The sequence below is a fragment of the Bubalus kerabau genome, chromosome 17 (genome assembly GCF_029407905.1).
Source record: "Bubalus kerabau isolate K-KA32 ecotype Philippines breed swamp buffalo chromosome 17, PCC_UOA_SB_1v2, whole genome shotgun sequence".
Lineage (NCBI taxonomy): Eukaryota > Metazoa > Chordata > Mammalia > Artiodactyla > Bovidae > Bubalus > Bubalus kerabau.
This window is the reverse complement of record NC_073640.1, coordinates 53,970,303-54,042,002: the sequence shown is the minus strand read 5'-3', so window position 1 is coordinate 54,042,002 and position 71,700 is coordinate 53,970,303. Positions and strand designations below refer to the sequence as shown.

Sequence of the window (71,700 nt, the reverse complement as noted above, 5' to 3'; positions counted from 1 at the left end):
AAGTTAAAGTGTTAGTTGCTCATTTGTGTCCGACTCTCTGCAACTTCACGGACTGTAGCCCTCCAGGCTCCTTTGTCCATGGAATTCTCCAGGGAAGAACACTGGAGTGGGTGGCCATTCCCTTCTCCAGGGATCTTCCTGACCCAGGGATGGAACCCCATCTACTGCATTGTAGGCAGAATCTTTACCGTCTGAGCCACCAGGGAAGTGCATCTACATATAAAATAGAAGAATATAATGTTTCACTTTAACTGATGCCTGACCTAAATTTCCAGTCATACTAGCCATTGTTTTAAAATATCCCTTATGGGCAGAGACACAGTCAGTCAGTCAGTCAGTCAGTTTAGTTCCTCAGTCGTGTCCGACTCTTTGCGACCCCATGAATTGCAGCACACCAGGCCTCCCTGTTCATCACCAACTCCCAGAGTTCACTCAGACTCATGTCCATCGAGTCAGTGATGCCATCCAGCCATCTCATCCTCTGTCGTCCCCTTCTCCTCCTGCCCCCAATCCCTCCCAGCATCAGAGTCTTTTCCAGTGAGTCAACTCTTCCCATGAGGTGGCCAAAGTACTGGAGTTTCAGCTTTAACATCATTCCTTCCAAAGAAATCCTCGGGCTGATCTCCTTCAGAATGGACTGGTTGGATCTCCTTGCAGTCCAAGGGACACTCCAGAGTCTTCTCCAACACCACAGGTCAAAAGCATCAATACTTTGGCGCTCAGCTTTCTCTATAGTCCAACTTTCACATCCATATGTGACTACTGGAAAAACCATAGCCTTGACTAGACAGACCTTTGTTGGCAAAGTAATGTCTCTGCTTTTGAATATGCTATCTAGGTTGGTCATAACTTTCCTTCTAAGGAGTAAGCGTCTTTTAATTTCATGGCTGCAGTCACCATCTGTAGTGATTTTGGAGCCCAGAAAAATAAAGTCTGACACTGTTTCCCCATCTATTTCCCATGAAGTGGTTGGACCGGATGCCATGATCTTCGTTTTCTGAATGTTGAGCTTTAAGCAAACTTTTTCACTCTCCACTTTCACTTTCATCAAGAGGCTTTTGAGGTCCTCTTCACTTTCTGCCATAAGGGTGGTGGCATCTGCATATGTGAGGTAATTAATATTTCTCCCGGCAATCTTGATTCCAGCTTGTGCTTCTTCCAGTCCAGCGTTTCTCATGATGTACTCTGCATAGAAGTTAAATAAACAGGGTGACAGTATACAGCCTTGACGAACTCCTTTTCCTATTTGGAACCAGTTTGTTGTTCCATGTCCAGTTCTAAATGTTGCTTCCTGACCTGCATACAGATTTCTCAAGAGGCAGGTCAGGTGGTCTGGTATTCCCATCTCTTTCAGAATTTTCCACAGTTGATTGTGATCCACACAGTCAAAGGCTTTGGCATAGTCAATAAAGCAGAAACAGATGTTTTTCTGGAACTCTCTTGCTTTTTCCATGATCCAGCGGATGTTGGCAATTTGATCTCTGGTTCCTCTGCCTTTTCTAAAACCAGCTTGAACATCAGGAAGTTCACGGTTTACATATTGCTGAAGCCTGGCTTGGAGAATTTTGAGCATTACTTTACTAGCGTGTGAGATGAGTGCAATTGTGCAGTAGTTTGAGCAGTCTTTGGCATTGTCTTTCTTTGGGATTGGAATGAAAACTGACATCTTCCACTCCTGTGGCCATTGCTGAGTTTTCAAATTTTGCTGCATATTGAAATTTGCAGCACTTTCAGAGCATCATCTTTCAGGATTTGGAATAGCTCAAGTGGAATTCCATCACCTCCACTCGCTTTGTTCGTAGTGATGCTTTATAAGGCCCACTTGACTTCACATTCCAGGATGTCTGGCTCTAGGTCAGTGATCACACCATCATGATTATCTGGGTCGTGAAGATCTTTTTTATACAGTTCTTCTGTGTATTCTTGCCATCTCTTCTTAATATCTTCTGCTTCTGTTAGGTCCATACTATTTCTGTCCCTTATCGAGCCCATCTTTGCATGAAATGTTCCTTTGGTATCTCTGATTTTCTTGAAGAGATCCCTAGTCTTTCCCATTCTGTTGTTTTCCTCTATTTCTTTGCATTGATTGCTGAAGAAGGCTTTATTTTCTCTTCTTGCTATTCTTTGGAACTCTGCATTAAGATGTTTATATCTTCCCTTTTCTCCATTCCTTTTTGCTTCTCTTCTTTTCACAGCTATTTGTAAGGCCTCCCCAGACAGCCATTTTGCTTTTTTGCATTTCTTTTCCATGGGAATGGTCTTGATCCCTGTCTCCTGTACAATGTCACGAACCTCAGTCCATAGTTCATCAGGCACTCTATCTATCAGATCTAGGCCCTTAAATCTATTTCTCACTTCCACTGTATAATCATAAGGGATTTGATTTAGGTCATACCTGAATGGCCTAGTGGTTTTCCCTTCTTTCTTCAATTTAAGTCTGAATTTGGCAATAGGGAGTCATGGTCTGAGCCACAGTCAGCTCCTGGTCTTGTTTTTGCTGGCTGTATAGAGCTTCTCCATCTTTGGCTGCAAAGAATATAATCACTCTGATTTTGGTGTTGACCATCTGGTGATGTCCATGTATAGAGCCTTTTCTTGTGTTGTTGGAAGAGGGTGTTTGTTATGACCAGTGCATTTTCTTGGCAAACCTGTATCAGTCTTTGCCCTGCTTCATTCCATATTATAAGGCCAAATTTGCCTGTTACTCCAGGTGTTTCTTGACTTCCTACTTTTGCATTCCAGTCCCCTATAATGAAAAGGACGTCTTTTTGGGGTGTTAGTTCTAAAAGGTCTTGTAGGTCTTCATAGAACCGTTCAACTTCAGCTTCTTCTGCGTTACTGGTTGGGGCATAGACTTGGATTACTGTGATATTGAATGGTTTGCCTTGGAAACGAACAGAGATCATTCTGTCGTTTTTGAGATTGCATCCAAGTACTGCATTTCGGACTCTTTTGTTGACCATGATGGCCACTCCATTTCTTCTGAGGGATTCCTGTCTGCAGTAGTAGATATAATTGTCATCTGAGTTAAATTCACGCATTCCAGTCCATTTCAGTTCACTGATTCCTAGAATGTTGACATTCACTCTTGCCATCTCTTGTTTGACCACTTCCAATTTGCCTTGATTCATGGACCTGACATTCCAGGTTCCTATGCAATATTGCTCTTTACAGCATTGGACCTTCCTTCTATCACCAGTCACATCCACAGCTGGGTATTGTTTTTGCTTTGGCTCCATCCCTTCATTCTTTCTGGAGTTATTTCTCCACTGATCTCCAGTAGCATATTGGGCACCTACTGACCTGGGGAGTTTCTCTTTCAGTATCCTATCATTTTGCCTTTTCATACTGTTCATGGGGTTCTCAAGGCAAGAATACTGAAGTGGTTTGCCATTCCCTTCTCCAGTGGACCACAGTCTGTCAAATCTCTGCACGATGACCTGCACGTCTTGGGTTGCCCCACGGGCATGGCTTAGTTTCATTGAGTTAGATAAGGCTGTGGTCCTTGTGTGATTCGATTGACTAGTTTTCTGTGAGTATGGGTTTAGTGTGTTTGCCCTCTGATGCCCTCTTGCAACACCTACCGTCTTACTTGGGTTTCTCTTACCTTGGGCGTGGGGTATCTCTTCTCGGCTGCTCCAGCAAAGCGCAGCCATTGCCCCTTACCTTGGACGAGGGGTGTCTCCTCACAGCCGCCCTTCCTGACCTTCAACGTGGGATAGCTCCTCTAGGCCCTCCCCCCTCTATTGCAGGTCATAGAATGGACAGAGAAAAGACCGATCTTATCAACCGATGACTCCACCCATATGCCCCCTCCCTAGAACCTGAAAGGGCTCTCACACCCTGGGGAGGAGGGAAAACTAATTAACATCTCTTTAGGCTCTGAAGTCCTTCCCTTGTGCACGGGCCCAGCAGAATTGTGCATAAACATTAGCCGACAAACTTGGGCTTTCGCCCTGCCTCCCAAAAAGGATTTTCGGGCGTTGCTTGGATTCTTTACTGCCCTTTCTTTGTCTGTGAACCACGTTTATACTACTGAGACTTTAGGGAAAGTGTTAGGGAAAAGAACAAAGAACATTATGCACAGGGTTTACTTATAAGAACTTTACATATACTCCTGTTCGTTTGGACTAATGTCAAGCCAAATCAGTAAAATTAATGTTTGTGGCTAATCACATAATTCTTGATTGGGGACCCCATGGTATGTGGTTCTCTAACTGCTCAGAAGAGGTTAATAGCACGGTGTGTGATTATGTTACACAAGTGACATGGAAGGTCACTGACACTACGATGGAACATTACCATGGCAAAGGACTTCTTGGGTGGCTTGATGGTGGACTAGCCCCCTTCGTCCAAGGATAGTCCTTGATAAACAGAGTGGGCCTGAACAATGACACATTTGGAAACTTGCTGTGAGCACAGAAGAACTTGGAACTTGGACCGGACATTTCACAGGGACCAGTCGTGGTCATAGTAACTATTTCTTTCGCTATAATCAGTCATATTTATACAGGCCTGTGTCCCACTTCCTTTTGTTATAGCCATAGGAAATTTACAATTTAATAAGACTTTATGTTCTGTAACTTGTATTAATTGCAAACTATATACTTGTCTTAACTCCTCTATCTCTTTAAGAATGATTTCCTTTTGATTCTTCCATCTCAACGTAGTTTGTGGTTACCAGTAAATCTCCAACGACCCTGGGAAGAAGGTCCCATGGCTGGACTTGTTTCCAGATGACTTCAATTTTGTGTTACTCCCGTTCATTTTAATCATAGTGCCTACAACTGGGAACAAATCAAATTTCCTTTTACAAACATAATAAAATAGGGAGAATTGTCAGGAAGCATTTAACAGGAGGCTTCCTGTGTGCTGTTTTGGGTCTGTCATGAATTCTCTGTCCCTTATTAATTCCTGAATATTCAGGAATTAAATGGAGTAGCAAACTACTCCCGGAGGCTTAGGAATGCGTGCATTTCCGTCGTTAGTTTTTCCACAGGGTGATAAGTAACTATTACGACCCTCTTCCCTTTTATGAACCATACAGTAAAAGTGATTATGTACAACCCTCTCTCTTTCATATGGATGACCTCATGTTTCCTTGAGAACTTGTAAGTTTTGATTTTTATCTCTGCTGAAAATAGCTATCTTGTAAGACAGTATAAATACCCACACGATGTTGAATAAAACACCTTTGCTCTACCAAAGCTTTGGTCCCCATGTCTTTCTTTCTCTCTCTCTCGGGCTAATTCTCTGGAGCGCAGAGACCCGTTGTGCTCACTCTCCTGCCCGGGGTTCTAAGACCCTCTCGAGAAGGCGCCCTGTCCCTTCACCCCGTTCGAGAGGGTGCCAGGTGCCTTCGTGAGTGACGCAAGCTCTGTGTCAAAGGACTTTATTGGTTTTCTGCATAAACCAAGGAATGTCAGCCTCTTTCTCTTTCTCTCTTTTACTTTCTTATCGTCGACTCCAGACCACCAGGTTCCGGTCCATTAAAGGACCTTAACATATTACTCATTTGATAATACTGCCCATGTAATTTAACCTACCCAATGAACCTAATTAGCTTAATAGCTCTCTTTGTCCTGTTTCAGGAGCCCTTTGAAGCATCCCAGAGTTAGCTAGGGGTCAAGAAGACTTCATTAGAATTTGATTTAGGAAGTTTTGTTGAAAATATCAAAAGGGGTTCAAACACTAAAGCAGATAGAATCATACGTCAGTGTGAAACAATGGTTATTCACTTTGCCAACTGTGGTGGATGGTCACTTAGCTTGCTGATATGTTACAGTGAGCATATACTGAGGCTCAGGGCCTAGTGGAAGTCGACTCTGCCATCTTGGCCTTAGTTGGTTCTATCAGGCGAGTGTATGCTCCTCGGTTCTGTCTCGTCACAACAAAGATTTGGAGTGACAGACATTAAAGCCCCCTCGGCGTGTTACAGCTCTCGGGTCTTGGAGAGATCGTGTTATAGCTCTCAGGTCTCAAACGGACCGTGTTATAGCTCTTACACAAATCAGTGTTACAGCTCAGTATTACAGCTCTATTTTATTTAGAAGATAGCAGGAAAATCCATCTTTGAGGCGCGAGGGCACGTTGATCCAAAGACACGAAGAGATGAGCACCCCAGCATGTGGGAGAGAGTGAGCGAGCTAGCTTTGGCTCCTCTTTTTATATGTTTTTTTCCTGGGCCTGTCCTATGTCAATTGGGCCAGTCAGGAGTGGTGTTTGTTTTACCTCAGGTCCTCACTCCGGTCCTCAGACCTTCTTTTGTTGTATTTTCGCGGGCTTTTCTGTTCCTCATCTTTTAGACACTGCCATTCTGGACTCCTTTTCCCTATTCTAACTACCTAACATTACCCCCTCAAGAGATGGAAGGCCCAATTCTTTGGGAATAGGGGCGTCGAGGTCTTTCTGGCTACTTCCTGCTGAACTGGGACGGCGAGGGGTATTGGGCCTCCCCCTCTTGCTAGTCTCAAGCCTCAGAGTCCTTATAGCGGTGTCCATCTCAGGGTGAGTGATATTTTCCATGGTCGGCTGTAGTTTTATATCTTTGTTGAACTGGCACTGCATGTTGTAGCTGGTTGACTCGGGAAGAGAAAAAACAGGTTAGACAATTGACAGTACGTGGAACAATCATAAGCATCATCAATATGGCAGAACATGGACTAGTAGGGGCATCAGTCAATTTTAAATTCACATGGCCAGGATGGCTCAAGTCCCTCCTTGTTTAGGGATCAGAAGATCTATCTCCTGTCTGTTTTGGAGTACAGTCTCTACCAAGCTGTTTTGGCTCTTTAGAGCTATCCTGAGAAATCTTATCCCCAGAAACCAGATTTTGGGGGTGTTCATTAGAATGGCACTCATTGGTGGTCCTGAATAGGTATCTGAGATCTCCCAGGGGCTCACAGGTGTATTGAGTGTCCTCTTCTGTTTTTTTTCCACGGCCTGACTCAGGTTCTTGATGTCTCGTCACAGAATGAATCCAGTGAGAGACAAAGTGATAGGTAAGAAGTAGATTTATTCGTAGAGAAACACTCCCCACAGACAGAGTGTGAGCCATTACAGAGGGCGAGCACAACAGCCTGGAAATGTGGTGTGGTTAGTTTCTATGGGCTGGGTCATTTCATAGACTACTAACTGGGAGGATTATTCCAACAGTTTTGAGAAAGGGGAGGGGATTTCCAGGAGTTGGACCACGGCCCACTTTTTGGTCTTTGATGTTTGACCTCGGAACTGTCACGTCATCTTTGAGTGTGCCATTTAGCTTGCTGAGGTGTTACAATGAGTTATACCAAGGATCAAGGTCTAGTCAAGTTGACTTGTCGGCCATCTTGGACCCGTTTGATTTTAATTCGTTTATCTTGTGCCCTCGGGATATGTCAAAGGTTGTGCCCTGCCCTTTCCCCTCCTGTTTCAAAGGAGCCTCAGAATATTCACCTGGGGACTTACCCAGATGCTGGCCAAGGTGTCTCCATGTCCCCGATTCTTTCTCCTTCCTCCAAATAATTCTTTGGAGCAGAAACATTCAGGCTGACATAGGCTGGAGAAACTCCTTTAAGGTGAAGGTGGCCTCCCCAGCTTCTAGGGTGGTCCTCCTTCACCCTCCACTTCTGACTCAGAGCCCCCACTGCCTGGATGCAGTACCTGGTAGGACTGGAGCTCAGCCTTCTTGACAAGGGTCCCAGGCCACCTGGCCTCTGAAGGAATCTTCCAACCCTCTGCCTTCTCAACAGAGCCTGGCATGGAGGAATGACCTCGGAGAGTCTGATCAAGCCAGGGGACCCCCGTGGGGCTGCCCCTAAGTCAACCCCATACCGACTGCCCAATTTGTTGCCCAAATCCGGCCTCTGTACAGTGGTGCAGGATGAAACCTTTAAGGAAGAGTTGGGTGAAGTAGAAAGAAAGTAGCTTTACTGTTTGGCCAGGCAAAGAGGGCCACAGCAGGCAATGCCTTAAGACTGTGCGTCCCAGCCTGGTGGTGGTAGTGAGGAGTCTCACAGTGTTTACGGAGCTGTGGTCGGTGGGGAGGTAATGAAGAAGCAGCGTCATCAACCTTCTGTTTCCAAGTGGTCTGGGGTTGACTTGCTTGTGGGCGACATACAGTTAACTTCCTCCACCTGGTAGGGGTTTGAGTATCTGCTAAACAGTTCCCATATAAGGCACAGAACAATATCTGTAGACCTTGAGGAAGAACTAAATAAAGGTCCTTGACTTTGTCTAATGGCTGAAGTATTATTATTTTGGCTTGTTTGACTGTTTTCCTTTTCTTTCTGCATTTTCTCAGTTCTCTGATTAAATTTATTCTTTAAAAAAATTTTTACTTTTATTTTCTGGCCGCGTCGCAAGCAAGTAGGATTCTCGTTCCCCAACCAAGATCAAACCTGCGTTCCCTGCAGTGGAAGTTCAGAGTCTTCACCCACTGGACCCCCAAGGAAGTCCCCAAGTTTATTCTTTGACGAAAGATTTTCTACAGACAAAAGGCAGGCGGAAGACTCGGCTGGGGCTTTATTCTGGGAAAGCCTCCTAGGGTCCTGCCTGGTCACCATCTGGCCCTTCCCCTGCTCTGCACCTGGTTGGAGTCTCGGTCAGCACAGAACCAGGCAGAAGACGAGATGACAGTTTGGTAATCCTTTATCTCCAGGGTCAAGTCTATTCATTGCCAGGAAGGCACAGTTGGTGTCTTGCTTGGAGCAGCAAAAGTTCGATTTCTTAATGTTTGCCAGTGTTGGAGGAAATCACAGTTTAGCGGCTACCACAGGAAGCCAAGCTGGTAATCTGTGTCTCCTGAAACCTGTTATCATGTTAGGGATGTCTCCCTAGTTTTAAATCAGTCCTCTCTCTTAGACAGAGGAGTCAGTATTTATAATTAATAAGGATATCCAAATCTCTACTGTTAACTTCCTTCAATAATACGGCTTCTTTAACAATAATATACGACGTCGTCTTCTAAGATTTTGCAAAGATAGCATAGATTCCGAACAAATATATAAAAAGAAATTAAACCATAATGGCTTCTGCTATTTGGCGACCAAACATCTTTTTAAAGATATATATGATATTGTTTTATGACCGATTCATGTTTAACGACTTGCTATCTTGTGTAGTACAAATATCAGCATCCCTCGGACTGGGCAACCCAACAATTCAAGGGTTTCAGGGATTGTTTTGTTCCATATATCATTAATTTATCTAAGCGAAACCCACGGAAAATATATATTATGCATACAAACATAATATATATCTACTATATATTGTATTATGCATTATATATGATATAATATGATATATATCATGTATGTTATATACGTGTGTGTGCGCATGCTCAGTCACGTCCGACTGTGACCCCCATAGACTATATAGCCGGTTAGGTTCCTCTGTCCATGGAATTTTCTAGGCAAGAATAATGGAGTGGGTTGTCATTTCCTACGTCAGGGGATCTTTGTGACCCAGAGATTGAACCTGCATCTCTTGCATCTCCTGTGTTGGCAGGCGGATTCTTTACTACTGTGTCACCTGGGAAGCCCCATATATATATCATGTATATATATTTTTAGTATACATATTATTATAATATATACCAGACACTGGTATGTATCTGGTACATGTATATTGCTTTGACTTTCATTTTCTTTTCCATTAAGAGTTTTGTTCTTTTCCTTCCTTAAAAATCTTTTTTTTCTAGGGGTATAGTTGATTTACAGTGTTGTGTTAGTTTCAGTTATACAGCAAAGTGAGTCATACATATATCCACTCTTCTAGATTCTTTTTCCATGTAAGTCATTACAGAGTACTGAGTAGAGTTCCCTGTGCTATACAGAAGGTCGTTATTCCTCATCTACTTTATATATAGTCGTGTATACATGTCAACCTCAGTCTTCCAGTTTATCCCTCCCCTCCTTACCCCAGGTAACCATCAGATTGCTTTCTACATCTATAATTTTATTTGTTTTGTAGATAAGTTCATTTGTATCCTTTTTTCATTTCTCAGTTGGTGTGCTTTAGATGCTTTTGGTTAGATAAAAGAGTAAACATGATCTATTAAGTGGGAGAAAACAGTGGCAAATACTATATGATATCACTTACATGAGGAATTTAACAAAATACCACAAACTAGTATATGTAACAAAAAAGGGAATGTCCATCTCTGGGCTTCAAATGTGCTTCCGCTGAGCTTGTGTGAGGCTGAGATGTGTGAGCAAGTGAAGACCGCTGTGAGACCACAGCGGAGGCTGAAGAGGAGCCAGAGCCAAGGGAGGTTAGGGGAGCGCGGCAGAAGAATCTAGAACACGAGGGCATGAGGAAGACTGTGGTAGGCAGAGCCCAGAAGGAGCTAGAAAAGCCGGGAAGCGGCACGAGTTTAGGGGGCAGGGAAAGAAGAGCGGGTTACTGCCTTCGGGGAAGGGAAGGGAAAGCGGATGTGAGGGCGGGGCTGCTTGTGCAGTTTCAGTTCTTGAGGCAAAAAGAAGCCTCAGTCACATCTCCCGCTGTTGGAACTGCCAGCCTCCAGGCCCGCCTTCGGAAGCACAGAGCTTGTTGGGGTCCACACTTCCCTTCCCAGAACGGTCCTTACACTTGGAGGGCTCCTCGGTGGCGTGGAGCTTCTCCTTCCCTCTGTTCTCACCCAATTCTCTCCCTTGCCCGGGCCCCCGCGCAGCCCTGACTCCTCTCAAGGCCCCATGGCTCCTCGCCCTCCCAACAGGTCGGGATCAGCCCGCCCCAAACTCCCAAGTTGGCACCCACAGGGCAGATGCCCATTAAAGGTTCAGTTGGCAGACCCCCTCTGTTGACCAGATCCCCATATAGAGTGGGCAACTTCCTGGCCAGCCAGATGCCCTTCCCCAGCGGACTGGATGACCCTGCTGGGTAAGAAGCATCCAGTCCAGGACATCACGGAAAAACCATTCCTCCAGGGAGAGGCCTTCGGGCTACATGGGGCCATCCGCATTCAGCCTTGAGGGGGAGGACAGAGGAAACACACTACTCCTCTGGGAGTATCTATCTACTCCAGCCTGGGAGGAAGCCCAGAAGCCCTTTTGTAACCTCTGCCCAGCAGTAACCTAATAAATAAAGCCTGTGTTTCTCAAAGAGGCGGAAGAAATGAAAAGCCCCCCTCCCCCCACAAAAAACCCCAAACATAGTTCACAAAGATAGTAGAGATCCCAAATGCATATAGAAATGGAAATAGAAATCAAGCCACAATCACTTCTGTTGGTTGATCACCCATCTTTTCAAATATATATACGCTCTTTTTTTTAAAAAATTTCATGACCATCCAGTTGTATGCCACCGAGGCTATCTTGTGTAGAACACATATCAGTATCCCTCTGATTGGGTATGGCATCAACCAGTAAACGGGTTTCAGGGCTTGCTCCATTCCACATGTTGTTAAAATAATTTTTATATATTTTGTTACCTTCTGTGTGAGAAATTCAGCCCCCACATGCTCTGGGACTTCCACGACCTTGTCCATGATCATCGAAACAAGTGAACCCTTTCTGGCTTCTTCCTGCTGGACAAGAAGAGTCAGTATTTATAATTAATAAGGATATCCAAATCTCTACTGTTAACTTCCCTCAATGATGCGGCTTCTTTAACAATAATATACGATGTCGTCTTCTAAGATTTCGCAAAGATAGCATAGATTCCGAATAGATATATAAAAAGAAATTAAACTGTAACGGCTTGTGTTGGTTGGCGACCAAACATCTTTTTAAAGATGTACATGATATTGTTTTATGAACAATTCACGTTTAACTGGTTGCTATCTTGTCTAGTATAAATATCAGCATCCCTCGGACTGGGCAACCCAACAATTCAAGGGTTTCAGGGCTTGTTTTGTTCCATATATCATTAATTTATCTATGAGAAACCCACGGAAAATATATATTATGCATGCAAACATAATACGTATATCTACTATATATTGTATTATGTATTATATATTATATGATATATATCTACTATATATTGTATTATGTATTATATATAATATATTATGATATATATCATGTATGTTATATACGTGTGTGTGTGTGTGTGTGTGTGTGTGTGTGTGTGTGCTCAGTTGTGTCCGGCTGTGACCCCATAGACTATATAGCCTGTTAGGTTCCTCTGTCCATGGAATTTTCAAGGCAAGAATACTGGAGTGGGTTGTCATTTCCTACTCCAGGGGATCTTCGTGGCCCAGAGATTGAACCTACATCTCTTGCATCTCCTGTGTTGGTAGGCAGATTCTTTACTAATGTGTCAACCGGGAAGCCCCGTATTATATATATTATATATATATATATTTTTTTTTTTTTTAGTATACATATTATTATAATATATACCAGACACTGGTATGTATCTGGTACATGTATATTGCTTTGACTTTCATTTTCTTTTCCATTAAGAGTTTTGTTCTTTTCCTTCCTTAAAAATCTTTTTTTCTATTTTTACAGTGTTGTGTTAGTTTCAGTTATACAGCAAAGTGAGTCATACATATCTCCACTCTTCTAGATTCTTTTTCCATGTAAGTCATTACAGAGTACTGAGTAGAGTTCCCTGTGCTATACAGAAGGTCGTTATTCCTCATCTATTTTATATATAGTCGTGTATACATGTCAACCTCAGTCTTCCAGTTTATCCCTCCCCTCCTTACCCCAGGTAACCATCAGATTGCTTTCTACATCTATAATTTTATTTGTTTTGTAGATAAGTTCATTTGTATCCTTTTTTCATTTCTCAGTTGGTGTGCTTTAGATGCTTTTGGTTAGATAAAAGAGTAAACATGATCTATTAAGTGGGAGAAAACAGTGGCAAATACTATATGATATCACTTACATGAGGAATTTAACAAAATACCACAAACTAGTATATGTAACAAAAAAGGGAATGTCCATCTCTGGGCTTCAAATGTGCTTCCGCTGAGCTTGTGTGAGGCTGAGATGTGTGAGCAAGTGAAGACCGCTGTGAGACCACAGCTGAGGCTGAAGAGGAGCCAGAGCCAAGGGAGGGGAGGGGAGCGCGGCAGAAGAATCTAGAACACGAGGGCACAGGATGAGTAAGAATGAGGAAGACTGTGGTAGGCAGAGCCCAGAAGGAGCTAGAAAAGCCGGGAAGCGGGCACGAGTTTAGGGGGCAGGGAAAGAAGAGCGGGTTACTGCCCTGGGGGAAGGGAAGGGAAAGCGGATGTGAGGGCGGGGCTGCTTGTGCAGTTTCAGTTCTTGAGGCAAAAAGAAGCCTCAGTCACATCTCCCGCTGTTGGAACTGCCAGCCTCCAGGCCCGCCTTCGGAAGCACAGAGCTTGTTGGGGTCCACACTTCCCTTCCCAGAACGGTCCTTACACTTGGAGGGCTCCTCGGTGGCGTGGAGCTTCTCCTTCCCTCTGTTCTCACCCAATTCTCTCCCTTGCCCGGGCCCCCGCGCAGCCCTGACTCCTCTCAAGGCCCCATGGCTCCTCGCCCTCCCAACAGGTCGGGATCAGCCCGCCCCAAACTCCCAAGTTGGCACCCACAGGGCAGATGCCCATTAAAGGTTCAGTTGGCAGACCCCCTCTGTTGACCAGATCCCCATATAGAGTGGGCAACTTCCTGGCCAGCCAGATGCCCTTCCCCAGCGGACTGGATGACCCTGCTGGGTAAGAAGCATCCAGTCCAGGACATCACGGAAAAACCATTCCTCCAGGGAGAGGCCTTCGGGCTACATGGGGCCATCCGCATTCAGCCTTGAGGGGGAGGACAGAGGAAACACACTACTCCTCTGGGAGTATCTATCTACTCCAGCCTGGGAGGAAGCCCAGAAGCCCTTTTGTAACCTCTGCCCAGCAGTAACCTAATAAATAAAGCCTGTGTTTCTCAAAGAGGCGGAAGAAATGAAAAGCCCCCCTCCCCCCACAAAAAACCCCAAACATAGTTCACAAAGATAGTAGAGATCCCAAATGCATATAGAAATGGAAATAGAAATCAAGCCACAATCACTTCTGTTGGTTGATCACCCATCTTTTCAAATATATATACGCTCTTTTTTTTAAAAAATTTCATGACCATCCAGTTGTATGCCACCGAGGCTATCTTGTGTAGAACACATATCAGTATCCCTCTGATTGGGTATGGCATCAACCAGTAAACGGGTTTCAGGGCTTGCTCCATTCCACATGTTGTTAAAATAATTTTTATATATTTTGTTACCTTCTGTGTGAGAAATTCAGCCCCCACATGCTCTGGGACTTCCACGACCTTGTCCATGATCATCGAAACAAGTGAACCCTTTCTGGCTTCTTCCTGCTGGACAAGAAGAGTCAGTATTTATAATTAATAAGGATATCCAAATCTCTACTGTTAACTTCCCTCAATGATGCGGCTTCTTTAACAATAATATACGATGTCGTCTTCTAAGATTTCGCAAAGATAGCATAGATTCCGAATAGATATATAAAAAGAAATTAAACTGTAACGGCTTGTGTTGGTTGGCGACCAAACATCTTTTTAAAGATGTACATGATATTGTTTTATGAACAATTCACGTTTAACTGGTTGCTATCTTGTCTAGTATAAATATCAGCATCCCTCGGACTGGGCAACCCAACAATTCAAGGGTTTCAGGGCTTGTTTTGTTCCATATATCATTAATTTATCTATGAGAAACCCACGGAAAATATATATTATGCATGCAAACATAATACGTATATCTACTATATATTGTATTATGTATTATATATTATATGATATATATCTACTATATATTGTATTATGTATTATATATAATATATTATGATATATATCATGTATGTTATATACGTGTGTGTGTGTGTGTGTGTGTGTGTGTGTGTGTGTGCTCAGTTGTGTCCGGCTGTGACCCCATAGACTATATAGCCTGTTAGGTTCCTCTGTCCATGGAATTTTCAAGGCAAGAATACTGGAGTGGGTTGTCATTTCCTACTCCAGGGGATCTTCGTGGCCCAGAGATTGAACCTACATCTCTTGCATCTCCTGTGTTGGTAGGCAGATTCTTTACTAATGTGTCAACCGGGAAGCCCCGTATTATATATATTATATATATATATATTTTTTTTTTTTTTAGTATACATATTATTATAATATATACCAGACACTGGTATGTATCTGGTACATGTATATTGCTTTGACTTTCATTTTCTTTTCCATTAAGAGTTTTGTTCTTTTCCTTCCTTAAAAATCTTTTTTTCTATTTTTACAGTGTTGTGTTAGTTTCAGTTATACAGCAAAGTGAGTCATACATATCTCCACTCTTCTAGATTCTTTTTCCATGTAAGTCATTACAGAGTACTGAGTAGAGTTCCCTGTGCTATACAGAAGGTCGTTATTCCTCATCTATTTTATATATAGTCGTGTATACATGTCAACCTCAGTCTTCCAGTTTATCCCTCCCCTCCTTACCCCAGGTAACCATCAGATTGCTTTCTACATCTATAATTTTATTTGTTTTGTAGATAAGTTCATTTGTATCCTTTTTTCATTTCTCAGTTGGTGTGCTTTAGATGCTTTTGGTTAGATAAAAGAGTAAACATGATCTATTAAGTGGGAGAAAACAGTGGCAAATACTATATGATATCACTTACATGAGGAATTTAACAAAATACCACAAACTAGTATATGTAACAAAAAAGGGAATGTCCATCTCTGGGCTTCAAATGTGCTTCCGCTGAGCTTGTGTGAGGCTGAGATGTGTGAGCAAGTGAAGACCGCTGTGAGACCACAGCTGAGGCTGAAGAGGAGCCAGAGCCAAGGGAGGGGAGGGGAGCGCGGCAGAAGAATCTAGAACACGAGGGCACAGGATGAGTAAGAATGAGGAAGACTGTGGTAGGCAGAGCCCAGAAGGAGCTAGAAAAGCCGGGAAGCGGGCACGAGTTTAGGGGGCAGGGAAAGAAGAGCGGGTTACTGCCCTGGGGGAAGGGAAGGGAAAGCGGATGTGAGGGCGGGGCTGCTTGTGCAGTTTCAGTTCTTGAGGCAAAAAGAAGCCTCAGTCACATCTCCCGCTGTTGGAACTGCCAGCCTCCAGGCCCGCCTTCGGAAGCACAGAGCTTGTTGGGGTCCACACTTCCCTTCCCAGAACGGTCCTTACACTTGGAGGGCTCCTCGGTGGCGTGGAGCTTCTCCTTCCCTCTGTTCTCACCCAATTCTCTCCCTTGCCCGGGCCCCCGCGCAGCCCTGACTCCTCTCAAGGCCCCATGGCTCCTCGCCCTCCCAACAGGTCGGGATCAGCCCGCCCCAAACTCCCAAGTTGGCACCCACAGGGCAGATGCCCATTAAAGGTTCAGTTGGCAGACCCCCTCTGTTGACCAGATCCCCATATAGAGTGGGCAACTTCCTGGCCAGCCAGATGCCCTTCCCCAGCGGACTGGATGACCCTGCTGGGTAAGAAGCATCCAGTCCAGGACATCACGGAAAAACCATTCCTCCAGGGAGAGGCCTTCGGGCTACATGGGGCCATCCGCATTCAGCCTTGAGGGGGAGGACAGAGGAAACACACTACTCCTCTGGGAGTATCTATCTACTCCAGCCTGGGAGGAAGCCCAGAAGCCCTTTTGTAACCTCTGCCCAGCAGTAACCTAATAAATAAAGCCTGTGTTTCTCAAAGAGGCGGAAGAAATGAAAAGCCCCCCTCCCCCCACAAAAAACCCCAAACATAGTTCACAAAGATAGTAGAGATCCCAAATGCATATAGAAATGGAAATAGAAATCAAGCCACAATCACTTCTGTTGGTTGATCACCCATCTTTTCAAATATATATACGCTCTTTTTTTTAAAAAATTTCATGACCATCCAGTTGTATGCCACCGAGGCTATCTTGTGTAGAACACATATCAGTATCCCTCTGATTGGGTATGGCATCAACCAGTAAACGGGTTTCAGGGCTTGCTCCATTCCACATGTTGTTAAAATAATTTTTATATATTTTGTTACCTTCTGTGTGAGAAATTCAGCCCCCACATGCTCTGGGACTTCCACGACCTTGTCCATGATCATCGAAACAAGTGAACCCTTTCTGGCTTCTTCCTGCTGGACAAGAAGAGTCAGTATTTATAATTAATAAGGATATCCAAATCTCTACTGTTAACTTCCCTCAATGATGCGGCTTCTTTAACAATAATATACGATGTCGTCTTCTAAGATTTCGCAAAGATAGCATAGATTCCGAATAGATATATAAAAAGAAATTAAACTGTAACGGCTTGTGTTGGTTGGCGACCAAACATCTTTTTAAAGATGTACATGATATTGTTTTATGAACAATTCACGTTTAACTGGTTGCTATCTTGTCTAGTATAAATATCAGCATCCCTCGGACTGGGCAACCCAACAATTCAAGGGTTTCAGGGCTTGTTTTGTTCCATATATCATTAATTTATCTATGAGAAACCCACGGAAAATATATATTATGCATGCAAACATAATACGTATATCTACTATATATTGTATTATGTATTATATATTATATGATATATATCTACTATATATTGTATTATGTATTATATATAATATATTATGATATATATCATGTATGTTATATACGTGTGTGTGTGTGTGTGTGTGTGTGTGTGTGTGTGTGCTCAGTTGTGTCCGGCTGTGACCCCATAGACTATATAGCCTGTTAGGTTCCTCTGTCCATGGAATTTTCAAGGCAAGAATACTGGAGTGGGTTGTCATTTCCTACTCCAGGGGATCTTCGTGGCCCAGAGATTGAACCTACATCTCTTGCATCTCCTGTGTTGGTAGGCAGATTCTTTACTAATGTGTCAACCGGGAAGCCCCGTATTATATATATTATATATATATATATTTTTTTTTTTTTTAGTATACATATTATTATAATATATACCAGACACTGGTATGTATCTGGTACATGTATATTGCTTTGACTTTCATTTTCTTTTCCATTAAGAGTTTTGTTCTTTTCCTTCCTTAAAAATCTTTTTTTCTATTTTTACAGTGTTGTGTTAGTTTCAGTTATACAGCAAAGTGAGTCATACATATCTCCACTCTTCTAGATTCTTTTTCCATGTAAGTCATTACAGAGTACTGAGTAGAGTTCCCTGTGCTATACAGAAGGTCGTTATTCCTCATCTATTTTATATATAGTCGTGTATACATGTCAACCTCAGTCTTCCAGTTTATCCCTCCCCTCCTTACCCCAGGTAACCATCAGATTGCTTTCTACATCTATAATTTTATTTGTTTTGTAGATAAGTTCATTTGTATCCTTTTTTCATTTCTCAGTTGGTGTGCTTTAGATGCTTTTGGTTAGATAAAAGAGTAAACATGATCTATTAAGTGGGAGAAAACAGTGGCAAATACTATATGATATCACTTACATGAGGAATTTAACAAAATACCACAAACTAGTATATGTAACAAAAAAGGGAATGTCCATCTCTGGGCTTCAAATGTGCTTCCGCTGAGCTTGTGTGAGGCTGAGATGTGTGAGCAAGTGAAGACCGCTGTGAGACCACAGCTGAGGCTGAAGAGGAGCCAGAGCCAAGGGAGGGGAGGGGAGCGCGGCAGAAGAATCTAGAACACGAGGGCACAGGATGAGTAAGAATGAGGAAGACTGTGGTAGGCAGAGCCCAGAAGGAGCTAGAAAAGCCGGGAAGCGGGCACGAGTTTAGGGGGCAGGGAAAGAAGAGCGGGTTACTGCCCTGGGGGAAGGGAAGGGAAAGCGGATGTGAGGGCGGGGCTGCTTGTGCAGTTTCAGTTCTTGAGGCAAAAAGAAGCCTCAGTCACATCTCCCGCTGTTGGAACTGCCAGCCTCCAGGCCCGCCTTCGGAAGCACAGAGCTTGTTGGGGTCCACACTTCCCTTCCCAGAACGGTCCTTACACTTGGAGGGCTCCTCGGTGGCGTGGAGCTTCTCCTTCCCTCTGTTCTCACCCAATTCTCTCCCTTGCCCGGGCCCCGCGCAGCCCTGACTCCTCTCAAGGCCCCATGGCTCCTCGCCCTCCCAACAGGTCGGGATCAGCCCGCCCCAAACTCCCAAGTTGGCACCCACAGGGCAGATGCCCATTAAAGGTTCATCTGGCAGACTCCCTCTGTTGACCAGATCCCCATATAGAGTGGGCAACTTCCTGGCCAGCCAGGTGCCCTTCCCCAGCAGACTGGGGGACCCTGCTGTGTAAGAGCATCCAGTCCAGGACATCACGGAAAATTTTTTTACCTTCTGTGTGAGAAATTTAGCCCGCACCCACTCTCGGACTTCCAAGACCTTGTCTGTGATCAGCGAAAGAAGTGAAGACATGGCGCAAGCTTGAGTTGTGGGTGTTCCTCTCAGAACACACCCTAAATTTATATCCTCCGGAAGACGTCATGGGAGGTGCCCGCTTCACAGAGGAAGCCCAGGGGGCGGGGTTTTCAGAGAAGAGCTCCATGCCAATCAATCAAGGCCTTGGTGAGGGAGATCTGTGGGTTGAGTGTGTGTGAATATGTATCCATATATGTATGTCTATTTGTGTGTATGTATGTAGCTATGTGCCTACATACGTGTGTGTACACGGGTGTGTGTGTGTGTCTGTGTATTTGTGTGTTTATATCTATTTGTATGTGTGTGTGTGTGTTTCTATGTGTTTTGCATCCGTTTGTGAAGGGAGTTAGCGACACGCAGGCATAAATCTCCTGGCACAAAGGAGTCCCAGGGAAGAGGAGTGGGTGGAGAAAGGGTCCAGGAAACCAGGTGGAGAAGGAGATTGGAATCCTTTGGGGCTAGAAAGGCAGACTTTGAGTAGGAGTTGGGGGATGTCAGGACCCTGGAGGAGACAGAAGTCTTGAGCTGAGGGTGCAGACGATTCAAAAAATGAAGGACATGAGCAGTGGGGATGGGGGCCAGAATAGGGTTCCTGGACTCCAGCCCTGGGGAAGTGAGGGAACGGCTTGGGGTAGGGCCTAGAATGTAGGACAAGAGGGCAGGGTTTCCAGGTTCCAGCTGGAACCAGGCTGAGAAGGGCAGGGTTGCTCTCAGAGGGGGTCTGGTTGGGACCTCCAGCGTCTGGGGGAAGCCCTGCAGGAAAATGAATGTCCACGTGGGGGCGCCAAACGTTCCTCCATGGAGTTTGCGAGATGGTGAAATGTGTGAGTAGGTGAAACTGAGGCCACATGGAGGCTGAAAAGGATCCAGGGCCCAGGGAGCGGAGGGTATAGTGGGCAGAAGAATCTAGAATACAAGAAGTGGGAAGGGAAGGAAATGGAGGATGGGGCAGGCCTAGGAGTGTGCAGAACCCAGAATGATCTAGAAGAGCGGGGGAAGGGGGACGAGTTTAGGGGGCAGGGAAAGAAGAGAAAGTTGCTGTCCTGGGGGATGGGAGGGGAAAGTCGGGGTGAGGAATGACTCTGCAGAGATGAGATTACTAGTGTAGTTTCTGTTTTTCAGGCAAAAAGAGGCCTCAGGCGCATCCTGCCCTTTGGAACCACCAGCCTCCCTTGGGAAGCTCAGAGCTTGTTGGAGTCCACACCATCCACATGCTTCCCTTGTGGGGATGGTCCTTCCACTGGGAGGGTTCCTCTGTGGTGCAGAGCTCCTCCTTCCCTCTGTTCTGACCCTATTCTATCCCTTGAAGACTGGCTCCCGGGCCTTGTGTCCCCCACCCTCCTCTCAAGGCCGTGCTGGTGCCTCTGGGCCCTCTGCTCATATGGGGAGCCTGCCTCCCAAGCTCCCAAGTCTACACTGTTCAAGCAGTCTGAGCACGGGTTGTAAAAGAATTTCCAGACACAGGGCATTTCAGAAGGGAGTGAGTTTCTTAAAAACAAAGAGCAGAGAGAGAGTGGGCACCGCGAGCGCAGCTGGCTGACAACTGCTGACAGACCAGGGAGAGGCCACAGTGTTCATGAGTTAATAGCCAACTTCTGTAGCCTTAAAACAAAGAAAATTCCTGCTGAAAGGTTGGCATTAGGTGAGTGGCTGGGATGCTCTAGGGTGTTTACTGGAGTGGGCGTCTTTGCTAAATTGGGAGTCAGGCAGCTTTTAAGTTACTATTAGGGGGTTTTTTGGAGAAGGCAATGGCACCCCGCTCCAGTGTTCTTGCCTGGCGGATCCCAGGGACGGGGGAGCCTGGTGGGCTGCAGTCCATGGGGTCGCTAAGAGCCGGACATGACTAAGTGACTTCCCTTTCACTTTTCACTTTCATGCATTGGAGAAGGAAATGGCAACCCACTCCAGTGTTCTTGCCTGGAGGATCCCAAGGATGGGAGAGCCTGGTGGGCTGCCGTCTATGGGGTCGCACAGAGTCGGACACGACTGAAGCGACTTAGCAGCAGCAGCAGGGGGTTTTTGGCAACAGTTATAAAGTGGGACAGTCAGCTTTCGAGGTGACTTTGGTTCTGGGCTCTGCTTCTGTGGCCTTGGTGCAAGACCTCACACCTGTGCCCCGGGGCAGGATTCAGTGTTCCCCCCTCTTATTAATGGGCCAAATCTTTGTCCCCTTATACCCTGCTCATGTCTAACTACCTGCCTATCCTCTCTTGCGATGTGGGGACCCGAGTCATTGGGGAAAGGGGCAGAAACTGCTCTGGCTTCTTCCTGCTGGACAGGAGGGTCGTGGGGTCCTGGTCCCAATGCCCACACTGTCAGGGTGCATTTTTGGAGGGAGATGAGCGTCTGTGGAATGAGAAAGCCGCTTGTTCTCGCGTAGTCCGTGTGTCAACCAGCTGGTATCCTTGTTGCATCAGCATCTGGAGATTTTATTTGTATTCTAGAAGAAACAAACTTAACAAGAAGGTTAGAGATACACGGCCTGAAGATTAATACAAGTAGAAAAACTGCCGAGGGGCCTAAAAGAGGGGCTAGTCAGGAGAACCAAGGCCAGAGATTGGTCTGTGATGTTGGGGCTTCTCCAGGTATGAGAAGATGCAAGAATTGGGGTTCATGAAAATCTTTACTTGAAAACGTCTATCTGAAGGCCTGTCCTGCCAGTTTTTCTTAGAGCACAGAACGCCTCATTCATGATTTCTACCCTGAATTCCTTTCTGCCGGTGTAGAAAGTCAGCCACTATAGTGGCTCCTGATTTCATCTTTGTAGAGGCAGATGGCAAGTGCCAGCTTCCAGCCTCAGACTCCCTTCATGGCCATAGATTTGACCATGGTTTCAGGGGCATATTGTGATCACTTTGTCCCACGATGTTAGGAATGTTTGTCTAGTGAAGATATATTAGGAATGCTCATTCCCAGGTCTAGTGAAGATGTTTTGATTGTCCACTCAATGTGCTGTTACTGGACTAGGCTATGAAAGTAGCAAAAGTCCTGGATCATATCTGCCTTACTAGTAGTCTCTTATAGTCCATGACGGAGAAGGCAATGGCACCCCACTCCAGTATTCTTGCCTGGAAAATCCCATGGATGGAGGAGCCTGGTGGGCTGCAGTCCATGGGGTCGCAAAGAGTCAGATACGACAGAGTGACTTCACTTTCACTTTTCACTTTCCTGCATTGGAGAAGGAAATGGCAACCCACTCCAGTGTTCTTGCCTGGAGAATCCCAGGGACGGGGGAGCCTGGTGGGCTGCCATCTATGGGTCACACAGAGTCGGACACGACTGAAGTGACTAAGCAGCATAGTGCATGAAAACATTCCGTCTTTTTGCTTCTTCTCATACCTAGAGTTACATTATTATAATCATTGATCTCATATGGAACTATAGATCATCCTTCTACTAGAGACTCAGTCACACAGTTGGTAATGTAAAAGACAGCAATTCTGTAAAATAGGCAATATAGAAAGCAGTATAGCTAGCAGTAATAGTAACGTCACAAGTAAGAATTTAAGAGCTTCTATTAGGAGTAGCCCAGTATTTACCTTGTCGTCTGACTTATTTTGTTGAGTGACTATAAGCTGGTGTTCATCCTCTGGTTGTAGATCATGGAGCATCTGCTCTTTATCCAAAGATTGATCATGAAGTTAGTCTTCAGAAACAAACTTAGAATGTCCTCTTATGAACTTAATTAAATTTTATAACAACAAATAATTATTTCAGAAGTGAATCTTAGTAAACACTAACCTTAATTAACAGAACTAGGATTTAATATTCAATGAGACAAATTTTTTTCTACCATTACTCTAATTTTTATTAAACACAGCCAAGACTAATTTGCTTTTAATATGTTTGGTCCGTTGACTGTAGATGTCATAGGTCTGTCATCAGTTTTTGTTGAGGTGGATTTTTTCTTCTAGAGGGCCCCACTATGCTTTGAGATTTCTTTGAGACAGTCTTTTTATTTACCTATAAGGTTGTTCGGATGTCTGGCTCTAGGTGAGTGATCACACCACCATGGTTTTCTGGGTCATGAAGATCCTTTTTGTACAGTTCTTCTGTGTATTGTTGCCACCTCTTCTTAATAGTGTCTGCATCTGTTAGTCCATACCATTTCGTCCTTTATTGTGCCCATATTTGCATGACATGTTCCCTTGGTATCTCTAATTTTCTTGAAGAGATTTCTAGTCTTTCCCATTCTATTATTTTCCTCTATTTCTTTGCATTGATCACTGAGGAAGGCTTTCTTATCTCACCCTGCTATTCTTCAGAACTCTGCATTCAAATGGGTATATCTTCATGACCCAGATGACCATGATGGTGTGATCACTCACCTAGAGCCATCTTGGAATGCAAAGTCAAGTGGGCCTTAGGAAGCATCACTACAAACAAAGCTAGTGGAGGTGATAGAATTCCAGTTAAGCCATTTCAAATCCTAAAATTTGCTGTGAAATGATGCTGTGAAAGTGCTCTACTCAATATGCCAGCAAATTTCGAAAACCCAGCAGTAAGCACAGGACTGGAATAGGTCAATTTTCATTCCAATTCCCAGGAAAGGCAATGCCAAAGAATGTTCAAACTAGTGCACCATTGCACTCATCTCAATCGCTAGCAAAGTCATCATCAAAATTCTCCAAGCCAGGATTCAACAGTACGTGAACCAAGAACTTCCATATGTTGAAGCTGGATTTAGAAAAGGCAGACAAACCAGAGATCAAATTGCCAGCATCTGTTGAATCATTGAAAAGACAAGAGAGTTCCAGAAAACCATCTACTTCTGCTTTATTGACTATGCGAAAGTCTTTGACTGTGTGGATCACAGGAAACTGTGGAAAATTCTGAAAGAGATGGGAATATCAGACCACCTTACCTGCCTCCTGAGAAATCTGTATGCAGATGAAGAAGCAGCAGTTAGAACCGGACATGGAACAACAGACTGGCTCCAAACTGGGAAAGGAGCCTGGCGTGCTTCAGTCCATGGGGTTGCAAGGAGTCAGACACGACTGAGCAACTGAACTGAACTGATTAACGTAATAGTGAATATTTCCCAGTTTACATGAGCCTGAAACTCTTGTAGTTTACTTTTTCTTGAATTCAGAATCGCTTGATTTATAAGCGCTTACTTTAGTGTATGTATTTTAGTCGCTCAGTTGTGTCTGACTTTTTGCGACCCCATGGACTGTAGCCCACCAGTCTCCTCTGTCCGTGGAATTCTCCAAGCAAGAATACTGGAGTGGGTAGCCATTCCCTTCTCCAGGGGATCTTCCCGACCAGGGATTGAACTTGGCTCTTCTGCATTGCGGGCAGATTCTTGACCATCTGAGCCACCAGAGAAGCCCTACTTTTCTTTAGGCCAATTAAATAGAGCTCATTGACAAATTAGCCTCAACAATATTATCCAAATCAAAGACACACACTGAGGCATGCATATATCTGGACAGACAGAGATCTCAGTTTTCCACTTGAGATTTAAAATATCTCTTTGCCCCCTTTTCCCCCTTGGCTTGAAGTTCTACTAATTTGCTCTCAGCTGGAGTCTCAGGCAGAGTGGGCTGTGTATCTCAAGGACATGAAAAGAGTTAACTTCAGTTTTTTTCCTAGGAATGTTTTTGCTTCTCAGGCAGGGTCAGAACTCCAAAAACAAAGTATCTTAACAAGCCAGCTTTTTCCTAATTGCACCTGCAAAAAGAAATAGTTTTGCAATTTCAAAAAGATTTCATTTTAGCCAGTTTTTTTTTTTTTTCTGGATTCTAAAGAATATCATGGCTATATTGTCTTTTTCCTTTCTGTAGTCATGGTCTTGTAGCTTAAATTTTTAAATTGGAGAGTGTTCAAATTCACATTGGTGCTGGTCACAGGTGCGGATTGACTGATAAGGTGTTTTCCAAGCAGGGATTGTTCCTCTGGGATGGTGGGATCTTGGTTTGATTAGAAGAATCTGAAGGAGTAAGGGAACTTGTAGGAATAGGGGAAGCTTAGTTCTGTTGCCACTTCCTTCTCTCCTACCCCACTGCCCCAAGAGACAGGAGGAGTTAGAAGGGGATTCTTTAGAATTTTAGAAGAGTTTTTTCCAGGCTTTTGATTATAGGAAAAAGTTCTGGACCAGGAGACCTGGTGGAGGGAGAGACAGAGCAGGATGAGGGGATAGGGCAGCAGCAGAAAGACATATGTGGCATGAGCCCCTGAGATCTGGAATCTGACTGAGTGTCATAAAGTTTTGAGCAGAAGGAACATCAAAAGAGATCAAATTGGAGGATTGTGTTGTAATTTAGTGGGCCACGAGGAAGCCATTTTTCTTGGTTCCTCAATTTGTACTGGCTCCAAGTTTTGTTGCAAAAGAAAGTGACCCTTTTCTTCTTAAGATTTTCAGGGTCAAATTTTTTTTTCCAGTTCTTCAGAATACAGCCTAGAGGTGAGTCTGAGGGAGGGTCTCAAGACAAACCTGAGCCCATTTTTAGAATGGGGTGCCGAGAATTCACTGGCCACAGAAGGCATTCCAGCTGTCCCAATGAAGGCTCTGCGAGTGACGAGGCACCGTGTGGCTAACGACCCAAATGGCCCACCATCCCAGCAACTGCGTCCGACAGTGAGAGATCACCTCTGAATGTGTGACCACGAGTGGCACAAAACCGCGTGGCTAGGCACCAGCCTAGGCCCAAACCGTGGAAAACACCTGGCGACTAGGGCCGGAAAGGACGGAGAGAGTGTTCCCGGAACAACCGTGACTCGCCTTTTGAGGATCCTCTGACACGTGGCAGGCATTCTTTGGAATGATTCAGAGGCTACTCCTAGGCCCCTGTAAATTAAATCATGACAGAGGGAGGGAAAGTGAAAGAGACAGAGAAGACAAGCTGAGGGCTAATCTGCTGTTTACTCCTGCTAGGAGGTGGTGGCCTGGGCAATGGGCTCAGTGTCTTGCTTGAACCAATACGGCACATACAGTGCACGGAAGTTGTCTTAGGGGCAGAAGCTCTGATAGCCTGATCTGTTCCATGACTCCCTTTATTCTGCCACAGGTGTCTTCTAGCGGCAGGCACCCTAGTGGCTTTTAAATGCCTGGCCCATGCCAACACAATATTGATTTGCCTAGTCCTCAGTTGGAAAGGAGTAAAAAAGAGAGATCCTCACCCATTTGGGCGGCAACTGCTGGGGCACAGCGAGCAGTGGGGCCTTCGGGACACACCAGAGGGTGACGCTGGTCAGAGTTCCTCAGTTGCTTCCACAGCCACTTGCCTGTTCGCAGAGGGCCCAAGGAAGAAGGAAAGAGGAAAGGAGACTGGGGGAGGGTCCCCTGAGAGCAATCCCCATAGGCCACCAGATGTTGAGGCAGTATGAGCATGGGTTGGAAAAGAATTTCCAGACCAGAGCACTTGAGAAGGGAGTGAGTTTACTAAGAACAAAGAGCAGAGGGAGAGCGGGCACTGTGAACGCAGCCAGCTGTCAACTCCTGACAGACAGGAGAGTTGACAGTGTTCATGAGTGTTCATGAGCCAGCTTTTATATCAAGACAAAGAAAATTCCTGCTGGAAGGTTGGCGTTAGGTGATTGGTTGGAATGCTATAGGGTGTTTACTGGAGTGGGCATCTTTGCTTAATTGGGAGTCTGGAGGGTTGTTAGTGATTATCAGGGCCTTTTGACAAGGCTACAAAGGGGCTCAGTCAGCTTTGGTGGTGACCTTGGTTCTGGGCTCTGCTTCTGTGGCCTTGGTGCAAGACCTCACACATGTGACCTGGGGCAGCACTCAGCAAGTTCCTCTTTTTAAAGTATTTATTTATGCATTCGGCTGTGGTGGGTCTTAGTTGTGGCACACAGGCTCTAAAGCTCACAGGCCCAGTAGTTGCGGCACGCAGGCTTAGTTGCTCCAGCGTGTGGGATCCTAGTTCCTCGACCAGGGATCTAACCCACGTCCCCTGCATTGCAAGACTGATTCTCAACCACTGGACCACCAAGGAAGTCCCACAAAGGAAGTTCCTGATGCACCTCGGAGTGTCCCGTTAATGCCTAATCTCAATGTTGATTCTAAACCGAGTCTTACCCCAGAGAAGGCTGAGAACCTTGTCTGCCTGCTGTTCCACTCCCCATTGGAATCATCTGGATAATTGCCAGCAGTTGTCCTTAGGGGCTTCCCAGGTGGTGCAGTGGTAAAGGTTCCCCCTGCCAATGGAAGGAAACTCAGGAGATGTCGTTTCGATCCCTGGGTCGAGAAGATCCCCTAGAGGAGGAAATGGCCACCCACTCCAGTTTTCTTGCCTGGGAAATCCCTTGGACAGAGGAGCCTGATGGGCCACAGTCCATGGGGTCACACAGACAGAGGAGCCTGGCAGGCTACTTTGTGTAAGAAACACACACACTCTCTGCCTGTCTCTGTCTCTTTCTCTATGTCTCTCACTGTATCTCTCTCTTTCTGTCTCTCTCTCTGTCTCTGTCTCACTCTGTCTGCCTCTCTCTCTCTCCCTCTGTCTTTCTCTTCTGATCTGAGGAGGAAGAGGACTGTGCCCAGGAAAACATTTGCTTCTCATTGGAGACACAGCAGATGCTCCGTGCAGACGCTGCTGTTGTCTCTGATGCTGCAGCTGGTGTGGTGATGGCGTCTCTGTGGGCAGAGCGCATCTCAGGACCCAGTCCCTATAACTACAGACTCAGGAGCCCCTGGTCCATCCTGAGTAACTCTTACCTGCACAGAACTCTGGAGCAAAGAGCAAGAGTCAGGTGAGTGCTTCTTTATGCTCCACCGCTGAGCGAAAAACAGAGGGGTCTCCAACAGGAGAGAACCTTGGAGCTGTGTTTGTGCACTGACGTTGGGCAGGAAACGTGCTGACCCTGCTCCACTGACCACACCCCGGCTCCGGCTGGATGGAAGGATGATTGGGGAGCAGAGCGTGGGGTTTCCAGTGGGGCTTTACTGAGCAAAAATTCAAGTGCAATTTTTTTTTTTTTTTTTGCTAACATAAAAGGTTTTATGGGATTTATTGACGTTACCATATAAAACCTAGCTTTCTGGAGTCCCTGGGAATTTGCAGGTAATTATAATTCAGAGGAGAGCTCAGAATGAATGAATGTCTGTATTTCCTCTGTTGTGGGAGATGCTGGGGAAGAGAAGGAGGGGAGGCCCCCTGTGTGCAGACACGGAGGGCAGAGCATCTGTGAGTGGGTAAGGAGAGCAGTGCTCGTCCTCACACGGCTCTCAGCGTATCAGGACGACAGGGGACAAAGGAGTAAAAAACAAAACAAAGTATGAATTTTGTTTTGAGACTAACAGAGCGGCTTGGTCGTGCTGATTGAGGATGACCAAGAGGTGTGTCTGGGCAGGTGAAGCCTGCTGGGCTGGACTGGGAGAAGGAGCGAGGAGAGTGAAGTGGTGGGAGGGGGGTTCCAGGAGGAGGGAGAATGTGAATCGCTGGGATGAAACCAAAACGTGTTTCTTGCTTTTTCGAGGGCAATTAATTCAGCCGGATCTAGACAGGAACGGAAGACAGAATGGAACTGAGCTGCTCCAAGTCTTAGGTGCCTGATGGAAGGTTGCGCTCCGCCATGTGCCTACCAGTGGTAAGAAATGAAACATTTTCTTCTGAAAGAGAAAAAAAAACTCTTGGTTTCACTGTCCTGTTTTATTAGTTCTCTGGTCTTTATTTCATTTACTTCTGCTCTGATTTTTAGTATTCCTTTCCTTCTGCTAACTTTAGGCTCATTTCTTCTCTTATTATAGTTCCTTGAAGAATAAAGTTAGCTTGTTAAGTATAAAGTTAATTTGTTAACAAGTTAGCTTGTTAATTTTCCTTTACAGAAAATGTTATTTATTTTAAATTTTACGGGAAAACCCCCAAACTTCTCATTGTCAGTAAATAGAGACAAAACATGAATACAGGGCTAGAATAACACCCACAGAACCTGAATCTGTCCAGAAACAAGTAACAGTAAAGTGCTGCTTTCTTTCTGAACTTTTCCTCCAAAACCTAATTAGTTCACCTTTGAAATATGCTTTGCATTCTAATTTGTATTTATGTTGGAGCTCTATATAAGAAAGATCTTGCTGTTTTGGAAAACTTAAAAAACAAGTTTAATATGTAGTCATTTTTACTGTAGTGGTCAGTTCTGTTAGATGTATTCTTATTGTTATGCTATAGAGCAGCAGTCTCCAACATTTTGGGGACTGGATTTGTGGAAGGCAATTTTTCCAGGGACTGGGGAGGGGGATGATTTCTGGATGATTCAAGGGCATTCATAACAACTGGAAAAACTGTGCTGATGGGCACTTAATATTCAACAAGTAACATTCACTTAATTTTTACCATTCTGAGGGTTTTCTATTTTTTTTTTCCTGTTTATGGCTCCCCTTGCTGAGCAAATGCTTTTAAAGTCAATGAGACCCCATTTGTTTAGTTTAGTTTTCCATTACTCTAAGAGGTAGACCCAAAAAGTTGTGATTTATGTCAAAGCATATTATACCTATATTTTCCTCAAGAGATTTGGATTGGTGGCCGTCTATTCAGCTCTTTGATCAATGTGGAGTTTCTTTTCTCTCTGGAGTGTCCTAATTTCATTCCCTTTTTACTTGAGAAACCTCCGCGCTGTTCTGTGTGCTGGCTGTTAGCATCGACATTGCCAGCACCGCTGTAGGAGGGTTCCCTTCCCTCCACAACCTCCCCAGCATTTATTGGTTTTAGACCTTTTGCCGATGTCCATTCTAACCTGTGTGAGGTGATACCTCATTGTAGTTTTGATTTGCATTTCTCTTAAGATTTCACAATGTTGAAATATGTTCATGTGATTTTTTAGAAAACAGTGAGAGTCAGACTGACCTCCTGAGTATGTCCTCTCGACAGTCTGCTCTGTTTTGCGTTCTTTCTCCGTTACCAACCCAGGGACATTTGTTGAGGGCTGTGTATTTTACTGACAGCCCCACAGACGTGGTGAATATTAAGTGCCCATGAGAACAGGTTTTTCAGTTGTTGTTACCAACAGTGGCCACAAGGCGGCAGCACTTCTCAGTGCTCCACTGTTTTTCTTTTGTAATTTAGTGTCTGTTTTCTATTGGAGAAGAGCTGATTTCCAACGTTGTGTTTGTTATAGGTATACAGGAACTTGGTTTAGTTATACATGAACGTTTATCTGGCTTTTTTCAGATTCTTTTCCCATATCGGTTCCTTCCATGTGTTCAGTAGACTTCTGTGTGCTAGTCACTAGGTCCTTTTGGATTCTCTAGTTGGTAAGTACTCAGTTCAGCTCAGTTCAGTTCAGTTCAGTCGCTCAGTTGTGTCCGACTCTTTGCGACCCCATGAATCGTAGCACGCCAGGCCTCCCAGTACTATGTGTATGTTAATCCCAACCTCTTAATGTCTCCCTTCCCCTACCTTTTTAAAAAATAAAAAATAACCATAAGTGGGTTTTCTAAGTCTGTGAGTTCGTTTCTGTTTATAAATTAGTTCGTTTGAATGAAATGACAGATTCCACCTGTAAGTGACAAGACATTTCTCTTTCCCTCTCTGACAGACTTCACCCAGTATGATAAATCTCTTGGTCCATCCATGCTGCGGCCAGTATGGCGTATTTTTGTTCTTTTTGAGGGCTGAGTGTATTCCAGTGTATAGAGGACTAGTTACTCTTCATTTCTCTATGGATGGATATTTTGGTTGATGCTGTGTGTTTCATAGTGTCAATAGTGCTGCCCTGAAAAAAGGGATGCACGTGTCATTTAAAATTAATCTTCCTTCCGGATCTAAGGCAAGGAGTGGGCTTGCCAGATCATGTGCTAACTCTATAGTTAATGCTTTATGGAACCTCCATACTGTTTTACTTCATGGCTGCAGGCCACCCATTTACTTCCCGGCCCACAGTGTAGGAGGATTCCCTGTTCCCCTCGCCTTCAGCAACATTTAATCTTTGTAGATCTTTGAGAAGATGGACATTCTGAGGGGTGTGAGGTGATATCTTGTTGCCATTTTGATTTGAATTTCTCCAGTAATTAGTGATGCTGAGCATCTTTTTTGGTGCTGTATGGCCACCTGGATGCCTTCTTTGGACAAACGTCCATTTAGATCTTTGGCCCATTTTTCTACTGGGTTGATTGTTTTTTTTGGTATTGAGCTGCATGAGCTGATTGCATGTTTTGGAGAGAAAGTTCTTGTTTCTAAATTCAGCTGCAAACATTTTTTCCCCCTCATTCCCAGGTGTTTTTAAGTTTGGTTTACGGTTTCCCTTGCAATGCAAAAGCTTTTGAGGTTAGAGGCTCTTCTGTTGAGTTTTGTTTAATTTTTCATTATTTTAAAAGTGGATCTGTTAGGAGAAGAATGCTGACTGAAACCACCCACCCTGGCCAGGCACCATAGTAACTATTTGCATGAATTGTTTTCCGACAGGAGGTCCTGGTAAGGAACACGGAACTTATAAGCCACCACCAACCAGAAGAATTCGGGAAAGGCCAAAAGGAGACACCACATATCTGACCACCTCCCAGAATCCTTCTCGCTGTCATCCATCTTGGCTGAACAAGGCATGCACCACCAGGAAGGACTCTGAGTCAGAATGATTAGCTAAAGACAACCCGGAAACTAATCCCATCACCGTAACACCCGAGACCACAAGCCATGTGACAGAGCTGCTCTCCTGGGTTCCCTTACCCTCCTGTTCTCCAGCCGGGTGCCCTTTCCCAAGAAAATCTCTTGCTTTGTCAGCGCATGTGTCTCCTCAGACAATTCATTTCCGAGTGTTAGACAAGATCCCAGTTTTGGGCCCTGGGAGGGGTCCCCCTTCCTGCAATGGATCCAAAAGGGCTTGCTGCCGTTTATGTCAAAGTGTGTTTTCCCTGTAAATCCCTCAAGAGGTTTAGAGTAATTGTCCCCCCGTTTAGCTCTTCAGTCATTTTGGAGTTATTTTTTTCTGTAGGGGGATAGGGAGTGTCATAATTTCACTCACTGTTCTCTTGTTTAAGGAGGCTCCACCCTCTCCTCTGTATGGACTCTTAACAATTTACATTGACAATATCAGTGCAGGAGAATTCCCTTTTCTCCAAAACCTACCAGCCTTTATTGTTTGTGGACTTTTTGACAAAGGTCATTTTGACCAGTGTGAGGTGATTCCTCGTTGTAGTTTTGATTTGCATTTCTATACGATTTTAGTGTGTGGAGGCTTTTCATATGATTTAAAAAAAATAACAACAAAACAGTGTAAAACTGACCTGTGGAGATTGCCCTCTTGTTGTCTGCCCTCTTTTGAATTCTTTTTCCAGGACCTGCTTGAGGACATTTGTTGAGGACAGGTGTTTTTCCCTTACATTCTCACAGGCCTGGTGAATACAAGTGTCCAAGTGAAAGTGAAAGTTGCTCAGTCGTGTCTGACTCTTTGCGACCCCATGGACTATACAGTCCATGGAATTCTCCAGGCCAGAATACTGGAGTGGGTAGCTGTCCCCTTTTTCAGGGGATCTTCCCAACCCAGGGATCGAACCCTGGCCTCCCACGTAGCAGGTGGATAAGCGTCCAAGAGCAGAGGTTTTTCAGTTGCTGATACTAAAGTGGCCACAAGGGGCAGCATTTCTACCTGCTCCAGCTGTGGTTTTTGTTTTGGTTTAGCAGCAATGGCAACCCGCTCCAGTACTCTTGCCTGGAAAATCCCATGGACGGAGGAGCCTGGTGGGCTGCAGTCCATGGGGTCGCTAGGAGTCGGACACGACTGAACGACTTCACTTTCACTTTTCACTTTCATGCACTGGAGAAGGAAATGGCAACCCACTCCAGTGTTCTTCCCTGAAGAATCCCAGGGACAGGGGAGCCTGGTGGGCTATGGGGTTGCACAGAGTCGGTCGGACACGACTGACGCGACTTAGCAGCAGTAGCAGCAGCAGCGTTTATTTTCTAATGAAGTAGAGTTAATTTCCAATGCTGTGTTTGTTTTAGGTACAGGAACTTGGTTTTGTTATACATGAACATATATCTAGTTTGGGGAGAGGAGGTCTTTTCCCATACAGGTTCTTTCAGTGTATTCAATCAGTTCAGTTCAGTCACTAAGTCGTGTCCGTCTCTTTGCAACTCCATGGACTGCAGCACACCAGGGTTCCCTGTCCATTACCAGCTCCTGGAGCTTGCTCACACTCATGTCCGTGGATGTCATCTAACCGTCTTATCCTCTGTTGTCCCCTTCTCCTCCTGCCTTCAATCTTGCCCAGCATCAGGGTGTTTTCAAATGAGTCAGTTCTTCACACGAGATGGCCAAAGTATTGGAGTTTTGGCATTACCGTCAGTCCTTCCAGTGAATATTCAGGACTGATTTCCTTAAGGATGGACTGGTTGGATCTCCTTGCAGTCCAAGGGACTCTCAAGAATCTTCTCCAATATCACAGTTCCAAAGCATCAATTCTTCAGTGCTCAGCTTTCTTTATGGTCCAGCTCTCACATTTATGCATGACTACTGGAAAAACCATACCTTTGACTAGATGGACCTTTGTTGGCAAAGTAACGTCTCTGCTTTTTAATATGCTGTCTCGGTTGGTCATAGCTTTCCTTCCAAGGAGTGAGCATCTTTTAATCTCATGGCTGCAATCACCATCTGCAGTGATTTTGAAGCCCAAGAAAATAAAGCCTATCACTGTTTCCAATGTTTCCCCATCTATTTGCCATGAAGTGATGGGACCAGATGCCATGATCTTAGTTTTCTGAATGTTGAGTTTTAAGCCACCTTTTTCACCCTCCTCTTTCACTTTCATCAAGAGGCTCTTTAGTTCTTCTTCACTTTCTGCCATAAGGGTGGTGTCACCTGCATATCTGAGGTTATTGGTATTTTTCCTGAAAATCTTGATTCCAGCTTGATTCCAGCTTGTGCTTCATCCAGCCCAGCATTTCTCATGATGTGCTCTGCATCTAAGTTAAATAAGCTGGGTGACAATATACAGCCTTGATGTACTCCTTTCCCAATTTGGAACCAGTCTGCTGTTCCATGTCCAGTTCTAACTGTTGCTTCTTGACCTGCATATAGATTTCTCAAGAAGCAGATCAGGTGGTCTGGTATTCCCATCTCTTGAAGAATTTTCCAGTTTGTTGTGATCCACACATTCAAAGGCTTTGGCATAGTCAATGAAACAGAAGTAGATGTTTTTCTGGAACTCTCTTGCTTTTTTGATGATCCAGTGGATGTTGGCAATTTGATCCCTGGTTCCTCTGCCTTTTCTAAATCCAGCTTGAACATCTGGAAGTTCATGGTTCATGTACTGTTGAAGCCTGGGTTGGAGAATTTTGATCATGACTTTGGTAGCCTGTGAGATGAGTGCAATTGTGGAGTAGTCTGAACATTCTTTGGCATTGCCTTTCTTTGGGATTGGAATGAAAACAGACCTTTTCCAGTCCTGTGGCCATTGCTGAGTTTTCCAAATTTGCTGGCATATTGAGTGCAGCACTTTCACAGCATCATCTTTTAGGATTTGAAATAGCTCAACTGGAATTCTAGCACCTCCACTAGCTTTGTTCATCGTGATGCTTCCTAAGGCCCACTTGACTTCCCACTCCAGGATGTCTGACTCTAGGTGAGTGATCACACCATCGTGATTATCTGGGTCATGAAGATCTTTTTTATATAGCTCTTCTATGTATTCTTGCCACTTCTTCTTAATGTCTTCTGTTTCTGTTAGGTCCGTAGGGAAACCCTAAAGGAAAACAAAGATAATCCTCAAGGGGAAAAAAAATGTTTGCAACCAAGGAAAAAGTAAGGAATGCATTCCCCAGACATGCAAACAACTCATGCTGTTCAATTTAAAAAATTAAAAAATGCGCCAAAGTTCTAAATGGACATTTCTCCCAAATAGGCATCCAGGTGGCCATAAAGATGCTCACCTCACTAATTATTAGAGAAATGCCAATCAAAACTAGAACTAGAAGTCTCAAGCCTGTCAGAATGGCCTTTGTCAAAAAGTCTACAGACAATAAATAGCGGAGAAGTTTTGGAGGAAAAGACACTATCCCACCTTGATGCTGGGAATGTAAACTGCTAACAGCCAGCTCAAAGGAGAGAATGGAGGTTCCCTAAACAAGTGCAAAGCAAATGAAATTACGCTGCCTAAGCCCATACCGGAAACGAAACTCCAAATCGATTAAAGAACTAAAAGAATGGAAGATTACTCTAAAAGCTCTTGAGGAAAATATAGGCAGAACATACTTTGACAGAAATGGCAGCAAGTTTTTTTTGGATCCACTCTTAGAATAATGAACAATAAGACCTAACTCAGCAAAAGGGGCCTCAGTAACCTGAAAAGCTGGTGCCCCGCAAGGAAAACCCTAAACAAAGAAAGGCAACACGAAGCATAGGAAAAAAGCAGTTTGCAACCAAAAATAAAAACTCAGAATTTATCTAGAAAACAGGCAGACAGCTCATAAAGCTCAATTAAAAGAATAATAAACAAAAAAAACCCAACCCAACAGAAAATGATGCCAAAGATCGAAATGAATATTTCACTAAGAAGGCATCCAGAAGGGCATAGCACACATGAAAGATGCCCAGCATCACTGTCAGATGAGTGCCAATCAAAGCTGCAAGCGCCAGCCCCTCACACAGGCAGAATGGCCATCCTCCAAAAGAGAACAAAGAGTAAATGCTGCTGAGAAAGGAGATTCTTCTACACTGGGTCAGGGATGTCAATGGGCAGTCAGGTCACAAAGGAAAACAGTATGGAGATTCTTAAACCACTAAATGCAGAGTTACCACTCTCTCTGGCAAGCCCACCCCTTGCCTCAGATCCGGAGAAAATCATAATTTAACTTGATACTTGTTCCCCTATATTCAGGGCAGCACGATTGACAATATTCCAGACAGCAGAAGTGAAAGCATTAGCTGCTCAGTCGCGTCTGACTCTCTGCAACCCCTGTGGACTCTAGCCCACCAGGCCCCTCTGTCCATGGGATTCTCCTGGCAAGAATACTGGAGCGGGTTGTCGTGCCGTCCTCCAGTGGATGCTGCAAACCCAGGAATCAAACCTGAGTCTCCTGCATTGCAGGTGGATGCTTTACCACTGAGCCACCATAACATCCAAAGCAGAGCATCAATCAAAAAGTCCATCAATAGAGAAATGATGAGTAACTAGTCCATGTAGACACTGGAATACACTCAGTCATCACAAAGAAGGAAAAAACACCTTGGAAGCAGCATAGATGGACTGAGAGATTCATCATACACAGTGAAGTCAATCAGAGAGGGGGAGAAATATTGTCACTTACAGGTAGAATCTATGAATTCATTAAAATGAACTTTATAAAGAGAATGAACTTTATAAAGAGAAACTCACAGACTTAGAAAACCAACTTATGATTATCTTAAAAAAATACATAGGGGAAGTGGGACATTAAGAGGTTCAGGTTAACATATTAACACACTGCTTATCATCAGATAGATAATCCAAAAGGGCCTACTGAATAGCACAGGGAAGTCTACAGAATACACTGAAAGAACTTATTTGGAAAAAGCCCCCTTAAAAGCAAAGAATCGATATACGTCTATGTATAGCTGAATCAAATTCCTGTAAACTTTAAACAGATAAACAACAGTAAGCAACCCTACACCGATTAAAGTTGTTACCATGCTGCTGCTGCTGCTGCTGCTAAGTTGCTTCAGTCGTGTCCGACTCTGTGCGACCCCATAGACGGAAGCCCACCAGGCTCCCCCGTCCCTGGGATTCTCCAGGCAAGAACACTGGCGTGGGTTGCCATTGCCTTCTCCAATGCATGAAAGTGAAAAGCGAAAGTGAAGTCACTCAGTGTTGCCCGATTCTTAGCGACCCCATGGACTGCAGCCTACCAGGCTCCTCCGTCCACGGGATTTTCCAGGCAAGAGTACTGGAGTGGGGTGCCATTGCCTTCTCCGAGTTGTTACCGTGATCCCCCAGTAAAAGTGTGGCGCATGAAGAAATGCTGCCTCCTTGTGGCCATTTTTGGTAACAACAACAGAAAAAGCGTTGCGTACGTGCACATGTGCCTATGCGCCTATTCCCTGGGGGCTCAGAGGTTTAAAGCGTCTGCCTCCATTGTGGGAGACCCGAATTCGATCCCTGCGTCGGGAAGATCCCCTGAAGAAGGAAATGGCAGCCCACTCCAGTATTCTTGCTTGGAGAATCCCATGGACGGAAAAGCCTGGTAGGCTACAGTCCACAGGGTTGCAAAGAGTCGGACACGACTGAGCGACTTCTCTTTCCTTTCTTTCACATGAGCACTTCCTCTTCACCAGCCCTGCGGGAATGCAAGGAAAAGACACCTGTCCTCAACAAATGTCCTGGAAAAGAATTCAAAACAGAGCAGACTGTCAAAAAGCCAAACTCGGGAGTTCAGTTTTACTCATACCGTTTTTTGTTTTTTTTTGAAAGGATTTCAAAATCATGAAATCTTGCAGAAATGAAAATCAAAACTACAATCACACATCAGCTCACACCGGTAAGAATGGCCTTTGTCAAAAAGTCTACAAACAATAAACGGTGGAGAGGTTGTGGAGGAAAGGGACCCCTCCTGTACTGATGCCGGCATTGTTAAATTGTTAACAGTCAGTAGGCAGGATAGCGTGGAAGTTCCTTAGTGAAAAGAGAATGACATTACCACTCTGCCTAACCTCAGAGAAAAAGGAATTCCAGATTGATTGACGATCTCCTTGGAGAGGTGATTACTCTCTCCCTCTTGAGAAAAATACATGCAGAACTCACTTTGACATAAATCACAGCAGTTATTGTTGGATCCACCTTTGAGAGTAATGAAAATAAAATGGAAGTGAACAGAAGGGACCTCATCGACCTTAAGGGTTTGCACAGCAAGGGAAATCCTAAATGACAGAAAAAGTCCATCTTCAGATTGGGAAAAGTAAAGGTTTCCAAATGAGGATACCCACAAGGAATTCATCTCCAACAGATGCAAACAGCTCATGTAGCTCAACATCAAAAATCCAAACAACCCAATAGAAAAACGGGCCAATGGTCTAAATGGACACTCCTCAAAGAAGGCATCCAGATGGCCAGAGAGTACGTGAAAAGGGGCTCAGGATCCCTGTTAAAGAAATGCCGACCCAAACTGCACCGAGGTATCTTCTCAAACCTGTCAGACGGGCCCTTTTCAAAAAGTCTACAAACAATAGTGGAGAGGGTTTGAAGAAAAGCTAATTCTTTGATACAGATGCTGGGAATGTAAATTGTTAACAGCCAGAATGGAGAACAGGGAGAAGGTTCCTTAAACAAGAGAAAAGTGAGTGAAATTACAACACTCTCAAACCCCATGCAGAAAAAGAAACTCCAAATTAATTAAAGAGCTAAATGGAGGGATGATTACCCTAAACCTCTTGAGGAAAATACAGGTAGAACATGCCTTGACATAAATTGCAGCAAGTTCTTTTTGCATCAATTCTCAGAATAATGGGCAAAAAAATTTAAACTCAATAAAAGGGACCTCATTAACCTCAAAACCTTTGGCCCAGCAAGGAAAATACTAAACAAAGGGGGGAAAAAACCCTCAAAATGGGAAAAAAAAGTTTGCAACTGAATTTAAAAATGGAATTCACCTCCAAAACATGCAAACAGCAGCTCAATATCAAGAAAACAATCAAGTCAAAAAAACAAAAAAATAGGCCAAAGATCCAAATGAACATTTGTTCAAAGAAGGTATCCAGATGGCCATAAAGCACCGGAAAATATGCCCGGGATCACTGTTAGAAAAATGCCAATCAAAACTGCAGTTAGGTATCAGCTCACATGGCTCAGGATGGCCATCTTCCTAAAGATCTACAAAGAATTAAATGCTGCTGAGGGCGAGGGGAACAGAGCATCCTCTACTATGTGGGGTGGGGGTGTGCATGGGTGGTGCAGCCATGAAGGAAAACCATGGAGATTCCTTAAAACACTAAATACAGACTTAACACATGATAAGGCAAGCGCACCCCTTGCCTTAGAGCTGGAGAAAATCATAAAATGATTTTTAAATCATTTAAAATGATTTGTGCACCCCAATTTTCAGGGCAGCACTGTTGACGATATCCAACACAGAGCATCAACCAGAGTGTCCATCAATAGAGAAACGAAGAGACTCTGGAATACACTCAGCTATCCCAGAGAATGAAAAAATGCCATTGTCAGGAGCATGGAAGGACTGAGGTTTATCATACTGAGTGAAGTCAGTCCGAGAGGGAAAGAAAGATATCACTGATGGGTACAATCTATAAATTCACACACATGAACTAATTTATAAACAGAAACAGACTCACAAACTTAGAAAACCAACTTATGATTATTTTTTTAAAAAAGGTAGGGGAAGGGGAACATTGAGAGTTTAGGACTGACATATACGCACTACTTACTAGCAGATGTAATCCTAAAGGACCTGCTGTTCGCACAAGGAAGTCTGCGGAACACACTGAAAGAACCTATTTGGGGAAAGCCCCCTTAGTAGAATCGCTATATGTCTGTGTATGACTGACTCAAGTTCCTGTAAACCTAAAACAACACAACAACAGAAATCAACTCTACTCCAATGGAAAGTCGAAACTGAAAGTGTTAGTTGTTCAGCCGTGTCTGACTCTTTGCGATCCCATGGACTGTCGCCCGCCATGCTCCCCTGTCCATGGAATTCTCCAGGCAAGAATACTGGAGTGGGTTGCCATTCTCTTCCCCAGGGATCTTCCTGACCCAGGGATTGAACTCGGATCTCCTGCATTGCAGGCAGATTCATTACTTTCTGAGCCACCAGGGAAGCCCAATAGAAAATTAAAATTAGCCAGAAAACAAACAAACAAACAAAAAACCCCAGTGTGGAGCATGAAGAAATGCTGCCGCCTTGTGGCCACTTTTGGTAACAACAGTGGAAACCTCTGTGCTAATGGGTACTTAAAAGTCAGTCACCAAGCCTGAGGGGATGTGGGAAAAAACACCTATCCTTAACAACTGTCCTTGGGTAGGTTCTGAAAAAAGATTTCAGATGAGAGTAGATGGCCAAGAAGACAATCTCGAGAGATCGTTTTTGCTCACAGTGTTGTTTTTTTTTAATCACACGAAAAACTTTCAACATCATGAATCTTATAAAAATGCAAAGCAAACTACAATGAGGTATCAGCTCATACCTGTCAGAACGGCCTTTGTCAAAAAGTCTACAAGCAATAAATTCTGGAGAGGTTGTGGAGAAAAGGGAACACTCCTACACGGATGCCGCCAATGCATGTTGTTAACAGCCAGGATGGAGGAGAGGGTGGAGGTTCCTTAAACAGAGAAAAGTGAAAGAATTTACATCTCTCAGAGAAGGCAATGGCACCCCACTCCAGTACTCTTGCCTGGAAAATCCCATGGATGGATAAGCCTGGTAGGCTGCAGTCCATGGGGTCGCTAGGAGTCGGACACGACTGAGCGACTTCACTTTCACTTTTCACTTTCATGCATTGGAGAAGGCAATGGCAACCCACTCCAGTGTTCTTGCCTGGAGAATCCCAGGGAAGGGGGAGCCTGGTGGGCTTCCGTCTATGGGGTCGCACAGAGTCGGACACGACTGAGTGACTTAGCAGCTAACCACTTGGGGAAAAAGAAACTCCAAATCAATTAAAGAGCTAAACGGAGGGACGACTACGCTAAACCTCTCGAGGAAAATATACGCAGAACACGCTTTGACATAAATCGCAGCAAGTTCTTTTTGGATCAACTCTTACAAGAGGGAAAATTAAAGCAAAACTCAACAAAAGGGACCTCATTAACCTCAAAAGCTTTTCAACAGCACGGAAAACCCCAAAGGAAAGAAGAAGACAAACCTCAAAATGGAGGAAAAAAATGTTTGCCACCAAATTTAAAAACAAGGAGTTCATCTCCAAAACATGCAAACAGTTCATACAGCTCAATACATATATATATATATATATATATACATACATACATATATACATACACATACACACACACACAACAATCAACCCAATAGAATAGGGGCCAAAGATCTAAATGGACATTTGTCCAAAGAAAGCATCCAGATGGACATAAGCACATGAAAAGATGCTCAGGATCACTGTTAGTGAAATGCCACTCAAAACTGCAATGAAGTGTCAACTTACCCCTCTCAGAATGACCATCTTCGAAAAGTGAAAATGTTAATCACTCAGTCGTGTTTGACTCTTTGCAACCCCATAGGCTGTAGCCTGCCAGGCTCCTCTGTCCATGGGAATGCTCTAGGCAAGAATACTAGAGTGGGTTGCTGTTTCCTTCTCCAGGGGATCTTCCCAACCTAGGGACTGAACCCAGGTCTCCCGCCTCGCAAGCAAATGCTTTACCATCTGAGCCACCAGGGAAGCCCTTAATCTTCAAAAGATCTATAAAAAATTAAGTGCAGCTGAGGGCAAGGGGAATAGGGAATCCTTCTACACTGTTTCAGAGATGTATATGGGTGGGTGCAGCCACGAAGGAGAACGGTGTGGAGATTCCTTAAAACACCAAATACAGACTTACCACCTGATCTGGCAAGCCCACTCCTTGTCTTAAATCCAGAGAAACTCCTAATTTAAAATGATACCTGAACCTCTGTTTTCAAGGCAGCAGTATTGACAACCTCCAAGACAGACCATCCACCAAAATATCCATCAATAGAGAAATAAAGGGTAACTGGTCCATCTATATACTGGAATACACTCAGCCATCAAAAAAACCGAAGGAAAGAAGGCCATTGGTAGCAGCTTAAATGGACCCACAGGTGATCATAAGTAAGTGAAAGACAAATATCCTAAGATATCACTTCTAGATGGAATCTGAACATGGATACAATGAACTTGTTTACAAAACAGAAACAGCCTCCCAGACTTAGAAACAGTCCTTATGGTTACCAAAAATGAAAGTTTGGGGGCAGGGAGAAATTAGGAACATGAGAATAACAGATACCCTAGTGTTTATAAAATAATCCACAAGGACCCACTGCAAAGCACAAGGAACCCTACTCAACATTCTGTAATGACCTACATGGGGAACGAAGCTGAAAAAGAACATATAAGTCATGTGTGAATTATTCAAGTTGCTGTACACCTAAAAAAAAAAAAAAACCACAGTGTAAATTATCTATATATTCCAATTCAAAATAAGTGGCAAAAATAGAAAGACAAAAATAATTAAAAAAAGAACTGAAGACTCTATTCTGCTCAGGCCTTGGGACCTGAGCTGATGTCACATCCCTGGAGCCTGAGTAGGCTTGGGTCCCCAGACTGCACTGTAGTGGGGCTGAGTGTATGGGGAGTGTGCGCCAGGCAATGAGCCCCCCACCACGACAGACATGAACTTCCTTTTCCCTTCTGTATGAGCCCACAGTCTCCAGATCCAGGTGGGTCCTCCTGCAGCGGAACAAACCATAGTGCCCCCAAAGGATGAATTGGTGTGTTCTGTGGTACCTTTTGGGGTTCCTAGGTGGCGCTTGTGGTAAAGAACCCATCTGCCCATGCAGGAGACATAAGAGATGTGGGTTCGATCCCTGGGTGGGGAAGATCACCTGGAGGAGGGCATGGCAACCCACTCCTGGAGAATTCCATGGACAGAGGAGCCTGGTGGGCTACAGTCCATGGGGTCGTAAAGAGTCAGGCACAGCTGAAGCGACTTAGTACGCATGCACAGACGCACATGGAGTCTCCCCCGAGAGCCTGGACTGAAGAGGCCAGGAGGGCGCAGGGCACTGGAAGGGAACAAGAAGTAACTGTTCATGACATGTGGTTGCTTCTTCCTGTTCATATTTGTGTGGACATCAGCCAGCCCCATTTTCCTGCGTCCCTTGCTGCGTTTGCAAAGGAAAAAAGTTTGAGAGCTAGCCATGATCCCTCGGTCCTCAGGGCAGCAGGAGCGCAGCCCAGAGCCCTTGGTTGGACAAGGGCTCCCCCACACACACTTTTTTAAAGCTCTCCTGTAATATTCTACTCTTAAAATTTTACTTATTTAATTTGGCTGTGCCAAGTCTTAGGTGCAGGACCGGGATCTTCCATCTTCATTGCGGCTTTCAGGATCTTTAGCTGCAGCATGCAAACTTTTAGCTGCGGCGTGAGGGATCTGGTTCCCTGACCAAGGTTGGAACCCAGGTCCCCTGCACTGGGAGCCAGGCGTCTTAGCCACTGGACCTCCAGGGAGAGTCCCAGGGTAAAGATTCTTGTGAATGTCATCCTTTCCTGTTAATATCATACCCACCACGTTCTGCCACCAGAACTTCTCTCTCCCAGGAAACAGTGATGGAGGTTAGGATAATTTAGATATAATATTTTTCTGTGTACCCCTGTGCCCCCAGGATAGAGTGGACTCAGAGTTATGGGTGAATTTCTGCTACGAGACCATTCCCCCAAGCAAAATACGGACAAATGAGGGCCTTTCGCCATAAAGCCCCGTCGGTGGTCCCACGTGAATGGGTTGACCAGACTATTTCCAGGTGAAAAAAGCTAATTTTTAGGGATGGGCGGATTTGAGGTGCTTGCCATGGGCATACATGGGAGCCAGAGCCGGAGCCAGCTGCTCGGCTTCCTAACTAAAAAGCAGAAGAAGCATCTTTGAGATTTCGGCGAGGAGCATCCCTTCTACGACAAGGTTTCCAGAAAGGAGGCAAAACCACAGACTTGTCAACTGTCAGAGAGTTCAGATACTTCAGGTTCTGAAAGTGAAGCAGAGAGTGAACCAAAATAAGTGTCTCAGTTCAGTTCAGTTCAGTTGCTCAGTCGTGTCCGACTCTTTGCAACCCCATGAATCGCAGCACGCCAGGCCTCCCTGTCCATCACAAATCCCCAGAGTTCACCCAGACTCACGTCCATCGAGTCAGTGATGCCATCCGGCCATCTCATCCTCTGTCGTCCCCTTCTCCTCCTGCCCCCAATCCCTCCAAGCATCAGAGTCTTTTCCAATGAGTCAACTCTTCCCATGAGGTGGCCAAAGTACTGGAGTTTCACCTTCAGCATCATTCCTTCCAAAGAAATCCCAGGGCTGATCTCCTTCAGAATGGACTGGTTGGATCTCCTTGCAGTCCAAGGGACTCTCAAGAGTCTTCTCCAACACCACAGTTCAAAAGCATCAATTCTTCGGCGCTCAGCCTTCTTCACAGTCCAACTCTCACATCCATACATGACCACAGGAAAAACCATAGCCTTGACTAGACGGGCCTTTGTTGGCAAAGTAATGTCTCTGCTTTTGAATATGCTATCTAGGTTGGTCATAACTTTCCTTCCAAGGAGTAGGCGTCTTTTAATTTCATGGCTGCAGTCACCATCTGCAGTGATTTTGGAGCCCCCCAAAATAAAGTCTGACACTGTTTCCACTGTTTCCCCATCTATTTGCCATGAAGTGATGGGACCAGATGCCATGATCTTCGTTTTCTGAATGTTGAGCTTTAAGCCCACTTTTTCACTCTCCACTTTCACTTTCATCAAGAGGCTTTTGAGGTCCTCTTCACTTTCTGCCATAAGGGTGGTGTCATCTGCATATCTGAGGTTATTGATATTTCTCCTGGCAATCTTGATTCCAGCTTGTGCTTCTTCCAGCCCAGCGTTTCTCATGATGTACTCTGCATAGAAGTTAAATAAGCAGGGTGACAATATCCAGCCTTGACGTACTCCTTTTCCTATTTGGACCCAGTCTGTTGTTCCATGTCCAGTTCTAACTGTTGCTTCCTGACCTGCATACAAATTTCTCAAGAGGCAGATCCGGTGGTCTAGTATTCCCATCTCTTTCAGAATTTTCCACAGTTGATTGTGATCCACACAGTCAAAGGCTTTGGCATAGTCAATAAAGCAGAAATAGATGTTTTTCTGGAACTCTCTTGCTTTTTCCATGATCCAGCTGATGTTGGCAATTTGATCTGGTTACCATCAATTACTCACCACATTAAAGAATGTTTCCAAGGAAGATGAGGAGGAGGAGGAGGAAGACGACAGTGTTATGGATGAGACAGAAATGAAGATGATGAGACATCTTGAAGATGGCGATAGTGACATCAGTGAGGAGGAACAAGTGGCAGCAGAGTCTGCTGACATGCAGAGGAGTGTGGTCTTACCTGCAGACCCCGAGGGAAAAGATGGGCACGGGCCACCGGGCACATCAGAGGAATCCCCTGAGGAATTTCAGTTCAGTTCAGTTCAGTCGCTCAGTCATGTCCGACTCTTTGCCACCCCATGGACTGCAGCATGCCAGGCCTCCCTGTTCATCACCAACTGCCAGAGTTCATCCAAACTCATGTCCATTGAGTCGGTGATGCCATCCAACCATCTCATCCTCTGTCGTCCCCTTCTCCTCCTGCCCTCAATCTTTCCCAGCATCAGGGTCTTTTCCAATGAGTCAGTTCTTCATATCAGGTGGCCAAAGTATTGGAGTTTCAGCTTCAGCATCAGTCTTTCCAATGAATATTCAGGACTGATTTCCTTTAGGATGGACTGGTTGGATCTCTTTGCAGTCCAAGGGACTCTCAAGAGTCTTCTCTAACACCATAGTTCAAAAGCATCAATTCTTCGGTGCTCAACTTTCTTTATGATCCAACTCTCGCATCCATACATGACTACTGGAAAAACCACAGCTTTGACTAGACAGACCTTTGTTGGCAAAGTAATGTCTCTGCTCTTTAATATGCTGTCTCTTTTGGTCATAACTTTTCTTCCAAGGAGTAAGCGTCTTTTAATTTCATGGCTACAGTCACCATCTGTAGTGATTTTGGAGCCCCCCAAAATAAAGTCTGTCACTGTTTCCCCATCTATTTGCCATGAAGTGATGAGACCAGATGCCATGATCTTCGTTTTCTGAATGTTCAGATTTAAGCCAACTTCTTTACTCTCCTCTTTCACTTTCATCAAGAGGCTCTTTAGTTCTTCTTCGCTTTCTGCCATAAGGGTGGTGTCACCTGCATATCTGAGGTTATTGATATTTCTCCTGGCAATCTTGATTCCAGCTTTTGCTTCATCCAGTCTGGCATTTCTCATGATGTACTCTGCATATGAGCTAAATAAACAGGGTGACAATATACAGCCTTGACGGACTCCTTTCCCAATTTGGAACCAGTCTGTTGTTCCATGTCCCGTTCTAACTGTTGCTTCTTGATCTGCCTACAGATTTCTCAGGAGGTAGGTCAGGTGGTCTGGTATCCCCATCTCTTGAAGAATGTTCCACAGTTTGTTGTGATCCACACAGTCAAAGGCTTTGGCATAGTCCATAAAGCAGAAGTTGATGTTTTTCTGGAACTCTCTTGCTTTTTCAATGATCCAACGGATGCTCGCAATTTGATCTCTGGTTCCTCTGCCTTTTCTAAATCCAGCTTGAACATCTGGAAGTTCATAGTTCACATACTGCTGAAGCCTGACTTGGAGAATTTTGAGCATTCCTTTGCTAGCGTGTGAGATGAGTGCAAGTGTGCTGTAGTTTGAGCATTCTTTGGCATTGCCTTTCTTTGGGATTGGAATGAAAACTGACCTTTTTCAGTCCTGTGGCCACTGCTGAGTTTTCCAAATTTGCTGGCATATTGAGTGCAGCACTATCACAGCATCATCTTTCAGGATTTGGAATAGCTCAACTGGAATTCCATCACCTCCACTAGCTTTGTTCATAGTGATGCTTCCTAAGGCCCACTTGACTTTGCATTCCAGGTTGCCTGGCTCTAGGTGAGTAATCACACCAGCATGGGGGATAGATTCATCCTTAAGGAATGATGCCAAGGTACATGATTCTGAAAATCTAAAGAAATTCTTTCTCTTTCCTACTTACTTCTCTCTCTACAATATGCTCTAGGTTCTTCCATCTCATTAAGACTGACTCAAATGCATTCTTTTGTAAGGCTGAGTAACATTCCGTTGTATATATGAACCGCAATTTCTGTATCCATTCTTGTCACTGGATATCTAGGCTGCTTCCATGTCCTAGCTAGTGTGAAAAATGCTGCAATGGACACTGGGTGATGGGAGGGAGGTTCAAGAGGGAGGGGACACATGTACACCTGTGGCTGGTTCATGTTGATGTATGGCAGAAACCAGCACAATATTGTAAAGCAAATACCTTGCAGAAAAAGAAAGAAATTCCTATGATATAACTTCTTCTTAGTAAGATATTTCTTCCAAACGATAAGGGGTCTTGTATTCATTGCTAAAACCTCTCTTCAGATGGCAATATCAGAATAGCCTGTCTAATGACAATGCATATGGATTTATTATGTATCGTTTCTTTCCAATGTCTACAGAATCGCCCTCATCGTACTTTCAGTATAACCCAGTGGGTGACATTCTGTCTTGTGGTTACCCGCTTTGGAAAACTAGTCTTCCCACTTGGGAGCTACAGGTAGCCATAAGTTTATCCCCCCTAAATATGCCTCCTGAACCCGAATGTGCCCTTTGTCCAAGACCAACCCCAGTCTCTCAACTCCCCAGAGCCCTCTTTGCTCCTCCTCTAGCACGATCAGTCCACTAGAGGGCACTCAAGCTCCTCTTTTGCCATCAGTTCCGTTTAGTTCGGTCGCTCAATCGTGTCTGACTCTTTGCGACCCCGTGGACTGCAGCACGCCAGGCCTCCCTGTCCATCACCAACTCCCAGAGTTTACTCAAACTCATGTCCATAGAGTCGGTGATGCCATCCAGCCATCTCATCCTCTGTCGTTCCTTTCTCCTCCTGCCCCCAATCCCTCCCAGCATCAGGGTCTTTTCCAATGAGTCAACTCTTTGCATGAGGTGGCCAAAGTATAGGAGTTTCAGCTTTAGCATCAGTCCTTCCAATGAACACCCAGGACTGATCTCCTTTAGGATGGACTGGTTGGATTTCCTTGCAGTCCAAGGGACTCTCAAGAGTCTTTTGCCATCACCTGAGACAAATGCCCGTGTGTTCATTGCCACAACCACCAGCCCTCAAACACTCTCTAGATTTGCTCTGGGCGAAGCTCCTGGGACAGACATCAGGGTCCCGCAGGAAGAACGTCACGTGGAGGAGGTGGCAGGATGGACTGGTGACCTGGAACCCACCCCAGGACCCAAGTCACTGCTGAGGGGGACGGCTCCAGGCACAGTGGGCAGTGTGGGCTGAACACAGGTGCCCAGACACCTAGGCCATCAGCGTGGGCACTGGGGGAAACGGCTGTGAACCTGCGGCCCCGTCACTCAGGATCTGTGCACATGCCCTTGGCTGGGCTGCTGAGGAACCTTCCAGAATGGACCCTCAGGAGGCCTTGTGCTGGGAAGGGTCAGGGAGATGCGTCCATCACTGCAGCACAGGTTCTCCTGGAGCCTGAGGGGGCAGGTGGGGTCCCAGGTTCACCGTCAACCCCAGATCAGGACCCGGGGTGCTGGGACGGGGATGTCCTGCCACCCCACCTCTCAGGACCATTCCTGTGCTTGACACCCCTTCCCACTCCCTGCAGTGCAGGAAAAGAGATCCCAGAGTCCCTTCAAGTAGATCGGACAATGTAGGCACACAGGTGAGATTCAGCAGGTGGACGTGAGGAGAGGCTGGTGTTCCTGAAGGGGGAGCAGTTAGATGATGGACAGACACCCATGCACTGTCCACCCAACTGCTGCCGCTGAACCAGTGGGTGGGCGGTTTTCCTTGGAGACTCCAGCCGTGTCCTGGCAAACATCTGAGAACTTCTCACTTCATTCCTGTGCTTCCCTGGTGACTCAGATGGTAAAGAATCCACCTGCCAATACAGGAGTCCCGGGTTCAATCCCTGGGTCAGGAAGATCCCCTGGAGAAGGAAATGGCAACCCACTCCAGTATTCTTGCCTGGAGAATTCCATGGACTGAGAAGCCTGGCGAGCTACATAGTCCATCGGGTCGCAAAGAGTCAGACACGACAGAGCAACTAAACAACCACACTTCATTGCTTCTAGCCGAGGGGCCTTAACTCTGTTCCCCCACCCAGTCCTGCTTCAAGTCTGTGTCCTGACCACGCTTGGGCAACTCAGTTTGACGGCCTCAGTTTTCCAGATACACCCAGATCATCAGAATGGTCATTGCCACCTCTGACCCCACCAGGATGGAGGCTGAGTCCTGCCCTCCTGGTGGGCTGTGTGACCAGGCTCTCAGCCTCCATATCCTGCTTATCAACCATCTCCCAGGATGATTGCAGCAACTGAGCTGCAGAGGAAAGAGGCAGGGACAATTGTTATCCATCCCTTGTGTCTGCAAGACCTGTGGGGGAGGAAGCCAGGAAATGACTGAACTTCCTGTCATTTGGATGTGGTAGCGCTGCCTCGGAGAAGGCAATGGCACCCCACTCCAGTACTTTTGCCTGGAAAATCCCATGGATGGAGGAGCCTGGTAGGCTGCATTCCATGGGATCGCTAGAGTCGGACACGACTGAGTGACTTCCCTTTCACTTTTCACTTTCATGCATTGGAGAAGGAAATGGCAACCCACTCCAGTGTTCTTGCCTGGAGAATCCCAGGGACGGCGGAGCCTGGTGGGCTGCCGTCTCTGGGGTCGCACAGAGTCGGACACGACTGAAGTGACTTAGAAGAAGAAGCGCTGCCTGGGAAATTTAACATGGAACACACGGGTGTTGTCCTGTTTTGCAGACACAAGATTTTGAGTGTGGAATCATAGGTTTCTGTTGGGTGTCACCATCAACAACAATCCTACCCATTTGGGGCACAGGCTGAAAATTCCTCACCCCGGGAAAAGGTTGGTGTGGGGGCCAAGGCACTGCCAGGCTCGTCAGGGCGACCCTTTGTAGGGGCAGCTGCTGCAGAGACGTGGTCTCTGTTGGGAATAGCAGTGCTTCCTCCCTGGACATCAGTACCCAGCTCCCTCCCCCTCCCTGCAGTCCCCAGGCCATCTGCCCTTCACAATCCCATCTCAACCCTCACAGCAGACTCCCAGCGACTGTCCCTGGGACATCACCTGGCTCGTTTCCTCTCTTCAATTTTCTCCTGATGCCTGCCTGGTGCTGTGCAGGGTCCTGTAGGTGCCCTGAAGGGTGTCTGTATGTGATTGGCCCCTGCACATGGATAATATTTCAAGCTGAAGGAATTTGACAGTCATTTTGAAATGTTTATTTTAAATGCAAGAATTCACGATTAGGACTTCTACGTGGAATCAACCAGGGTCTGTCTGGGAGACTGGATCACCCTTGTTTTTTTTAAAGTATGTATTTATTTTATACCTACTTTTGGCTGCACTGGGTCTTCATTGCCGTGCACAGGCTTTCTCTAGTTACGGCGAGAGAGGGCTACTCTCTAGTTGCAGTGTGCAGGCTTCTCGTTGCAATGATTTCTCTTGTTTCAGAGCACAGGCTCCAGGGTGTGTGGTTTTTAGCAGTTGCTGCATGGCTTAGTTGCCCCATGACAAGCGGGATCTTCCCAGACCAGGGATCAAACTTGTGTCCCCTGCACCTGCAGGTGGATTCTTAACCACTGGACCACCAGGGAAGTCCGATCCCATGACCCTTAATTGAACAAGCAGGTGGATGGAAAGAACAGGACGCGATGTATGAGGAGGGAGCCTGTGTGGAGACCAGAAAGAAACCTTTTAATTGTGTGCAGAGAAGGTGGCTGAGAGTGAAGGGTCTGACTGGTGAAGTATGGGCCCAGCTTAGATGAGAGGCCAGCGAGGAGTGCTGGGCGCAAGTGCAGCCAGAGTGATACGATCTTACAGTGTGGACCTGGATTGAGGTCTTCAGGCTTCCAAGGTGTGGACGAAATCGAGTGGGCAGTGGGACAGCTAACAGGGCACACAGACTCGAGATCCGGCCTCCACCAGGGACTTCCTGTGCCGGCCTGTCACAGTTTCCTGGCTGCCCTGCTGGTGGCCAGCGCTGTCCTGTACGTGACAGCTAAGGACTCGCAGAGACACTGGTCAGGCCATTATTGACCACCGCATGCCCTCATCGTCCTTGTTTTCCTTGTTAAATTGTGACTAGCTGCATACGTGTACTTTGGTGGCCCCAAAGTGAAACTAATTTAAAGGGCGATTTGTTTTTATTTTATTTATTTATTTTCGGCTGTTCTGGGTCTTTGTGCCGACTTCTCATTGCGGTGGCTTCTCCTCTTACGGAGCACAGGCTCTAGAGCATTTGGGCTTCAGTAGTTGTGGCACGTGGGCTCGGTGATTACGGCTTCCAGGTTCTCGGGCACAGGCTCAACAGTTGTGGTGCACGGGCTTAGTTGCTCCGCGGCATGTGGGATCTGCCCGGATCAAGGACCGAACCTGTGTCTCCTGCATTGGCAGGCAGATTCCTTACCACTGAGCCACCAGGGAAGCCCTCCTTAAAATTTAATATTTATCTTATTTTGTATTGGGGTATAGCTCAGTGAGGAGATACCCCTCATCCAAGGTAAGGAGCAATGGCTGCGCTTTGCTGGAGCATCCGTGAAGAGATACCCCACGCCCAAGGTAAGAGAAACCCAAGTAAGATGGTAGGTGTTGCAAGAGGGCATCAGAGGGCAGACACACTGAAACCATACTCACAGAAAATTAGTCAATCTGATCACACTAGGACCGCGGCCTTGTCTAACTCAGTGAAACTAAGCCATGTCCGTGGGGCAACCCAAGATGAGCGGGTCATGGTGGAGAGATCTGGCAGAATGTGGTCCACTGGAGAAGGGAATGGCAAACCACTTCAGTATTCTTGCCTTGAGAATCCCATGAACAGTATGAAAAGGCAAAATGATAGGATACTGAAAGAGGAACTCCCCAGGTCAGTAGGTGCCCAATATGCTACTGGAGATCAGTGGAGAAATAACTCCAGAAAGAATGAAGGGATGGAGCCAAAGCAAAAACAATACCCAGCTGTGCATGTGACTGGTGACAGAAGCAAGGTCCGATGCTGTAAAGAGCAATATTGCATAGGAACCTGGAATGTCAGGTCCATGAATTAAGGCAAATTGGAAGTGGTCAAACAAGGGATGGCAAGAGTGAATGTCGACATTCTAGGAATCAGCGAACTGAAATGGACTGGAATGGGTGACTTTAACTCAGATGACCATTATATCTACTACTGTGGGTAGGAGTCCCTCAGAAGAAATGGAGTAGCCATCATGGTCAACAAAAGAGTCCAAAATGCAGTACTTGGATGCAATCTCAAAAACGACAGAATGATCTCTGTTCATTTCCAAGGCAAACCATTCAATATCACAGTAATCCAAGTCTATGCCCCAACCAGTAACGCTGAAGAAGCTGAAGTTGAACGGTTCTATGAAGACCTACAAGACCTTTTAGAACTAACACCCAAAAAAGATGTCCTTTTCATTATAGGGGACTGAAATGCTAAAGTAGGAAGTCAAGAAACACCTGGAGTAACAGGCAAATTTGGCCTTGGAATATGGAATGAAGCAGGGCAAAGACTAATAGAGTTTTGCCAAGAAAATGCACTGATCATAACAAACACCCTCTTCCAACAACACAAGAGAAGACTCTATACATGGACATCACCAGATGGTAAACACTGAAATCAGATGGATTATATTCTTTGCAGCCAAAGATGGAGAAGCTCTATACAGTCAGCAAAAACAAGACCAGGAGCTAACTGTGGCTCAGACTATGAACTCCTTATTGCCAAATTCAGACTTAAATTGAAGAAAGTAGGGAAAACCACTAGACCATTCGGATATGACCTAAATCAAATCCCTTATGATTATACAGTGGAAGTGAGAAATAGATTTAAGGGCCTAGATCTGATAGATAGAGTGCCTGATGAACTATGGACTAAGGTTCATGACATTGTACAGGAGACAGGGATCAAGACCATCCCCATGGAAAAGAATGCAAAAAAGCAAAATGGCTGTCTGGGGAGGCCTTACAAATAGCTGTGAAAAGAAGAGAAGCGAAAAGCAAAGGAGAAAAGGAAAGATATAAGCATCTGAATGCAGAGTTCCAAAGAATAGCAAGAAGAGAAAATAAAGCCTTCTTCAGCGATCAATGCAAAGAAATATAGGAAAACAACAGAATGGGAAAGACTAGAGATCTCTTCAAGAAAATCAGAGATACCAAAGGAACATTTCATGCAAAGATGGGCTCGATAAAGGACAGAAATGGTATGGACCTAACAGAAGCAGAAGATATTAAGAAGAGGTGGCAAGAATACATAGAAGAACTGTACAAAAAAGATCTTCACAACCCAGATAATCACGATGGTGTGATCACTGACCTAGAGCCAGACATCCTGGAATGTGAAGTCAAGTGGGCCTTAGAAAGCATCACTAAGAACAAAGCTAGTGGAGGTGATGGAATTCCAGTTGAGCTATTCCAAATTCTAAAAGATGATGCTGTGAAAGTGCTGCACTCAATATGCCAGCAAATTTGGAAAACTCAGCAGTGGCCACAGGACTGGAAGATGTCAGTTTTCATTCCAATCCCAAAGAAAGGCAATGCCAAAGAATGCTCAAACTACTGCACAATTGCACTCATCTCACATGCTAGTAAAGAAATGTTCAAAATTCTCCAAGCCAGGCTTCAGCAATATGTGAACCATGAACTTCCTGATGTTCAAGCTGGTTTTAGAAAAGGCAGAGGAACCAGAGATCAAAGTGCCAACATTCGCTGGATCATGGAAAAAGCAAGAGAGTTCCAGAAAAACATCGACTTCTGCTTTATTGACTATGCCAAAGACTTTGACTGTGTGGATCACAATAAACTGTGGAAAATTCTGAAAGAGATGGGAATACCAGACCACCTGATCTGCCTCTTGAGAAATTTGTATGCAGGTCAGGAAGCAACAGTTAGAACTGGACATGGAACAATAGACTGCTTACAAATAGGAAAAGGAGTACATCAAGGCTGGATATTGTCACCCTGCTTATTTAACTTATATGCAGAGTACATCATGAGAAACGCTGGGCTGGAAGAAACACAAGCTGGAATCAAGATTTCCGGGAGAAATATCAATAACCTCAGATATGCAGATGACACCACCCTTATGGCAGAAAGTGAAGAGGAACTCAAAAGCCTCTTGATACAAGTGAAAGTGGAGAGTGAAAAAGTTGGCTTAAAGCTCAACATTCAGAAAATGAAGATCATGGTATCCGGTTCCATCACTTCATGGGAAATAGATGGGGAAACAGTGGAAACAGTGTCAGACTTTATTTTGGGGGGCTCCAAAATCACTGCAGATGGTGACTGCAGCCATGAAATTAAAAGACGCTTACTCCTTTGAAGGAAAGTTATGACCAACCTAGATAACATATTCAAAAGCAGAGACATTACCTTGCCAACAAAAGTTCATCTAGTCAAGGCTATGGTTTTTCCAGTGGTCATGTATGGATGTGAGAGTTGGACTGTGAAGAAGGCTGAGCGCCGAAGAATTGATGCTTTTGAACTGTGGTATTGGAGAAGATTCTTGAGAGTCCCTTGGACTGCTAGGAGATCCAACCAGTCCATTCTGAAGGAGATCAGCCCTGGGATTTCTTTGGAAGGAATGATGCTAAAGCTGAAACTCCAGTGCTTTGGCCACCTCACGCGAAGAGTTGACTCATTGGAAAAGACACTGATGCTGGGAGGGATTGGGGGCAGGAGGAGAAGGGGATGACAGAGGATGAGATGGCTGGATGGCATCACTGACTCGATGGACGTGAGTCTGAGTGAACTCCGGGAGTTGGTGATGGACAGGGAGGCCTGGCGTGCTGCGATTCATGGGGTCACAAAGAGTCGGACACGACTGAGCGACTGATCTGATAGCTGATTAACAATGCTGTGATAGTTTCAGGTGGATGGCAAAGGGACTCAGCCATATCTATACATATATCCTTTCTCTCCCAAACTTCAAGGGGCAATTTGTTCTGGGCATCTTTTTTCTTCCTTGTGCACCATGAATATAATTAAAAAAAAAATCCCCACCACCAGGGTACTGGCAGATGCCAACACCCTTTTTCCCCCCCTCAAAAACGTTTCTTCCCTCACAGTCAGGACCATTTAATAACAGGAACTGCTGAAATATGCAAGAGTTTCTTGAGAGCCTGTGACCGTGCACCTCATAGCAGGCACACTTCCAGCTGATGGAGTCGACGCTCTGCAGCACATGGTGGCCCCACGAGCAGCTATGTCCCAGGGAACACTCAGCCGTACGTGCAGGTCCCGTCCTGATGTAAAGGAAAGTAATGATGGGAGAGTTGCTTGTCTGAGGGCTGTCACTGCCCAAGGAAACATCCTCACTTCTCTCTGGTGGCCATGTGGGAAAACTTGCTGGGCTCAGCTTTCTAAACCATTAGACCAGGGAATTCCCTGGTGGTCCAGCAGATAAGAATCCACCTGCCAACGCATGGGACACGGGTTCGATCCCTGGTCTGGGAAGATACCACATGCTGCAGAGCAACTAAGCCCGAGTGCCACAACTACTGAGCTCGGGCACTGCAACTACTGAAGCCCGTGTGCCCTAGAGCCCATACTCCACACCAAGGAAAGCAATGAGAAGCCCGGGCATCACAACGAGTAGCCCCTGCTCGCCACAGCTAGAGAAAGCCTGCATGCAGCAACCAGCACCCAGGGCAACCAAAGAATAATTAATTAATTAAGTTTAAACAATGCTAGGCCCTAACTTTAATCAAGCTTTTGACTGAATCAACAGAGGGATAGTGGTTCCATTATATGATATGAGGAACTCTCGGGAAAATCACTGTGGAAACCTAAAAGAACCCAAGAGCCTCATTTGGACATAAAACCTGAAGATGCCTATTAGACACATTCTGGTCACTTGTCCTGTGGAGGCCTTACTTGCTCTGCCCATAAAGATGGGGAGTTTCTTTCAGTCTCTCAAGCCTGTTATCTCCCTAGTCTTTTGTTTCGCCCTTAAATCCCATTACAACAGACTTATTTACACTTTCTCTTGGTTCTCAGAAGCCTGGACTCTTAACAATGCCGACAGAGGCATGTGTTGCAGTGAAAAGAACAAGGACTTTGCAGTCAGGCAGATGTGGGCTCAAATTCCGTCATCAGTGCTTTCAACCCCCCTGAAACCAAACAAGCTGTGAACCCTCCCTGGTCCTAACACCTCCCTCAACGTGACACCTGAGAAGGGCCCTGTGTGGAAGAGGACCTTGCAGGACACTTGGTTTTGAACAGGTGTCAGCTAAGACGGATTCTCCTGTTGCTCTCTTCAGCTGAGCTTCTAAGAGTGGAAGCAGATAGCGGTCCACTAGTTTCTCTTCCTAACTCCTCCCCTCGGCTGCCATCAGTGTCCGCGTCCCCAGTGGCTGCAGCATAAAACCCCCACGTCCTGTGCCGGTTCTGCAGACACTACATGGGGTCCCCCCATCCCCAGTGCACTCGAGCATGCCTTCCACGCATTTCCAACTCTGGGCCTGGGCTCACGCCCCTCCCTTAATCAGAAACGTGCCCCTCATTTCTCTTGGAGGGTTCACATCCTAAAGCCCTTCAAGGATGAACTCGGGTTCATAAACCATCATGGTTTGCCCCATGCCTGGGATTCCAATCCAAACAACGCTCAGTTCCTAAATTCACTACAGGAATTTAGGATCTAGTCAAGAAAAGACACTAGATCTATAACTTGAGGAACTGTAGGTTTTTTTTTTTTCTTTTGGCCACACTGTGCAGTTTGCAGGATCTCAGTTCCCCAACCAGGCTAGGGCCTGGGCTCAGGGAAGTGAAAGCGCTGAGTCCTAACAGCTGGACATCCAGGGAATTTCTGAGGCTGTTGTGTGTCCTTTGAAATCTGCGCAATCTCTCAAGAAGGGGTGTCTTTGCTTCCTATGGCTGCCATAACCACCCAGCACACACACAGCACAGTCCTGTCCTGCGAGTCTGCAGTGAACCCGACGGGGCTCGAATCCAGGGTCAGTGGGGCTGTACCCCGTCTGGAGTCTTCAGGGCAGGATGTGTTTCTCTCCCTTTTCCTGGATTCTGGGGGCTGCCTGCATCCAGGGCTCACGGCCCCTTCCTGTGTCTTCACAGCTCATCACTCCTGCCTCTGCTTCTGCTCTCACACTTCCTCTGTCTTTCACTCTCTTGCCCCTACTTCATGAGGACCAGGATGATAACACTGAACCATGTGGAGAATCCAAAAAAAGAGTCCCCCCACCTCACCATCCTTAACTTCATCATGTCTGCAAAATCTCCTCCTTTGTTGTGTAAAAGGAGGGATTCACAGGGTCTGGGGTTAGGGCACAGGCATCTTTGGAGGACCGTTATTCTGTCTACCTCAGGGGACTTCTCTCTTCCTTCTTCCGTGCAGAGGACTCAGGGTATTGTGGGGTCAAGACCACAAGGGGCTCTATTCTGGAGCAGGTCCCCCCGACTTCATCTCAGGGTGCCTTCCTTCCCCAGTATAGGCACAAAGTGTTTGCTGAAGCCAAGAGCTCTATTTTTAAGTTTTGCTCTTTACACTTAAGGCCGGTGCCAGGTCTCAGCCTTTGACTGCAGGCGGTGAGGGCCCCCTGGCCTCTCACACTTGGCTGTCACTGCTGAGTGACAGGAGCGAGCCTGTCCTTGTCTCTGGTCCAGGATCAGGTTACTAGCACCTGATTCCACACGCCTTCTCTCTACCACCCCCCACATCTCAACCCCGAGACAGCATGCCAGCTGTGCACCCCTGTTCTTATCCCCACCGCTCCCCTCGGATAAAATGTCCAGGATACCGGTGCCCTACTTCCCAGTCCTGTGGTGAGTGATCCGATCCGGAAACAACTTGCAGGGCTGGCTTCCGAGGAAGAGTCACTGCTGGAGTGGATGGTCTCCAGTCAGGCTTCCTGGAAGCAGAGCAAGAGAGAAGATTCCAGAGTTTCCTGGAGGGGTCACTGGAGGGAATCCGGGCAGCACAGAGCCAGGAGCTAGCCAGGGTCAGGTCTGAGGGGGGACGTGCTGCAGCCTGACCGCGGGGCTCTGAGCACACACTTCAGCCCACGGCCGGCCTCACCTGGGGCTCCAGAGCCCTGCACCAGGCAGTCCTGGCTGCTGGCTGCTCCCAGGAATGGGTGGGGGGCAACGGTCTGAAGAAGGGACTGTGGCTCAGCTGAGGGCAGTCTCTGCAACAGAGTGAGGGCCTCTGTGAGACCACTGTGCAGCCTGGGTACAGGCACCACACCGTGCACCCACGGCAGGCACTATATCATATAAATATTTTTAGAGGAAAAGATCAGACTCTCTGGGAAACAACATCAGATGCTTTGGAAACAGAGGTGGCAATTAGGATTCTGATCTGGGGTGAGATGAGAGATTATGACTCCAAAGCACAGGAAAGGAAGTGAAAGTGAAAGTGAAAGTCGCTCAGTCCTGTCTGACTCTTTGCAACCCCATGGACTGTATAGTCCATGGAATTCTCCAGGCCAGGATACTGGAGTGGGTAGCCTTTCCTTTCTCCAGGGGATCTTCTCAACCCAGGGATCAAACCCAGGTCTCCCACATTGCAGGCGGATTCTTTACCAGGTGAGCCACAAGGGAAGCCCCTCCAAAGCACAACTAGGGTTAAACAGTCACTAAGAGAAAGGACGCTCTCCAGACCCAGCCCAGGGGGAGAGGTGTTCATTATATCCGTGTGTGTTTATGTGTGTGCACCTCTGTGTTTGTGTGTGAATAAGTATGTGTATGTGTATATTTGTGTGTATGTGCCTATATGTGTGTGTGTTTGGACATAGGGAAATGTTTGTGTGTGTTTACATGTTCGTGTATATTTGTGTGTGTTTAAATGTGTCTATGTAATCTGTACGGACATGCAGGTGTGGGTATATGTATGTGTATTCACATGATTATAGGTATCTCTGTGTGTGTGTGTGTGTGTGTGTGTGTGTGTGTGTGTATGTTTCTGTGTGCTGTGCATCTGCCTGTGAAGGGGGTTAGGGACACACAGGCACAAGTCAGCTGACACACGGGAGTTCCGGGGCTAGAAAGGCAGAGAATGAACAGGGAGTAGAGGATGTCAGGACCCAGGAGGAATGGGAGGAAAGAAAAAGCTTGAGCTGAGACTGTGGCGGTTCAAAAAAGGAAAGGACTTGAGGGCTTGGGGCAGGGACTAGAGTGTAGGACCGGAGGGCAGGGTTTCCAGGCTTCAGCTGGGACCAGGCAGAGAAGGGCAGGGCTGGTCTGGGGTGCGGGGTAGGGGTGTCTGGGTCGGGAGGAAGACCTGCAGGAGAGGGAATGGCCACCCGGGGGCGCCCAGCGTCCTTCCACAGAGTTCGCCAGACGCTGAGACCCGTGAGTAGATGAAACCGACTCAAACCCTAGCGGAGGCTCCAGAGCCGAGGAAGGCGAGGGGATCGACGACAGAAGAATCTAGAACACGAGATGGGGTAGGGGAGGAAATGGAGGAGGACGAGTGAGACCGTGGTGAGCAGAGCCTGAAGAATCTAGCAACTGGAGAGTGGGAGGGGGAGAGAATCGACTATGGGGCAGGCCTAGGAGTGTGCAGAGCCCGGAAAGGTCTAGAAAAGCCGGGGAGAGGAGACGAATTGAGGGGGCCGGGGATGAACACAGGGTCACGGCCCTGACAGACAGAAGGGAAAGTCGGGGTGAGGAATAACTCGGCGGCGGGGAGTGGGGGCAAGCGGGGGCTGCTTGCGCGGTGTCAGTTCTTGAGGCTAAAAGAGGCCTGAGTCACCCCCAGGGCTGCTGCAGCCGCCAGCCTCCCGGGCGCCTTGGGGAGCTCAGGGCTTGTTGGAGTCCACACCGTCCGCACGCTTCCCCTTCGGGGCTGTCCCTCCCCTCCGAGGGCGCCTCCGTGGCGCAGCTTCTCCTTCCCCCTGTTCTCCCCCTGGTCTGTCCCTTGAAGACCAGCGCCCGGGCCCTGTGCCCCCCACCCGACTCCTCTCAAGGTCCGCAGGGCTCCTCCGGCCCTTCTCCCTCAGGTCGGGAACCGGCCTCCCAGCTCCGCGCCCAGCGCTGCCCTGTTCCCCACGCCGACCTCTCCTCAGGGCTCCCGTCCGGAGTTTTCCCTTGGAAACCTCTTCTGCCCTCGGCCCTCCTGCCTCCTCGCTCCTCCAGCCGCGGCCCTTCCCCTGCTCTGCGCCCGCCTGCGGGACCCTCACCCCAGCAGGAGAAGAAAGTCAGCACACGAACAGGCAGGAGACCACAGTTACCGTTTTATTTCTCCAGGGTCAGGTGATTTATTGTCAGAAAGGCGGAGTTGGTATGTAGACGGTAACAGCCAAAGTTTGCTTTCCAATTTTCTCCCAGTGTTTGCAGAATTGGCAATTTAGGAGCCAATATACTAATTCAAATCCGATGTGTTTTTCCAAACTCGTATCATAACGTTAGTGACATTTCTTCAGTTTCTAATCACTCTTCGTTAGGCAGGTGCAACTGGTATGTATAATTAGCAAGGAAACTTACGTCTCTGTTTTAAACTTCCCACAATGATGCCTGTTCTTTTTTTTTTTTTTCTTCCATTTTTCAATTGTTTTAGCTTTTATATTTTATTTTATTTTTAAACTTTACATAACTGTATTAGTTTTGCCAAATATCAAAATGAATCTGCCACAGGTATACATGTGTTCCCCATCCTGAACCCTCCTCCCTCCTCCCTCCCCATTCCATCCCTCTGGGTCGTCCCAGTGCACCAGCCCCAAGCATCCAGTATCGTGCATCGAACCTGGACTGGCAACTCATTTCATACATGATATTTTACATGTTTCAATGCCATTCTCCCAAATCTTCCCACCCTCTCCCTCTCTCACAGAGTCCATAAGACTGTTCTATACATCAATGTCTCTTTTGCTGTCTCGTACACAGGTTATTGTTATCATCTTTCTAAATTCCATAGTATATGACGTCCTTTAAGATTTTCTGAATGTAGTATAGATAGCGAACAGATATATAAATAGAAATTAAGTCAGTCACTTTTGCTGGTTGATGTTTTATGCTTTTGGTGGTGTTGTTGTTGTTGATGTATTGTTTTTATTGACAAGGTTTATAGGAACAAATCAAGTATTTAAAACCAAAGGCCAGTTCTCAAGTCTCATTTAGTTGTTTATTTCAACCTTTCTTTAATGTCTTAATAACTTTATCAAGAAACAAGTCAAACCTGTGAAAATACCTGTTAGCAGTCAACGTATTTTTATAAATTTCTGTACTATGATGCAAAGATATTTTAAACACTCAATGGTTCATCAAGGGTCTAATTCTCAAATAAGCAGCAGTTTTAAAATTCAGATTATTTAATAAGTTGATTAAGACAATCAAAAGACAAAATTAGTCTCATTCAGGAGTGGTCCCTGTGTTGATCACCTAGAATCCTGATTGGCCAAAATTTAACACCCCTGATTCTGTGAATATGTTACGTTTCTTTAACATTTTAAGTCCATCACTTTTGAAAAATACTTTGTCAGATACCCACTACTGTCTACACATTATCATCTTCTGGCATTATAATTGATACTTTGAACCATAATTATAAAGGTAGCCAGGTTTCCTGTAAATACCAGCTTTTTATGTGGGCAAAAGCGGTTAAAAATCAGTATATTTATTTGAAGCCAAATGTGCTTCTACTTGATCCAGATCCCCCCAATTTTTGAAGTTTTGATGTGTTGATTTTGGTCTACCCTTAATATAAAATGTATCTACAGACACTTGCAGAGTTAACACTAAAACTATAAATTGATGACACTTGGAGGCAAAGCAGAGAACTATCTATTGCTTCAGTGTTTTCTTCACTGAATTCTGACTTTCACTGCTCTCCGTCATACCTTCTGGTTGAACACTGTCATTTCATAGTTTGTAACTGTAAAGATACCTACTTATATGAGTTTAAAAATTGATCTGCACAAAAGAAATAAAAAAACTTTATATACAATAAATTCGTTTAAAAAAAAAAATAACATCTGTCACTCCTGTCATGCTGACAATTTGACATATATATACATGCAGGAGAAAAGTTCCAATTTAGTTATCTGGGCAGCTGAAGCTCATATATTTTTAACATGATGAACACACTGCCACTGGTTTTAACACTGACAGACGTGTATTCAAAATATTTTATCTACTAAATACTGCAACAGTCTCTGCATGTATAAATGCCAATTACCATAGTTTCTGTTCTACTTGATTAAAAGTATGACTTAAGCTAATCTTGTGCACATACACTAAAAACTACAACAGTTCAAGAATCTATAGTCTTATATAAAGAAATCCAAAATGTACAAAATACAACTATAAAAGCAAGGGACAATTACTGTAGCCATGCAAAAATTTAAACTAAAAACTGCATAAAAATGCAGTTTAAAACGGCAAACGCAATTCACCTAACACTCAAGATAAAAAGGTCAGCAGGAAGTTCTACCAACAACGCTTGCAAAGATTTAGAAAAGGAAATACATTCTCTTTGCTGGTATAATGGTATATAAATCAGATCTTTAGCTCCATGGGCACAGGTCATCTGTCTCTGTCCTCTTTCTCAAGAAATCAGCTCTTTAACAGTTGTTTTTATGAACTCTTTTCTTTCAGTTAAGTCATAAGCAGGATAATTTTCATATACCTCTTTGCAAATCTGCTTCATTGTGACTTCCTCCAAGTTAGCACTGGCCAATAGTTTCTTTACTGTTTCCTTTAACTCTTCATCTGTAGGAGGTTTCTTCAATTTTTTAATTAAAGGTTCATCATCTGAACTATGCTCAGATTCACTTTTTTGGAACTATTTTGATTCTTCTTGGTGGTACTGCTATCTGCCTTCTTAACATTAGCACTTTTTACAGATTTTTTACTTTTAGGAGTGGCTTTCTGTTTGGGCTTTTCTCTTTTGGATGTCTTTTTTGGTGGCTCGTCTTCACTCTCTTTATCTTCATCCTCTGAGGACTCTTCTTTGTTTTTCTTTTCCTCTTCATCACTGCTAGATTCATCTGACAGGATTTCAGGACATTTGGTTCGCTTAGCTTTCCTGGCCATCCCAGAACTGTTCTGTTCCTTTTTGTTGCCTTTGCTAGAACTTTTTTTAGATTTTGGCAATGGTTTGCCAGAAGGCTTTGGATGCATTAAAAAATTCAAGATCCTTTTCACCAGTTCACTATTTACACCCAATCTCTCCAAGTCAAGAACCTCGCAGATGCTCTTTAACATGGCATTTCTAAATTTTTTCAACATTTCTTCCTTCTTTTTATATTGGATACTTCCTTTTTCAAATGGAAAGCCACTGAACTGACCCACATTCTTCTTTAATAAGGACACTGTTCCTGGTCTGTCGTAAAGCAGTTTATGGAGATTTCTAAGTTCATATGTTTTCTTCTTACTCAAAAAGAAATGTATCCTTTCAATTTCACAAAGTTTCTGCCCTTTTCCTTGTGCGATTGTAAATGGCTCTCTTAGTAAGGAAGAGACTTGTATCTCTCTCTACTTTCTTCTTTTCCCTCTTCATCCTCCTCTGCTTCGTCGTCGTCCTCATCCTCCTCTTCACTTTCCTCTCTCGGGCTGGGCATGTCGGGCTCTTTTTCCGACGCGGGCTGGGCGGGGGCTGCCTCTCCCTCCGCAGCTGTGCCCGAGGACGACATGCCGTGGATCGCGGGTCCCAGCGGCCAAGGGCCTGGCGCGCGAGGGCACAAAGAGGCTCCCGGTGATGTTTTATGCTTTTAAAGACGTACATGAGCTTATTTTTTAAACAATTCAGGTATAACTGGTTGTATGTCCCGGATGTTAATTTCTGTAGTACAAATATCAATATCCTTTTAATCAGGTATGCAACCAACCAGTTTAAGGCTTTTAGGACTTGCTCCGTTCCATGTATCATTACTTTATTATTTATGAATTTCCTTACCTTCTCTGTGAGGAATTCAGCAACCATACCCGCTAGAAGTTCCATGGTCTTGTGCTCCTTCAGTGAAATAAGTAAAGCCATGGGGAAAACTGCAAGTGCGTCTGCTCCTTTCAGTCCCCATCCAGAATTTGTTTTCTCTGACAGAAGTCACGGGATGAAGTCACTGGCCAGTGAGTGTGTGACAGGAACAGGGTGCCACATGAGGGAAGAGGTTAGTTCATGCCCACTTGTTTGCCGGCATGATGACTAATCATAAAACTTCGGGGAGGATTCAGTGTATAAGTCAAAGTGCATAGTGTGTGTCACATTGCACTTGAAAATGTATTGGTCATTTTAAAGTATCTTTTGATATTGAGTTCTGACTAATTCAACAGTGATAAGAGAATAGACTGTGTATGATTTTAATACCTTTAGACCATGACGTGTTTGTACCTTGTTTTATGTCCCTGGATGTGTTCCAGTGTCTCCTAGTTTATGGGAACTTGAAGAGAATTTGTATCCTACTGTTGTGTGAAAATTATGTAAGTCTTAATTATGTTGAATTGGTTCCTTGTGCTTTTCAGGTCTACTCTATCCTCTACCTCTCTGAATATTCATTCTATACATTTTTGAGAGTTTGATATTGAAACTCCAATTACAAATCTTAATTTATCTATTCAAAATATAATTACAATATACAGTGGAAATACATGTAACCTTGTTCTCTATTTTTCAAGTCTCCTGTAAATGTGTTTGCATACTTTCATAATTAAAAAATAAAAGAGAGAAAAATGAATAAAGACTAACAATTTAAAAAATTCGGGGAAAGACTGATATGCAGCGGGCCTCTCCCTCTAACACTATTGCCGTTGGCGGCCCTTAGCACCTGGTAACTGAGAATGATCCTGTGCAGAGTGGACCCAGGGGGACACGGTACTAAACAGATGTCAGTTCAGAGCCTTTTTCCTTTTATCCTCTTCTGCGGAACTTCTGACGGTGGGAGCAGATTGCCATCCTGTTTATTAATTTAAAGTATAGTTGATTTACAATGTTGTGTTTGATTTCTGCTACACTGCAAAGTGATTTATTTACATATCTATCTAGTCTTTTTCATATTTTTCCATTATGGTTCATCACAGGGTAATGAGTGCTATACTCTAGGACCTTGGTGTTTACTCACCCTATATATAGCAGCTTCCATCTGCCAGTCCCAAACTTGCAATCCTTCCCTCTCCCAACCACCTTCCCCTGGGCAACCACAAGTTGTTCTCTATGTCTGTGAGTCTGTTTTTGCTTCAAAGACAAGTTTGTTTATGTCTTATTTTAGATTCCACGTACAAGTGATATATGGTATTTGTCTTTCTCTTTCTAATTTAACTCACTCAGTATGATAAATCCTAGCGCCGTCCATGTTGCTGCAAGTCACATTATTTCATTGTTTTTAATGGCCGAGTGATACTCCATTATGTATGTAAAATGTATATATATGTATGTACATGTACCACATCTTCTGTATCCGTGCATCTGTTGATGGACATTTAGTAGTTTCCATGTCTTGGCTATTGTCAGTAGTCTTGGCTATTTTGAACACTGGGGTCCATCTATCTTTTTGAATTACACATATGTCTCAGTACATGCCCAGAATTAGGATTGCAAGATATATGGCAACTAGATTTTTAGATTTTTTGAGGAACCTTCATATTGCTTCCAAGTGGTTGCACCAGTTTACATCCCCACCGCCTGTTCTCCACAACCCCTGCAGCATGTATTATTTGGACACTGGTTTCTCTTCCTAACTCCTCCCCTTGGCTGGCTGCCATCAATGTCCCTGTCCCCAGTGTCTGCAGCGTAAAACTCCCGTGTCCTGTGCAGGGGGTCCCCCCACCCCCAGTGCACTCGAGCAAAATATGAAGATTTCTGCTCATATGTCAGGAGACTGTCTTTCTTATTTACCTTATAAGGCTGCTCAGAAGGTAAGAATCACTAATTTCTGGAGGAACAAAGAAGAGAGCAAAGAAACATATTTCCATTTTACTCACAGAGGGAATTTACTCAATTGCTGTCAGTCATTAGTAGCTTGAGGGCAAGGGCTTTGCTTTGTCTGGAAATCACAGATCAAACCCAATAATATTTCAGTGCACAAAATCCATCAACTTTAAAATTATATTTACAAGTTGTTTCAGTAACTCATCTTTTTTGTGAAACACTTTTAGGATATCATCAGGTTTTTTACATTAGGATTTTAAAATTTCCTTTACCAGCTGAGCCACAGGGGAAGCCCCCTGGGTTGGGAAGTTCCCCTGGAGAAGGGAGTGGCTGGCTACTCTCCAGTATTCTGACCTGGAGAATTCCATGGAGTGTAATCCATGGGGTCGCAAAGAGTCGGACACGACTGAGCAACTTTCACTTCATTTTAAATTTCCTAATGTGCAATTGATCAGAGACCAGTGCTTCTCAAAATGGTCTTCCCTCTATGAAGCACTTTTGCAAAACCATCAGAATATAAGAACTGTCTGTGAGTGACTTAAAGATATGGTGACACGCGTGAGCACAATGTAATGGGTTAAGAAACTGGATTACAATAACCAGAATTATGACTTGGTAACATCAGGACATACCAGGTTTGTAGGAATTCATAATTTTTAACATATCTCTATTAATAGCAACCATCCACAGTAGAACTCTAGAAGACTTACATTTGATAATGCTCCCCATGGTATTTAACACACCAGTCATGCTGCTGCTGCTGCTAAGTCGCTTTCGTCGTGTCCGACTCTGTGTGACCCCATAGACAGCAGCGAACCAGGCTCCCCTGTCCCTGGGATTCTCCAGGCAAGAACACTGGAGTGGGTTGCCATTTCCTTCTCCAATGCATGAAAGTGAAAAGTGAAGTCGCTCAGTCGTGTCCGACTCTTAGGGACCCCATGGACTGCAGCCTACAAGGCTGCTCTGCCCATGGGATTTTCCAGGCAAGAGTACCGGAGTGGGGTGCCATCGCCTTCTCCGACCAGTCATGCTAGTTAATCTAATATTTGCCTCTGAGCTGCCTCCCACTTCTCTGGAACATTCAAAGTTAGTTAGAGAAAGAGACTTACCATCTGTTCTCCAAGGCAGCTCATTATTCCAGGAAAGGTTTGTTCTGTTACCAGAGAGAGAAAACCAAATTCCAGTCTTGTACCAGCTTACTATTAAAAATAAAGTTCTTTACCTAATTAAATTTAATATAACCTTAATCCTCCTTTTTTTTAAAAACATTCCGCATTTTTTGTATCCATATGATGTGTCTCTTGCTTTTCCCTATCCAAATCAGCAAAATTATCCTCTTGTTAGATTTCAAGAAAAACTACTGTTACTTTCTATATCTTCTTTTGATAACAAACATATATCCTACTTGCATTCCATTCTCTTAGCATTTTTAGTAACTGTAAATACATTGCATTTTTTAAATCCCTTAAAACTTAAAACCAAGAATCAAGCAATTGAATTGTATTTCTTTTTACGAATATTAGATTTCATAAAGTATATGACATACATATTTCATAGCATAATTTTTCTTCAGGTGGTAGAAGATGTGTGTTTAATAAACACATTTAGTGTTTTTATTCATAAGAAGGTAAAGATAAATAAACATTGACTTGTTCAGTAGTCAATGTTTCAGTATTTTATCTAAAATTGATTTCTATTTTCAATGCATTCTCATCATTTGACTGAATTTAGAAAACCCTAAAGTTCTAAATTCCCAAGAATCCAGAAACACAAACTACAATTCTTTTAAAGAGGTTACCTAAAAACCTCTCTACCGTTTATCTCTTCTTATCTATGACTATATCCTCATGGTTAATTTTCTTGCAGTCAAAGTTGGCAACAGATACGACTTTTTGACTGGCAGTGGAACCAGGTGCAATGAAAGTGGATGACAATGTTGGTGACTCATGTCTCCATTAATTCACACACAGTTAAAGAACAACCTAACCTGAGGTCAGTACCAGATATGGACTTAGTATTGAACATTTCCCAGATTATGTGAACCTTAGAAATACTTTATTTGTAAGCGCTAACTTTTCTTTTAGTCAATTAAATGGACCTCATTTAGAAATGAATCTCAGGAATTTTATCTAAAGACAAAGACACCCTGAGTCATACATATATTCAGCTAAGACTAGATCTCATTTTTTCATCAGTCTTATTTGACTGTTTTCCTTTCCACATTTTCTCACTTCTCTGGTTAAATTTGTTCTTTTTTTGTTTTTTCTAATCTTCCTGCAAGGCATGTGGTATATTCGTAGCCCGAACAATTATTCAGCCTTCAGCCCCTGAATTTGACTGGTGGAGTCTTAACCACTAGACCAGGAGTTAAGTCCCTACATTTATTCTTTGGTGAAAGTTTTCTTTACAGACAAAAGGCAGGCAGAGGACTTGGCTGGGGGTTTATTCTGGGAAAGACTCAGATGGTCCTGCTTGGTTACAATCTGTCCCTTCCTTGGTCTGCCCCTGGCTGGAGTCTCAGCCCTCCAGGAGAAGGAAGTCAGCACAGAACCGGGCAGGAGACCACATGAGAGTTCAGATATCCTTTATATTCTTAGAGTGAAGTCTATACAGAAGACAATGGCACTCCACTCCAGTACTCTTGCCTGGAAAATCCCGTGGACAGAGGAGCCTGGTGGGCTGTAGTCCATGGGGTCGCTAAGAGTCGGACACAACTGAGTGACTTCACTTTCATGTTTCACTTTCATATATTAGAGAAGGAGATGGCAGCCCACTCCAGTGTTCTTGTCTGGAGAATCCCAGGGACGGCAGAGCCTGTTGGGGTGCAGCATACACTGTTAGGGGGCTCAGTGATAAAGAATATGCCTGCAATGCAGGACATGCAGGGAACATGCATCTGATCTCTGGGTCCATAAGATCCCCTGGAATAGGAAACGGCACCCCACTGCAGTCTTCTTGCTTGGGAAACCCCATGAACATAGGAGCCTGGTGGACTACAGTCCGAAGAGTCACAAACAGCAACTGAAAAGGCACACAGGTCATCCGTTGTCAGGAGGGTAGAGGTGGTGTGTTGCTGGTAACAGCAAAAATTCTGTTTCTAAATTTTTGTCAAGTGTTAGAGCAAACTGCTGTTGAGGAAGCAATAAAGGACGGCAAGCTGGTAATCTGTGTCTTCTGAATACTATTATCATAATCTTAAGGATGTTTCCCCTAGGTTCAAATCAGTCTTGTTGGTTAGGCAGGCAGAGTTGGGATGTATAAATCAGAAGGAAACTGAAATCTTAGCCGTAAACATCCCACAGTGACGAGTCCTTTTACCCAATAATGCACGATGCTGTCTTGCCGCTGCTGCTGCTGCTGTAAGTCGCGTCAGTCGTGTCCGACTCTGTGCGACCCCGGAGACGGCAGCCCAACAGGCTCCTCTGTCCCTGGGGTTCTCCAGGCAAGAATACTGCAGTGGGTTGCCATTTCCTTCTCCATGCTGTCTTGTTAAGACTTCACAAAGATAGCGTAGATACTGAACTGATATATAAATAGAAATTAAACCATGATGATTCAGCTGGTTGGTGACCAAACTTCTTAAAGACATATATGATCTTACTGCTTAAGCAACTCACGCCTGTTTCCATGTCACCAGAGCCATCTTGTGTAGGACAGATAGCAGCAACCACTGGACTAGGTGTTTAAGTCACTCACTGAAGGGCCTCTGGGCCGGCCCCAATTCATAGACTTGCAATTTATCTTCTGCAAATGTCCATAACATCTCTGTGAGAAGGTCAGCAACTATATTTTCAAGAGATTCTTTGACCTTGTTCTTGGCTAAATGAATCAGTGTCTCCATGCCAAAAATGTGAGCATTTCTGTTGCTTTTAGTCTAGGTCCTGAATTTACTTGCTCTGACAGACATATGGGAAGTCTCCATCTCCTAGAGGTTGTGTTTTGGCTACTCCTTACTGCGCTGTTGGATACAGCACAGTATCCAACAAAGTGGCACAAAGTAACACTTTATTGCTACATACAGTACTTTCTTGACTGTATATGAAATGGATATAAGAAAAAAGTTTTTATACTTTTATACTGTTTTCTTGTAGTGGATATAACAAAAAAAAAAATTGTTATATACACAACTTTCCTGGCCAGGAGTGGATATAACAAAAAAAGCAGAAGAGAGAGATTTTGAACTAGTGGTTTCTAGTGGGAGGGCAGGAGCTTAAATATGGGGAGGGGGAGGTACCAACTGCTGCGAGGAAGACAGGCTCCCCTGTCCATGGAATTTTCCAGGCAGGAATAGTGGGATTGGGTTGCCATTTCCTTCTGCAGGTGATCTCCCCTACCCAGGGATCGATCCCGTGTCTCCTGTGCGTCCTGCATTGGCAGGCGGATTCCTGAACACTAGTGCCACCTGAGAAGCCCTAAGACAGCTTCAAGGATGGAGCGTACAACATGGGAATGTAGGCAATACTTTCTAAGAGCTGTAAATGGAAAGTGCCTTTCAAAATTGTCAACAAAATAATTGTAGAATTTAAAACAAAGGAAGTGAGTTGAGCCTGGGTGTGTGAGTAAAGGGTCGCTGGACTGGAGCCCAGGGGAAGTGAGGGAGGCCAATGGTGAGAGGTCTTGGGGTGGGGTCTAGAGTGTGGGACAGAGGGCAGGCTTTCCAGGCTCCAGCTGGGACCAGGCTGAGAAGGGCAGGATTTCTCTTAGAGGGGGTCTGGGTGGGGCCTGCAGCATCTGGAGAAGCTCTGTAGGAAAGCGAATGCCCACCTTGGAAGTCGAAGTCATGCTTCAACCAAGTTTGAGAGATGCTGAGATGTGTGAGTAGGTGAACCAAAGGAGACCAGAGTGGAGGCAAAACAGATCCAGGGTCCAGGGAAGGGATGGCACGAGGACAGAAGCGTCTAGAACACAGGGAGTGGGAGGGAGGAAAGGGAGGAGGGTGTTGGCCTAGGAGTGTGCAGAGCCGGAAGGGTATGATACCCACCAAGGTTCTTGGAATCCTAAGTCAATAGACATTGATAAGAGGCCAGACAGGAAATTCAGACAAGGTTTTATTGGGGCTCTGAGTGCAACAGGGAGTCAAACAAGTGACAAGTTCCCTTGTTTGCTCCTGGGGGGTTGGGGGGAAGGGTATAGGGGCACACATGGGAAATCTGGTCCACTAAACGGGGTGAGGGCAGGCTGGGTCCAACATTGGGTGGGAGGGCTGAAATCCAGGTCTGCCCACAGGCTTGGTGTGCTGTGTGCAGGCATCACGCCCAGGACCCCCACTTTAGTTCTCCAGCTCCAAAGGGGTGACTGGATTTTGATCTTTTTTCTTTTTTTATCTAGTGCATTATTTGCCCCAGCTGTTCATGTATGTAGAACTATATTGAGTCCCTTGTCATTTCCTTGTCTGTGGCACAAGATTTGTGTCCACATGGAAGCACTGCAACCCAGGTACCAGTGTGTCTGAAATCCAGAACCTGGAGAGCGGAGAGGGGCAGAGAATCGAGGATGTGGCAGGACTACGAGTGTGCAGAGCCCAGAAGAATCTAGAAAAGCCGGGGATGGGGGAGGAGTTTAGGGGGCAGGGGGTGAAGAGAGTGGCACTGCTTTGAGAGATGGGAGGGGAAAGTCAGGGTGAGGAATAACTCTGATCGGGGAGGGACGGGGGTGCATTCTCAGTTTCCCTCCTTGAGGCAAATAGAGGCCTCAGGTGCATCCAGCGCTGTTGGAACCGCCAGCCTCCTGGGCCCCGCCTTGGGAAGCACGGAGCTTCTTGGAGTCCACACTGTCGTCCACACGCTTCCGCTCCGGGGCGGTCCTTACACTCGGGGACTCCTCCATGGCGCATAGCTTCTCCTTCCCTCTGTTCTGACCCTATTCTGTCGCTTGAAGACTGGCGCCCGGGCCCTGTGCCCCCGACTCCTCTCGGGGCCGCCCGGGTT

General features: G+C 45.2%; 4 long non-coding RNA genes and 1 pseudogene across 4 annotated transcripts in view; 1 reads left to right on the top strand and 4 right to left on the bottom strand.

The window, feature by feature from the left end:
• Positions 1 to 4,121, bottom strand: part of LOC129630839 (uncharacterized) — a 12,485-nt gene extending 8,364 nt beyond the window's left edge. Inside the window, exon 1 of the long non-coding RNA XR_008703773.1 lies at positions 3,608 to 4,121. This is a non-coding gene — a long non-coding RNA (uncharacterized LOC129630839). The remainder of the gene's footprint in view (positions 1 to 3,607) is intronic.
• Positions 4,122 to 24,779: 20,658 nt separating this feature from the next.
• On the bottom strand, positions 24,780 to 27,449 carry LOC129630840 (uncharacterized). Its single transcript, XR_008703774.1, has 3 exons — positions 27,280 to 27,449; positions 26,373 to 26,477; positions 24,780 to 24,923 (listed from the first exon to the last, which is right to left on the bottom strand). It is a non-coding gene; the product is annotated as an uncharacterized LOC129630840 (long non-coding RNA).
• Positions 27,450 to 27,637: 188 nt separating this feature from the next.
• LOC129630837 (uncharacterized) lies at positions 27,638 to 31,917 on the top strand. Its single transcript, XR_008703771.1, has 3 exons — positions 27,638 to 27,953; positions 28,680 to 28,790; positions 31,601 to 31,917. It is a non-coding gene; the product is annotated as an uncharacterized LOC129630837 (long non-coding RNA).
• A 22,568-nt stretch (positions 31,918 to 54,485) lies between these two features.
• On the bottom strand, positions 54,486 to 60,371 carry LOC129630993 (uncharacterized). Its single transcript, XR_008703844.1, has 3 exons — positions 59,972 to 60,371; positions 57,725 to 57,824; positions 54,486 to 55,202 (listed from the first exon to the last, which is right to left on the bottom strand). It is a non-coding gene; the product is annotated as an uncharacterized LOC129630993 (long non-coding RNA).
• Positions 60,372 to 60,926: 555 nt separating this feature from the next.
• On the bottom strand, positions 60,927 to 63,917 carry LOC129631677 (protein DEK-like; annotated as a pseudogene).
• Positions 63,918 to 71,700: the final 7,783 nt, after the last annotated feature.